Below are 72,089 nucleotides of genomic sequence, written 5' to 3'. Positions count from 1 at the left end.
CCTCTCCATTAACCGGAGTGACAAATCCCAGTCTTGATTCGTGCCAACCCAACAGACACTTTCGGAGATACCTGTAGTGCACCTTTATAGCCACCCAGTTACGTTGTGACCTTTGGTACACCCAAAGCATTCCTACGGTATCCGAGAGTTGCACAATCTCATGGTCTAAGGAAATGATACTTGACATTTAGAAAAGCTTTAGCATACGAACTACAATCTTTGTGCTAGGCTTAGGATTGGGTCTTGTCCATCACATCATTCTCCTAATGATGTGATCCTGTTATCAATAACATCCAATGTCCATGGTCAGGAAACCGTAACCATCTATTGATCAACGAGCTAGTCAACTAGAGGCTTACTAGGGACATGGTGTTTTCTATGTATCCACACATGTATCTGAGTTTCCTATCAATACAATTATAGCATGGATAATAAACGATTATCATGAATAAGGAAATATAATAATAATAACTAATTTATTATTGCCTTTAGGTCATATTTCCAACACAAGGTGGAGCCGAAGATGATCGAGGGGCAGCACGCTGAGTTCGGAGGAGCTATCATAAGCAAGATAGCCGGCGCTCCATGGCCCGAGGGCACTTTCCAAGAAGAGTTCGGCTTATGGCAACGGGACTGGTTTTACATCACAGCCCCCAGGGGCACCACAGGGGTGGTGCCACCTGCTTTTCGCTCGGGTCCCCCACCACGGCGAGCATCATGGGCCAATGAAGGGCTTATCTGGGGGCCATCCAAAGACGTGCCCCTACTGCAGGACCGCATTCGAGATCTCCTCGAAAGAGATATTAACTTGACTATGGTGGCGCAAGTCATGCTGATTCGCCGCACGCTGCCCTGCAAACGTCGCCCTCTCCACCTGTGGGAATTTAATCCATAGGGACCGCGAGTCCTCCAACATTTTATGGGCGCGACGCCCGTGGAGATGTACAAATTGTTCTTCGGACCACAAGCAAGGTGTCCGGACTTGTCCGAGGACGCAGGTCTGAGCTGCAATCGCCAGGATGCTAAGGTAAGTAGCCCCATATTTGGACACACCATCCGCATTTTCATCATAAAGTGGCCCTTTAATAGAGATATCCTTTGAACAGGAGTTGATAGAGAAGGCAAAGCTTATCAGGTGTCCAGCCCCCCTGCCCGAGACCGTGCCGGATCCCGTGTTAACCAGGATGCTGGAGATTATGCTTTCGGCAGAGGGCGAAGAGGGGCAAGGAGCTACCGCCTCCATGGAGGAGACTGTCAGGAAGGGAGGAATCAAGAATTCCCCCAACCTGGGAAAGAAAAGGAGTGCCTCTGAAGACCAAGAGGGGATGACCTCGAAACGGGGGAAGAAATCTTTGTCAGAGGATCCGGCACCGGAGACTGCCTCGGCCGCATTGCGCCCTCAAGGGGATCAGCTTTCCTCCGAGCTGTAAGTAAAGAGAGGGGTTCAAAAATTAGTGGCATCCCTGTTTTATTTCTGAGGAAGATAACCAAAATATTACCTTGCAGTTTGGATCTCAACCCTTCTCAGCAGAGCTCGTCTTCAGGAGATCTTTGTCCGGAGATGATGGAGAGCGAAACGCCTCCCCTAGCTGCACCGACTTACGAGGCAGGCGACCCCGAGGTGTCGTCCCAGCGGGTTTCTTCAAGTCCGGATCCTAAAAAAGGTCGTCGGGCTAGTCTAGTGCCCTCTGGTGCGCGGTCGGAGAGGCTAAGGGATCTGCTCGGGCGAGCGTCCGTCTCAGAAGAACACCGTATGTTGATGAACACGGTGATAGGAAGGATTTCATCCGCGGAAAGCGGATTGTACGAGGCCGCCGGGAGTTTACTGACAGGCTTTGAGGTACATGAAAAGGTGTACCTTTTGATAGAGCTGCATATATAAAATGCGCCCTGTATGAATAGTAGCCCCTGAGACTCTGTGTGTCGTCAAGAGTGATGGCGCACAGAGGATCATAACCCCAGGTATAAAATGTCATCTTTTTATGAAGGTGGCGAGGCGTTCGGTGGCTAGCCGGACTGATGAATTTGCCGAGCTAAAGCGGCAACTTGACGTGGCGGATGCCGACATCGCGCTTGTAAATAAGCGGCTAGACGAGGCACAAGGTATGCTCCACAAACATCTGATAAGAGGAGTGCGATGCTCGTGCCTTACAATATATGTGCTTAATGCAGATAGTGTTGCTGCCATGGAGAACCTTCGGGCGGAACTTGCCCGAGCCAAGGAGCAATCAAGGAAAAGTGATGCGGCTGCCGTTAAGGCGGCTGAAGAGCTGAAAGCCGAATAGGCTGCTCACTGCCAGAGCAAGAAGGTAATAGCCGAGATGTCTATAAAATTGAAGGATGCTGCCGACTGATGTAAATTTCTCGAACAAGAAGAAAGGGCGGCTTAGAAGGACCTTGAGAAGATCACTGCCGAGGCCAAGGATACTCGCTCTGCAATGAGAGCTATGAAGGAGGAGCTGCGTCAGGCCGGAGATATCATGGCTGTAAGGCCCTATATGCTGCGGATGAAGTTCGGGGATCCTAGGTATGCTCCGTTAGACCGGCAGTGGAGTGCGGAAAACACTTATCTGGATTTGGCAGCGAGTGCGGCAGATGCAACCTAACACTTCCGAGGTCGAGGTGACCATAAATTGGAAGAACTTTTTTGGTCGCAGTTCCACAATCCCGAACGCCCACTTTCGGTATCCGACCGTTTGGCCGCCTGGGCGGAGCTGAACAGGTTATCCGGACTCGCCATGAAGTATATTGCGAGTCGTTTGTGGCCAGGAGAGCCAGAGCCGAAGAGTTATTTTGGATTGGTGCAGCAGTTCCTTGGTTCTGTGCCGCATGTTGATGCAATGAAGAGGTCGGCGTGTATAAAGGGTGCACAAATGGCTCTTGCCCATGTCAAGACATACTGGGCGGATATGAAGGCCAGTGTTGTTGCATCCCGGGATTCGGACGAAGGTCGGGTACCTGCCAGGCACTACTTTGAGGAAGTTCTTCTGGGCGCTCGTTTAATAGAAGTGCAGTGCTCGAAGGATGTTGTGTTCGAATATCATGTGCTATTGTAAAAGAAATATTTTGATAGAATATAAAAGCTTTTTATACTTGTGCTTGCAAGAATTATAATACCTCCTGTGCGGCCGTTAATGTATATGTGTATATAACCTGAAAGATGGCAGTCGTTGGCTTCAGCCCCCACGCATATAATGCGGGGGTGTTCGCAAAAAAGGCACCTTTTCACACTTAATCCAACGTCTTGGTCCCACAAAGGAGGTGATAGCGCGGCGTACTAGGCAACCGGACTATAATGCTTTATCACTTTCACTTAGCCATAGGAATTTGACATTGGGGCTACTCAATTGCCCCTAAAGGCACCGCGCTCGCCCGAATTCGGGGCGCGTGTGTGCCTGGCCGGGAAGCGGTCCTTCGTTAATGCGGAGGAATCCTAAAGATTCCTAGAGTCATCGAGTGGTTGACCAGTCTCTTGCTATATCATGACAGTCAGTTTTCGGCTTTCTCTACCGAGCTGCTCGCCTGGCCGAACCGGGGCACAATCGCAGTAGTTCTCCTGGTGTCGCGTTAGCCGATATAACGGAACGTAAGGCAGCAAAACACAGGAGCCGGGCAAACCCAACATTTGACCAAAGACATGATTTGGAGCTGATGCATATAAGGCCAAACTCGCGATGCCGAACACTCCCTAAGGTATTCGGTCTTTATGAAGACGGGCCGAAATAGAGCCCTTGGTAAAAAAGCCCCTGGTGTCCAGGTACGCGCAAAATTCTGGCGTGGCCACATGCCAAGACGCCAGCCTCCTCCTCGGTTATAGTGAAAACCGGGGGATGTTGTCAACAAGAGACAGTAAAAAAGGTTTACGCAGGGTCTTAATCTGAAAAGAATCCTTGAAACGGGTCCCTACTGCACGTTTGCGCCTGTGTCTCCGTTGTGCTGTATCCTGGACGGGCGTAGCACGATGTTCGTCTGCGAAAAAGAGGAACTTAGTAAAAAATAAGCGTGCGAGAAATCTATATTAAAATAAACAAAATATAGTTGGAGCAAGAATTGAGCCGTATTGTCTCCTGGCGTGAACACGCGGAGCCCCTTGTACAGGGTTATGCGGCTATTAAGCCTATGTATGTTTACACCGGACTCGTCGAGCCGTGTCCGGGATAGTAGGGCTGGATTAGTGTGCGGCTGTCCAGGCGGCCGCACCATTACCCATACTTTGGGGGTCAATTGATATTCCCCTGTAATGAGATGATGCCTCGTGGGCCGGGCATTTTAAGTGTAAGGGATGCATAATGTGGTATTGCGTTAAAGCGGGCGAAAGCTTCACGTCCTAGTAGCGCTTGATAGCAACTTACGAATGGGGCGATGTGGAATGTTAGCTTTTCGCTTCGAAAGTTGTCGGGTAAGCCGAACGTGACTTCTAACGAAAGGGAACCCATACTCTGGGTATCTGGACCCGGCGTGACTCCTTGAAAGGAAGTGTTGCCATGGCGGATTATAGCTGGGTTTACCCCTAGTTTGCGGATTGTGTCCTGATATAACAGGTTTAAGTCACTGCCACCGTCCATAAGGACTTGTGTAAATAGGAGTCCGTCAATAATCGGATTCAAGACCAAGGCAGTCCAGCCTGCGTTCCGGGCCCCTCTGGAGTAATCCTGATGATCAAAGGTGATTGGTTGTAACAACTAGTGGCGGTGCTCCTCTGGGGCTGGCCATATGGCGCGTGTCTTTGTAAGCGTCGTTCTGTTTTTTTCTCTTTTGTCATCTGAAGTGAATTTACTATTTTGACTTCTTGTGGGAACTTCTTTTGTTCTCCGGTGTTCTGCTTGTGGGGTGCGTCGTCATCCTCGCTTGGTGTGTCGAGCCCCTTGTGTTCGGCGTTGAGTTTGTGGACTGCTTGAAGACCCAACAATCTCTGTGGGTATGGTTTGCAGGTCTCCCGGGAGTACTGTGGATTTGCTTTATTTTGTCCAGGATTTTGTTGAGGTTAGACAGCTCGTCCCTGTCATCTTTGGGTGGCGGCTTTTTCTGATTTTGCCGAGAGCTTTTGAATCCGGCGTTGACTGTTGTGCTCATCGGGCTGTTGTCCTTGATTCGGCGTTGTTCTTTGTTACGGCGTGGTTTCCCGTTCCATCTCTGAGTTTGCATGTGCTCGGGTCGCTGGTGCTGCTTCTTGCCAACCAGCTATCCTCTCCTGCGCAAAAGCGGGTCATGAGGCTTGTTAATGCGGCCATTGTTCTTGGCTTTTCTTGGCCGAGGTGTTTGACGAGCCATTCGTCTCGAACGCTATGTTTGAAAGCTGCTAGCTATCTGATTCTTTTTAGTAAGGAATCTGTTCCAGAGTTTCCGGGCTGACTCTCTGGGCTGCTGAGTTATATGACTCAGATCATCTGCATCCGGAGGTCGGACATAGGTCCCTTGAAAATTTGCCCGGAAAGCATCCTCGAGCGCTTCCCAACTTCCCATGGTGTTTTCGGGAAGGCTTTTAAGCCAATGCCGGGCTGGCCCTTTGAGCTTAAGGGGTAAGTATTTTATGGCATGAAGGTCATCTCCTCTGGTCATGTGTATGTGGAGGATATAATCCTCAATCCAGACTCCAGGGTCTGTTGTTCCGTCGTATGCTTCTATGTTCACGGGCTTGAATCCTGCTGGAAATTCATGATCCAGCACCTCATCGGTAAAACATAGGGGATGTGTGGCGCCCCTGTATGTAGGTGTGCCGCGATGTTCGGATATTTTTTGCATTGCATTGCTCACTGGAGCTTGCTTTCTTGGCCCATAGATGGATATGGTTGGGCCAGTTTTTTGATGCGAATCCTTGGGCGGATCGCGCGCCGTATTGAGTGCGGCGCCCTTTGTCGCTTGAGATCGATCGTGGGGTCGTCTATCCGACCTTGTGGCTTCCTTGTTTTTCGACTGTGGGGGCTCTATGGCCTCTTCATCAAATTCCGGTAGTAGTTTCCGCTTTGGATAGCTCTTTGTGCGACGACTGTTGTCGTACTTGTGTGCGGTATTGAGTACTTTGCCCCATATGATCCTGAGTGCATCTTCCGCTGTTTTGAGCCTCCGCTTCTGCTTTTCCAGGCTACGTGCAGTGGCAACGAGCCTTTGGTGGAGGTTCTGATGTTCCAGCAATTTGCCCGGTGTGAAGTCGTCCGGACTATTATCTTTCCTGGGGATGGGTTGTTCGGATTATCCGCCCTGTTTGGACGGTTGCTCGATGGCATGTTCGTCTTCCGTTGATTCGCCCTGCTCTATGGATGGGTCTTTGTCGAGGTGGGGCTTGGCGTGGCGCTTACGCCGCTGCTTTGATTGTTTTTCGAGGGAGCGATCCCTGGTTGCGCCCTTTTGATCCTCATTGTCATTTTTTTAGGTGTGTCCACCATGTATACATCGTATGATGAGGTGGCTTTCTAGTGCCCTATAGGTGCTGGTTCTTGGTCGTCTCCTCCATCGGCGTCCATACCGTTGATGTCTTGGGAGTCGAAGTCGAGCGTGTTGGTTAGATCGTCGACAGTGGCTACAAAGTGGGTGGTGGGTGGGTTTCGAATTTCTTCGTCATCCGCATCCCAACCCTGCCGACCATAGTCCGACCAGGGCTCTCCTGACAAAGAGAGAGACTTTAGTGAATCCAGGATATCGCCAAAGGGCGAGTGCTGAAAGACGTCTGCGGCGGTGAACTCCATGATCGGAGCCCAATCGGGTTCGATCGGAAGGGGTGCGGAAGATTCGGAGTCCGAAATGGAGTCTGGCACCTTGGAGTCACGGGCCTTGCAAAGGACTAGGCTGGTATTCGGCTCTATCACCGTAGAGATTGCGGAGCCTGGGGCGGTGTCCAACCGTCCGTCCCCGACTAGCGCGGTCGGCTCCGAGCTAATGGTCGGAGCGGACACCTGAGCGGCACTCTGGGCGCTGTCCGGCGGCAGAGCTAGATCATGCCCATCGATACAGTGCGGCGCGCTCGGCCGTGGCTCGAATCCGTCGATGATCAAGTCCCCGTGGATGTCGGCCGTGTAGTTTAAGCTTCCAAACCTGACCTGATGGCCAGGGGCGTAGCTTTCGATCTGCTCCAGATGGCCAAGCGAGTTGGCCTGCAGTGCGAAGCCGCCGAATACAAAGATTTGTCCAGGGAAAAAAGTCTCACCCTAGACCTCGTCGTGGTTGATGATCGAAGAAGCCATCGGGCCTAAATGTGACAACACAGAGGAACTCTCAATGAAACCATCAATGTCGGTGTCAAAACCAGCGGATCTCGGGTAGGGGGTCCCGAACTGTGCGTCTAGGCGGATGGTAACAGGAGACAAGGGACACGATGTTTTTACCCAGGTTCGGGCCCTCTCGATGGAGGTAAAACCCTACTCCTGCTTGATTAATATTGATGGTATGGGTAGTACAAGAGTTGATCTACCACGAGATCAGAGAGGCTAAACCCTAGAAGCTAGCCTATGGTATGATTGTTGTTCGTCGTACGGACTAAAACTCTCCAGTTTATATAGACACCCGAGAGGGCTAGGGTTACACAGAGTCGGTTACAATGGGAGGAGATCTTCATATCCTATCGCCAAGCTTGCCTTCCACGCCAAGGAAAGTCCCATCCAGACACGGGACGAAGTCTTCAATCTTGTATCTTCATAGTTCGGGAGTCCGGCCAAAGGTCATAGTCCGGCCATCCGGACACCCCCTAATCCTGGACTCCCTCAGCTACTACGAGTACTGGTAAGGTACACATCAATTACATGTATATCACATATACCTTTGGTTTTGCCGGCCTTCTTGTCCGCTAAGTACTTGGGGCAGTTCCGCTTCTAGTGACCACTTCCCTTGCAATAAAAGCACTCAGTCTCAGGCTTGGGTCCATTGTTTGACTTCTTCCCGGCAACTGGCTTACCGGGCGCGGCAACTCCCTTGCCGTCCTTCTTGAAGTTCTTCTTACCCTTGCCTTTCTTGAACTTAGTGGTTTTATTCACCATCAACACTTGATGTTTCTTTTTGATCTCTACCTCTGCTGATTTCAGCATTGAATATACCTCAGGAATGGTCTTTTCCATTCCCTGCATATTGAAGTTCATCACAAAGCTCTTGTAGCTCGGTGGGAGCGACTGAAGGATTCTGTCAATAACCGCGTCATCCGGGAGATTAACTCCCAGCTGAGTCAAGCGGTTGTGCAACCCAGACATCTTGAGTATGTGCTCACTAACAGAACTATTTTCCTCCATCTTACAGTTGAAGAACTTGTCGGAGACTTCATATCTCTTGACCCGGGCATGAGCTTGGAAAACCATTTTCAGCTCTTCGAACATCTCATATGCTCTGTGTTGCTCAAAACGCTTTTGGAGCCCCGGTTCTGAGCTATAAAGCATGTCGCACTGAACGAGGGAGTAATCATCAGCACGAGACTGCCAAGCGTTCATAACGTCTTGGTTCTCTGGGATGGGTGCTTCACCTAGCGGTGCTTCTAGGACATAATTTTTCTTGGCAGCTGTGAGGATGATCCTCAGGTTCCGGACCCAGTCCGTATAGTTGTTGCCATCATCTTTCAGCTTGGTTTTCTCTAGGAACGCGTTGAAGTTGAGGTGGACATGAGCGTTGGCCATTTGATCTACAAGACATTTTGCAAAGGTTTTTAGACTAAGTTCATGATAATTAAGTTCATCTAATCAAATTATTCAATGAACTCCCACTTAGACAGACATCCCTCTAGTCATCTAAGTGAAACATGATCCGAGTCAACTAGGCCGTGTCCGACCATCACGTGAGACGGACTAGTTATCATCGGTGAACATCTTCATGTTGATCGTATCTTCTATACGACTCATGCTCGACCTTTCAGTCTTCCGTGTTTCGAGGCCATGTCTGTACATGCTAGGCTCGTCAAGTCAACCTAAGTGCATTGCGTGTGTAAATCTAGCTTACACCCGTTGTATTCGAACGTTAGGATCTATCACACCCGATCAGCACATGGTGCTTCAAAACAACGAACCTTCGCAACGGTGCACACGGAACACTTTTCTTGAAATTATTTCGAGGGATCATCTTATTTAAGCTACCGTCGTTCTAAGCAAATAAGATGTAAAACATGATAAACATCACATGCAACCAAATAGTGACATGATATGGCCAATATCATATTGCTCCTTTGATCTCCATCTTCGGGGCGCCATGATCATCTTCGTCACCAAAATGACACCATGAGCTCCATCATCATGACCTCCATCATCGTGTCTTCATGAAGTTGTCACGCCAACGACTACTTCTACTTCTATGGCTAATGCGTTTAGCAATAAAGTAAAGTAATTTACATGGAGTTCTTCAATGACACGCAGGTCATACAAAAAATAAAGACAACTCATATGGCTCCTGCCGGTTGTCATACTCATCGACATGCAAGTCGTGATTCCTATTACAAGAACATGATCATCTCATACATCACATATATCATTCATCACATCCTTTGGCCATATCACATCACAAAGCACTTGCTGCAAAAACAAGTTAGATGTCCTCTAATTGTTGCTGCAAGTTTTCACGTGGCTTCTATAGGTTTCTAGAAAGAACGTTTCTTACCTACGAAAAACCACAACGTGATATGCCAATTTCTATTTACCCTTCATAAGGACCCTTTTCATCGAATCTGCTCCAACTAAAGTGGGAGAGACAGACACCCGCTAGCCACCTTAGGCAACTAGTGCATGTCAGTCGGTGGAACCTGTCTCACGTAAGCGTACATGTAAGGTCGGTCCGAGCCGCTTCATCCCACGATGCCGCCGAAGCAAGATAAGACTAGTAGTGGCAAAAAAATTGACAACATCTACGCCCACAACAAGTTTGTGTTCTACTCATGCATAGTAACTACGCATAGACCTAGCTCATGATGCCACTGTTGGGGAACGTTCAATCTATGGAGTCATCTAGCAACGAGAGAGGGGAGTGCATCTACATACCCTTGTAGATCGCGTGCGGAAGCGTTCAAGAGAACGGGGTTGAGGGAGTCGTACTCGTCGTGATCCAAATCACCGGAGATCCTAGCGCCGAACGGACGGCACCTCCGCGTTCAACACACGTACGGTTGGGAAGACGTATCCTCCTTCTTGATCCAGCAAGGGGGAAGGAGAGGTTGATCAACATCCAGAAGCACGACGGCGTGGTGGTGGATGCCGCAGTGATCACGGCAAGGCTTCGCCAAGCTTCTGCGAGAGGGAGAGGTGTTGCAGGGGACAGGGAGGCGCCAGAGACTTGGGTGCGGCTGCCCTCCCTCCCCCCTCTTTATATAGCCCCCCTGGGGGTGCCGGCCCTAGGAGATGGGATCTCCAAGGGGGGGCGGCGGCCAAGGGGGTGGCTTGCCCCCCAAGGCAAGTGGAGGCGCCCCCACCCCTAGGGTTTCCAACCCTAGGCGCAGGGGGGGCAAGGGGGGCGCACCAGTCCACTAGGGGCTGGTTCCCCTCCCACTTCAGCCCATGGGGCCGTCTGGGATAGGTGGCCCCACCCGATGGACCCCCGGGACCCTTCTAGTGGTCCCGGTACAATACCGGTGACCCCCAAAACTTTCCCGATGGCCGAAATTGCACTTCCTATATATAATTCTTCACCTCCGGACCATTTCGGAACTCCTCGTGACATCCAGGATCTCATCTGGGACTCCGAACAACTTTCGAGTTACTGCATACTCATATCTCTACAACCCTAGCGTCACCGAACCTTAAGTGTGTAGACCCTACGGGTTCGGGAGACATGCGGACATGACCGAGATGCCTCTCCGGTCAATAACCAACAGTGGGATCTGGATACCCATGTTGGCTCCCACATGCTCCTCGATGATCTCATCGGATGAACCACGATATCGAGGATTCAATCAATCCCGTATACAATTCCCTTTGTCAATCGGTACGTTACTTGTCCGAGACTCGATCATCGGTATCCCAATACCTTGTTCAATCTCGTTACCGGCAAGTCACTTTACTCATACCGTAATGCATGATCCCGTGACCAGACACTTGGTCACATTGAGCTCATTATGATGATGCATTACCAAGTGGGCCCAGAGATACCTCTCCGTCATACGGAGTGACAAATCCCAGTCTCGATTCATGCCAACCCAACAGACAATTTCAGAGATACCCGTAGTGCACCTTTATAGTCACCCAGTTACGTTGTGACGTTTGGCACACCCAAAGCACTCCTACGGTATCCGGGAGTTGCACAATCTCATGGTCTAAGGAAATGATACTTGACATTTGGAAAAGCTCTAGCGAAACGAACTACACGATCTTTGTGCTATGCTTAGGATTGGGTCTTGTCCATCACATCGTTCTCCTAATGATGTGATCCCGTTATCAATGACATCCAATGTCCATAGTTAGGAAACCATGACTATCTATTGATCAACGAGCTAGTCAACTAGAGGCTCACTAGGGACTTGTTGTGGTCTATGTATTCACACATGTATTACGGTTTCCGGATATTACAATTATAGCATGAACAATAGACAATTATCATGAACAAAGAAATATAATAATAACCATTTTATTATTACCTCTAGGGCATATTTCCAACACCGCCTTCCTTTGGGCCCAATAAGGCCCATATACTCCCCGGCGAATTCCCGTAACTCTCCGGCACTTTGAAAAATACCCGAATCACTCGGAACCTTTCCGAAGTCTAAATATAGTCGTCCAATATATCGATCTTTACGTATCAACCATTTTGAGACTCCTCGTCATGTCCCCGATCTCATTCGGGACTCCGAACTACCTTCGGTACATCAAAACACATAAACTCGTAATACCGATCGTCACCGAACTTTAAGCGTGCGGACCCTACGGGTTCGAGAACTATGTAGACATGACCGACACACGTCTCCGGTCAATAATCAATAGCGGAACCTGGATGCTCATATTGGCTCCTACATATTCTACGAAGATCTTTATCTGTCAAACCGCATAACAACATACGTTGTTCCCTTTGTCATTGGTATGTTACTTGCCCGAGATTCGATCATCGGTATCTCAATACCTAGTTCCATCTCGTTACCGGCAAGTCCCTTTACTCGTTATGTAATGCATCATCCCACAACTAACTCATTAGCTACATTGCTTGCAAGGCTTATAGTGATGTGCATTACCGAGAGGGCCCAGAGATACCTCTCCGACAATCGGAGTGACAAATCCTAATCTCGAAATACGCCAACTCAACATGTACCATTGGAGACACCTGTAGAGCTCCTTTATAATCACCCAGTTACGTTGTGACGTTTGGTAGCACACAAAGTGTTCCTCCGGTAAACGGGAGTTGCATAATATCATAGTTATAGGAACATGTATAAGTCATGAAGAAAGCAATAGCAACATACAAAATGATCAAGTGCTAAACTAACGGAATGGGTCAAGTCAATCACATCATTCTCCTAATGATGTGATCCCGTTAATCAAATGACAACTCATGTCTATGGCTAGGAAACTTAACCATCTTTGATTCAACGAGCTAGTCAAGTAGAGGCATATACTAGTGACACTTTGTTTGTCTATGTATTCACACATGTACTAAGCTTCCGATTAATACAATTATAGCATGAATAATAAACATTAATCATGAAATAAGGAAATAAATAATAACTTTATTATTGCCTCTAGGGCATATTTCCTTCATATCCATCATTGATCCATTGCCTACGAGCTCGTTTCATATTGATCTTTGCTAAGTTACTTCTCCGTTGCTACAAAATTGCTACTGTTACTTTTGCCACCGTTACCGATACTTCCATACTACTTTGCTACTAAATACTTTGCTGCAGATATTAAGTCTTTCAGGTGTGGTTGAATTGACAACTTAGCTGCTAATACTTGTGAATATTCTTTGGCTCCCCTTGTGTCGAATCAATAAATTTGGGTTGAATACTCTACCCTCGAAAACTGTTGCGATCCCCTATATTTGTGGTTTATCAAGACCTTTTCCTAGCGCCGTTTCCGGGGAGCATAGCTATATTCTCTGAGTCGCTAGGGATTTATATCTGTTGATCACTATGAGGAATCTGAAAGACAACAAAACCAAGATCTATCCCTCATCTACGAGGGGAGTTAAGGAACTGCCATCTAGCTCTGCACTTGATTCGCCTTCTGTTTTGAGTAAACTTGCGACACCTACACCTGCTATTGATTCCAACATGTCGCATGTTATAGATGATGCCACTTCTGCTATGCATGATGCTTATGATGATTCTACTTTTCTGTTTGATAATGTTGTGCCAGTAGATGAATTTCTTGATGAACAACTTGCTAGGGTTAGAGAGAATAAAATTACTGAAACTAATGATATTATTGAAAGTGATGATGAAGATTCTCCCCCTAGATATGAATTGCCTGTTGTACCTGAGGGTTATATTATGGATGAAGAAACAGCTAGAGACTTTTTTACTTGCAATGATAGATATGATCTTAAGAAACTGTTAGCTAAGCTAAAAGAAAAGTCTTTGAATGCTAGAATGCAATATGATCCTGCATTTGCTACTTCACCTATTTGTGTTACTGATAAGGATTATGAATTCTCTGTCGATCCTGAGTTAATTACTTTGGTTGAATCTGATCCTTTCTATGGCTATGAATCTGAAACTATTGTGGCACATCTTACTAAATTGAATGAAATAGCCACCCTATTCACTCATGAGGAAAAAATTCACTATTACTATATTATTAAATTGTTTCCTTTCTCATTAAAGGGTGATGCTAAAATATGGTTTAATTCTCTTGCTCCTGGTTGTGTGCGTAGTCCCCAGGATATGATTTATTACTTCTCTGCAAAATATTTTCTCGTTCATAAGAAACAAGCTGCCTTACGGGAAATATTTAGTTTTGTGCAAATGAAGAAGATAGTCTCCCACAAGCTTGGGGGAGGCGTGTCCAATTACTTAATACTTTTCCTGATCATCCTCTCAAGGAAATGAAATACTTGATATCTTTTATAAAGGACTAACTGATGCTTCTAGAGACCACCTAGAGAGTTGTGTTGGTTGTGTTTTCAGGGAAAGAACTATTGAGCAAGCTGAATTGTTGTTGAATAATATAGTGAGTAATGATAATGATTGGACACTTCCTGAACCAACTCCTAAGCCAACTCTGAAGAAAAGGGGTATCCTATTTCTCAGTGCTGAAGATATGCAAGAGGCAAAGAAATCTATGAAAGAAAAAGGTATTAAAGTTAAAGATGTTAAGAATTTACCGCCTATTGAAGAAATACATGGTCTTGGTAACCCGACACGGGTAGTAAAGGTAAATTCTCTCCAAAGATTTGATGAAGGTGATATTCCTCATAATAAGTCTGCTAGTCAATGCTTGGATGAATTTGACAACTTTATTGTTAAACAAGAGAACTTCAATGCTTATGTTGGTAGACAATTGAAACATAATGCTTACTTGCTTGACCACTTGAGTGATTATATGTCTGGAGTTAAAAGTGATCTTAAGCTTATTAGTAAGCATGCTTCCATGGTTATGACTCAAGTAGGACAAGTACTTAAGGCACAAGATGATTTGCTCAATGAGTTGAATAATAAGAACAATGATAATGTTGTTAGAGTTATGACTAGAGGTGGCAAAATGACCCGGGAACCTTTGTATCCTAAGGGCCATCCTAAGAGAGTTGAGCAAGACTCTAGTCCTTCTAACAAAAAGAAAAAGAATACTGATATGACTTTGCATGCTCCTAGTAAACCTGTTATTAACACACCAGGGAATCCCAATGATATTTCTATTTCTGATGCTGAAACACAATCTGGTGATGAAAATAAACCTAGTGATAATGTTAATGATGATGTTCATGATGATGCTCAACCTAGTAATGATAATGATGTAGAGACTAAACCTGCTATTGATCTTGATAGACCACAATCAAAGAATCAACGTTATGATAAGAGAGACTTTGTTGCTAGGAAGCATGGTAAAGAAAGAGAACCATGGGTTCAGAAACCCATGCCTTTTCCCCCTAAGCCATCCAAGAAAAAGGATGATGAGGATTTTGAGCGCTTTGCTGAAATGATTAGACCTATATTTTTGCGTATGTGTTTGACTGATATGCTTAAAATGCATCCTTATGCTAAGTATATGAAAGATATTGTTACAAATAAAAGAAATATACTGGAAGCTGAATTTTTCACCATGCTTGCCAATTATACTTTCAATGGTGGAATACCAAGGAAACTAGGAGATCTAGGAGTACCAACTATACCATTCTCCATTAAAAGAAACTATGTTAAAACTGCTTTATGTGATCTTGGAGCCGGTGTTAGTGTTATGCCTTTCTCCTTATATCATAGACATGATTTGAATAACTTGACACCTACTGAATTCTCCTTGCAAATGGCTGATAAATCAACTGCTATACCCATTTGTATTTGTGAGGATGTGCCTGTTGTGGTTGCAAACTTTACTATTTTAACGAACTTTGTTATTCTTGATATTCCCGAAGACGACAATATGTCGATCATCCTTGGTAGACCCTTTTTGAAAACTGCAGGGGCTATTATTGATTGCAAAAAAGGAAATGTCACTTTTCATGTTAATGGTAATGAGCATACGGTACACTTTCCGAAGAAACAACATCAAGTTCATAGTATCAATTCTATTGGAAAAATCTCAACTATTACTATTGGAGGTTTTGAATTCCCTCTTACTACTATCAAAAATAAATGTTATATTCTTATTGTTCGGGACATGCATATCCCCGTTGAGGTAACCTAGTGTTATTCAAAAATTCTCCGGCTTCATGTTATTCGAAAGAGGTTTGTTAATAAGACTTGATCAACCTTGTTAATGGATTCCTTTTGATGAGCATGAGATGGATGAATTTAGAAAGCACAACACTCTGTACCCTACTTTCACTTTATATTATTTAGTTTAAATAAAGCAAAAATAGTATTTTTCTATGTGTTTTCTGAATTATCCTTGCAATGAAAAATACCCCGAAAATAAAAGTTCTCCAAATGCCCTGAAAATTTAGTATGATTTTCTATAGATTATTTGAGAATTGCTGGCACTGAGAACACACCAGGGGATGCACCAGTGAGCCACGAGGGTGGAGGGCACACCCTACCCCCTGGGTGTGCCCCCTTCCTTGCGGGCCCCATGTGGACCTCCTCCACTTATTCCAGCACCCATCCACTTCGTCTTCCTCCAGAAAAAATCATCCCGTAGCTCAAACTCGTGTTCTTGCTCATTTTGCTGCCATTCTCGATCTCCTTGCTCAAAGCTTCATTTAGAAAACTGCTTTGGGGGATTGTTCTTCGGTATGCGACTCCTCCAATGGTCCAATTAGTTTTTGTCCTAGTGCTTTATTTATTGCAAATTTTTTCTCCTGAGGTAACCCTGTTCTTGAGCTTGCATGTCAAATTTATATGGTCCCAAGTAGGTTTAATGCATGATATAGCCTCTAGGCACTTGTGGGAGTAGTTGCTATCAATCTTGTTGAGATTGGTTCACTTTTATTTTGAGTCATTAAAAATTTCAGAAATTTTTCATAGGAAGAAAAATGTTTAGGAAAATGTACCAAGGTAGTTCTTCAAGGAAGCAAGCACCGAGGCTCGCGATACGTGAGTCGGACCTTGAACCACCAAGGGAAGCTCAAGTGCGGCCTTGTTAATGGCCGTGGATGAATTTATGGTTAAAGCAGGTTTTAAGGATGAATTTGATGCGTATGTGCATAATGCTGATCTTGAGGACTTCGTATCAGATAAGTGCCGACAATACCATTACGTCACTGATTCCTTTGTGCAGAGGTTTAAATTTTCATCTAAGCATAACACTCACACTGTTATATTTGACCTCTATGATAAATCATATACCATGGACCTTGAAGATTTTAATACTGCTTGCAAAATCCCACATAGGGCATCTTTAGTGAACCTCACAAATCTGAATATAATGATTTCCTTGCTAGCATCACTGTGGGAGAAACTAGAAATATCACACAAGCTACCATAGGAAGCATTCATTTTCCTGCCATACATTACTTTGCTCTCTTTATAGGTAGATGCATTAACGGTAAGCATGATCATAGCCACATTTGTGTCTCATATCTTAGTGTCCTCAAGAGTGTGGTGTTAGGTGATAAGCGATATAAATTGGGAGCCATTGTTGCACGGAGGTTTCATCTTAATGCTAAAGATGGAGATTTATTTGGTGGGATTTATGCAACTCGTTTAGCTGATTATCTTGGTGTATCCATAAGAGAAAATGATATTGGCCACCTGCTTTTCTAGATTATAATGCTATGGTTCATTACCAGTTTGTTGAGAGGAATGATCAGTCCCTCCAGTACCGACTAATCTTTGACAGATGGCATGCTGTCATTATTACCCTTTCCTGCCCCTGCCTTCTTTAACTTTTAGGCAAATGGGAGATATGTTATAACCAGAGAGGAGGCAAACGAGTATGAGAGATCAGCAGAGGCCACTCGTCTCCAAGAAGCAGCTCGTCAGGCGGTAGCTGCCGCAATGCAATACGACCCCAACTATGATGTCAGATATCATCCGGGCCAATGCTGGCCTTAGACCAACTTAGGCCAAAAGCCTAAGCTTGGGGGAGTACGTATTTCTCACCGACATTACATTCATGTTCACACACTCATTCTAGTTGTCGATGTTCATACTTTTTCGTTGTATTATCCATGCTAGTTTATTTCCTTTTCTTGCTTTCTTCTTGTGTGTTTGAAAAACTTTTGAGAAAAACCAAAAACAATTAGATGTACCTTCTAGCTAGTTTACTTTTTATGCTTATAGTGGTAGTACTTAAATAAGAAAACCCAAAAAGATTTCTCGTTCTTCTTTTGCTTGTTGGGAGCTTTCCCATGTAAATAGTTTTTCTCGTTCTTTGAAATTCTTTTCTTTTCTTTGGGGTTCGAGAGGATAAGACCATGATGAAAATGATGAGTGGCTTTCATATGCATTATTGTTGATCTATCAAAGAGCCCATATTACCTTGTCTTCTCCTTTGAATTAAACGTTTACATATTCCAGCTTAGTCCAATGCACGTGCACTATTATTATTATCCACACCGTTCGGTCGTGCAAGTAAAAGGCAATAATGCCGATATATGATGAAATGATTGAGATGAGGAAAAGCTGGTATGAACTAGACCTATCTTGTTTTTGTAAATATGATTAGTTCATCGTTCCTGATTCAGCCTATTATGAATGAAACATGTTTGCAATGAGCATTAGAGATTATAGTTACTCATGCCATGCTTAATTAGCTAGGAGTTTATAATGGTTTACCTTGTGTGCCAACATGCTATTGAAATGGTTGTGGCGTAGTATGATAGGATGGTATCCTCCTTTGAATGATTCGAGTGGCTCTACTTGGCACATGTTCACGCATGTAGTTGAAACAAAATCAACATAGCCTCCATGATATTTATGTTCATGGTGATTTATATCCTACTCATGATTGCACTCATTGTTGGTTAATCCTAATGCATGTTTATGAATGTGTCGCTCTCTAGTTGGTCGCTTCCCAGTCTCTTTCTAGCATTCACATGTACTAAGCGGGAATGCTGCTTGTGCATCCACTTCCATAAACCCCAAAGTTATTCCATTTGAGTCCACCATACCTACCTATATGCGGTATTTACCTGCCGTTCCAAGTAAATTTGCATGTGCCAAACTCTAAACCTTCAAATGAAATTCTATTTTGTATGCTCGAATTGCTCATGTAGCAACTAGAGTTGTCTATATCTTCCATGCTAGGTGGGTTATTCTCATGATAAGTGGACTCCACTCATCATTCACGAGAAAATGGCCGGTAACCAGGATGCCCAGTCCCATGCTCAAATCAAATCGAAATAATTGCAAACAAAACTCCCCCAGGATTGTTGTTAGTTGGACGGTACCCATTGTTTCGGACCAGCCGTGGAATGTGCTTGTTGGTGGTGGGGGAGTATAAACTATACCATTATGTTTGGGAACCGCCTATAATGTATGTAGCATGGAAGATCCGAGATCTCTTGGTTGTTATGTTAACAATGAAAGTATAACGCTCAAAATATTATTTATCTCTGTTTCAAAAACTCGAGCTCTGGCACCTCTGCAAATCCCTGCTTCCCTCTGTGAAGGGCCTATCTATTTACTTTTATGATGAGTCATCATCCTATTATAAAAAGCACCAGTTAGAGAGCACCACCGTCATTTGAATGCATTGTTATTAATTGATACTGAGTATGACTGGATCTCTTTTGCCATGAATTAAAATGTCTAGTCAGTCCTTGATCTACACGGGTGCTCTACATTTATGTTTTGCGGTCTTGGAAAGGGCTAGCAAGATACCATCTTGTTATATCATATCATGATGGTTTTGAGAAAGTGTTTTCATCTGAGATTTACTATTATTACTCGCTAGTTGATTATGACATTGATATGAGTCAATGTGAAACCTAAATGTTATTGTGAATATGGTTAATTTATAATGTTTGCTAAAAACTTGAATGCTGGCTTTACATGTTTGCAACAACAAGATCAAACAGAGTTTGTAAAACTTTTTCTTTATCACTTTCAGTTTGTCAACTGAACTGCTTGAGGACAAGCAATGGGTTAAGCTTGGGGGAGTTGATACGTCTCCAACGTATCTACTTTTCCAAACTCTTCTGCCCTTGTTTTGGACTCTACTTTGCATGATTTGGATGGAACTAACCCAGACTGACGTTGTTTTCAGTAGATTGGCATGGTGTTAATTTTGTGCAGAAATAAAACTTCTCAGAATGACCTGAAACTTCACGGAGATACTTTTTGGAATTAATAAAAAATACTAGCAAAAGAATCAGCCGAAGGGGGCCCACACCCTGGCCACGAGGGTGGGGGCGCGCCCCCTATCTCGTGGGCCCCCTGGACCTCCACCGACCTCAACTCCAACTCCATATATTCACGTTCGGGGAGAAAAAGTCAAAGAGAAGGATTCATCGCATTTTACGATACGGAGCTGCCGCAAAGCCCTGTTCTTCCTCGGGAGGGCTGATCTGGAGTCCGTTCAGGGCTTCAGAGAGGGGAATCCGTCACCATCGTCATCATTAACCATCCTCCATCACCAATTTCATGATGCTCACTGATGTGCGTGAGTAATCCCATCGTAGGCTTGCTGGACGGTGATGGGTTGGATGAGATTTACCATGTAATTGAGTTAGTTTTGTTAGGGTTTGATCCCTAGTATCCATTATGTTCTAAGATTGATGTTGCTTTGACTTTTGCCATGCTTAATGCTTGTCACTAGGGCCCGAGTGCCATGATTTCAGATCTGAACCTATTACGTTTTCATGAATATATGAGTGTTATTGATCCAATCTTGCAAGTTATAGTCACCTACTACATGTAACGATCCAGCAACCTCGGAGTGAAAATAGTCGGGACACTTCCCGGTGATGACCGTAGTATGAGGAGTTCATGTATTCACTAAGTGCTAATGCTTTGGTCCGGTTCTCTATTAAAAGGAGGCCTCAGTATCCCTTAGTTTCCATTCGGACCCTCACTAGTAGAAAAACCCCCCATTCGTCCCGGTTCGTGAGGGCCGTTTGTCCCGGTTCATGAACCGGGACTAAAGAGTCGTCACTAAAGCCCTGTCCCTTTAGTCCCAGTTCGCCCAGGAATCGGGACAAATGGGGCTCCACGTGGCCTCTGCCGCTTGCCCGGGCAGGGGCATTTTGTCCCGGTTGGTGCCACCAACCGGGACCAAAAGGCTTCGATGTGTCAGCATTTCAGGGGCTGGGTTTTTTGTTTTTTTTCTAAAGGGGGGGGTTGTAGGGTTAATTTAGGGGTTTCATATATTGTGTTAGCTAGCTAATAGAGAGAAGTGTCCTCTCCTATCTCCGTGCTTGGTCGATGCTACGTATAGAGAGGACTCGACACACTAGCTAGCTAGTAAGCAAATGAAGGAAACTATTAAGTACAGAAGATCGTCATGAACATATACAGAGAGAAGTGATTGACCTCTCCTTCTCTCCAAGAGATTGGCCGAACAACAAGTTTTTGTATATCTTACCGACGGTACTGGCTACATATATATATACAATGTCTAAGATCTCTTACTATACCCTAACATATGAACTCAACTTCCACATGCATGGTGGTATTCTCCGACTTTATTGATGACGTGGTCAAGAAAGAATCCAGCCAATTCCTCTTGAATTGCTCGCATGCGATCTTGTGGTAGGAGTTCATTCCGCATCTCCCACATCTAATTTGAATAAGGGGGTCAATACATATATATGAATGAAACTCAACAGAAATGATGGTAATAAAATAAACTTGTGAATATTTTTGCTTACGCACTTCATATTGTCTTTTAGAGTAGCCCCGCCTATTCTTGGTCGTCGTGTTGTAGATGAACTCGCAGACGTAGTATCCAAGTAATTATTCCCGGGTTCCTGCCATAAGCACTTTATGAGAAATAGAGGTCAATCAAACTGATAATGAAGCATTATAAATGGCATTGATGAAAGCAGCTAGAATCAACCGGAGATGCGCGGAACTAGCTAGCTAGTAGTACTTACTTTCGGGAATTTCCATCGCAGATCCCGCGGCAGTCCCGAAACTTGTGCGGTGAATACTTTCCAACAACTGTGAGACAAAGAAAACAATTACTTGATATCATGAAATGAACAAAGTTGCCGATATGGTGCGATAATGATTGATTCAACTTATTTCTCGAGCATTTTAGACATGTCCGCATATTCCTTGCGATCTTTTCGTCTCGAGTCTAAGACACTTACTAGTCCCTTCTCAAGCTTAATCTCTAGGAGAATATAGTGGAACCTGCACACGCATGCATATAACTCATCAGTTACATTAATTACTATAACCTCTAGTAATAATTAAGGGAAACCGAATATGCACAAGATAGTAACACTCACTTGAAGTTGTAGGGAAAGAGTATTGTATCTTTGTTTTGATTTATTAACAACGATCGTACCAAGTTCTGCTCGGTTTCTTTGGCCTTAAATTTAACTGTAAATTCATCTATGAGATTTGTGTTAATGAACCCAATATCATACATTTCAGCTCTTCTGCATTTGACGATCTTCAATCTGCATAATATAGTGAGGATAATTATATATACATGTAATGAAAGAGCTGAGCTATATATAGAGACTTAATGACAAAAATAGTACTTACAGACAGTAGCAAGTGACCGTTAATTTATCGAGGGCCTTTAGATTGAAAAACTGGAAGAACTCCTCAAATGGAACAGACAACTCCTCAATTCCAACAAGGTCGTGTACATCCTCTTTAACTTTCAGCATCAAAGTATCGATTTTATTCACAGGTGACTGCGCCTTTCTGCAGGTTTCCATGTACCAATCATGGAATCTTCGCATCATCGTTGTTAGAGTAGTTCCATCTTTGACGAGAGGCTTCCCGTACTCGTATTTGAATTCATCCGGCTCTATTATATCAAAATGTGAATCGTAGTAATCTCCAGGATTGGAACCGGGCAAGACCCCTGGATGATTAGCGGCGATATTGCTAGACACCTTGAGCGGGGCACAATTGGTTCGCTTGTTTGCCGAGCTGGGGAATTGTTTTCCCAGTTCTTCGTTCTTGTAAACTTTTGTCACTAAAAGTACTTCCCGACTGCTTCGCTTCCTTATATGTCTTTTCAGTAATGCGCTCATAGTTAGTTTGCGCGCGGAGATGGTGGTGGCCGCTGCAGGGCATCCAAAGTGCGCTTCGCTTTCACCCGATCTATCTTATCCTCCGGAGGTGGATGTCTCTTAGCTCTTTGCGTTGCGAAGTAGTCCCTCACTTGGGCTTGACAGATCTCCTCGTTTTCCTTCACGGTCATCTCATATGGTAACTTCTCTAGAGTCTTGAGAGATGGACCGAATCTGCATTGCCTCCCGCCTGTACTGCTAGACGCCGGAGCAGGCCAAGTGGCCGTGGCTTTCTTCTTTAGTTGCTTACGAGGCGGAGGAGAAGGACTGCGACGCGCCGGAGCAGCCGGAGCGGCGGTGGGTCTCTTCCGCTTTTGCTGACGAGGCAGAGAAGGAGGAGGCTGGCTGGTCGGGCGTGCCGGCGTAGGCGGAGTGCCGCCACGCGCCGGAGAAGGAGGCGGAGTGCCCTGATCACTCGTCGGAGGAGCGGGCAGAGGAGGAGGCGGAGTGCCGCCATGCACCAGAGAAGGAGGCAGAGTGCCCTGATCACTCGCCGGAGGAGCAGGCGGAGGAGGAGGCGCAGTGCCCTGACTCGCCGAAGGACGAGGAAGAGGAGGAGGCGTCCAGTTCGGAAGGTTGATGAACTCCTTCCTCCATAGGCATGGAGTCTTCAAAGCAGAACCCAGTCGAGTCTCCCCTTCACCGGTAGGGTGGTCAAGCATGAGCTCCTCAAATCCCCCTGTTATTCCTTCCACCGTCACCCTAGCATATCCTTCTGGAATTGGACGGCAGTGAAAAGTTGCGCCGGGTTTAGGAGGTCAAACAGAGCCGACGATCGCCTTGACTTTGTACTTCTGCCATTGCGTCATAAGGTGGCAAAGTTGAGACTCCGTGATAGCATCCACGGGGTAGCTAGAAGGATGAAAACAGGCTCCAGCTGAAGCTGCTCAGTGGAAGCCACACTGCTTCTCCGCTGAGATGGCAGGGTAGCTTCGGGGGTAGCTTTGCCAGGTTGCTTGCTTCGAACTGCATCTCATTCCTCTAGCTTCTGTACCCTTGATTGCAGCTCCTGTAGTTTGCTGGAAACCCAGCCTTCCACGGAACAGAGCCTGGCGTGCCTCGTGTCCTTCCAGGGTGCTCAGGATTCTCGAGGGCCATTGTGAGCTCGTCCTTCTCTCTGTCTGGAATGAACGTCCCTTCCCGCGCTACGTTAATATAGTGTTGAAGCTTCGTGAGGGGTATTCACAGTTGCTCCCTCATCCAAATGCACTTCCCTGTTACAGGGTCCAAGGTTCCACCAACCCCGAAGAACCAAGTACGGCAGCGGTCTGGCCAGTTCAATGTCTCTCGTTCGACCCCTTTATCAAGCAGGTCGTTCTCAGCCTTGGCCCACAACGGTCAGGCTTTGAGGTAGCCACCTAACCCCGTGCGATGGTGATGCTCCTTCTTCGTAGCATTTATCTTGTTTATGGCTGACATCTTCTTACTCCTCTCCGATGTCTTGTTGGCCATAAATACGTCCCATTGATCTCTGAGCTTCTCATACCGGCCGATGAATTCTGATGTCTTTTCTTTGTCGACAAACTTTGCTTTCAGGTCATTCTTCCACTTCCTGAATAGATCTACCATCTTGAGAGCAACGGACTGGATCAATGGCTCTATAACTGGATTCTCCGGATCTTCCTCTTCCGGTAGGGTGAAATTTACCTTCAGCGCTTTCCAAAGATCAGCTTTCTGTCTATCTTCGACAAAATAAAATTGAAGCTCTTCATCCTTGGGCTGATTCCATAGCTCTATGTTGATTGGGATCATGTCCCCAACAAGAAGCCCGCACTGAGGAGTAAATGTCTCCTTGGTCCGGAGGGGTTCAATCGGTTGGCCATCACGCGTGATTGCTGTGATCGTGAACCTTTCATCTGATCGCAACTTTTTCTTCGGGCCTCGTCTCTTTACCGAAGTTATGCTCAATCCGGAGGGCTGGAAATAAGAAGAAAGACGAGAGTTAATATGTGTAGATACCAAAACAATGAATACATCAATTAGCTATAGTCAGCACAGGCTTAATTAATATATATATACCTGGCCGGACTCTATTTGGTCACCAGAGCTGTCATCACGGCCTCCTTCTTGCACTGACATTCGGTCACCGGTCACGGTCTCCTCTATTGTTCGAGGACCGTAGCCTGCTTCTTCACCCTCTCCTTCCAGACCATCTCTTTCGTTGAGATATGACATGACATCAGCTTCGGCTTCGATTATGTCCCCCAACACCCATTCTGCTTCCTCGTCTTGGCCGTGCTCCATAGTTTCTGCAAATATTACAACATGGCAATTATTATACAAACATGACAGATGGATATATTAGTGGCCTCGACGCTTATCTAGGGTTTGGGGTGGCCTCGGCAACGCTTAAAGGGTTCGGGGTGGCCTCGACGACAACACACGTTTAACTTGGTAAAGGAGGGGGTATATCAACAATGACGACATACATACATGGAAAAAAATGTTATCGGGAGCGGGTATATCGACCCCCCCCCCTCATGTCAAAGTTATTGGGGAGGGGGTATCGACCCCCCGCCTCATGTTGAATTCCCGAGAGAGTTAGGAACCGGAGGGGGACTCCTCCCCCCTCATGTCTAATGAGTTTTTACTCCCTCTCTCCCATGACATTCATCGAACAAACTTAATACGAGTTTTAACAGAAAACATTCATCGAACAAAATTACAACAGAGAAAATTACAACAGCAATCCTCGGAGAGTTGGTTGAGCGAGAGGGAGTTGATCGTCGCTCGAAGAAGAAGAAATAGACTAACCTAAAATTTACTCACCTAAAATGCACTAACAACGTCTAACCTAAAATGCACTATAAATCAACTAACCTAAAATGCACTAACCTAAATCAACTAACTCAACATATGAAGAAGGAAATGCTATCAGAGAGGGGGTATATCGACCCCCCCCCCCCCTCATGTATCCACATACATACATCCATCTATGGATCATCATTGGAAAAAATGCATACATCCATGGATCATCATTTCTCATATATATCCATCTATAGCCACATACATATATAAATGGAAAAAAATGCTATGAAAAAAACACATATATGAAAAAAAATACATATATACTTGGTAAATATTCTATGAACATCATTTCTCATATATATCAATCCATGCATCCATGGATCATCATTGCTCATATATCCATAGTCATATATAAAAACTTCCTATATATGAACAAAAAACTTTCTACGAACAAAAAAACATTTTTGACATATTTAGCATATTCTAAATTTTCCAAACTCTTTTACAACCAGAAAAATTACTCCAACTTCATGACAGTACCCACACTCCATTTCACCAAAAATCTTCTAATCCATAGTTCAAATTTTTCAAATTTTTCATTCAAATGAAATTTGAATCAGATTCAAATTACTTTCTGAAAACCTATTCTAGACCACTCCAAAAATTCTGAAATTTTGCCTCTCCTCTCCTTCTCCTCTCCTTCTGCTCTTCTCTCCTTCTCCTTCTCCTCTCCTCTCCTTCTGCTCTTCAATGCGTCGGGGCCGGCAGCGACCATGGAGCAGGGCAGAGCAAGGGGCGCTCGGGCGCAAGAGAGGCGCTCGGGACCATGGGAAAGGGGGGGCGGGGGGCTCACTTTGAGGGGGGCAACGATGGCTGGAGACCGGCGACGAGGACGGCGGGCTCGGGGTGGCATGTGGTGACGGGGACGGCGGGCTCGGGGCGACGCGGGGAGGTGACGGTGAAGGCACGGAGTGGCGCGCGGCGACGGCGTCGGGGCGGCGCGGGGCGCGGGCGGCGACGGGGGCGGCGACGACGGGCGCTGGCGACGGCGACGAGGAGCAGGGCGTCGGGGCAGAAGGCGGCGTCAGCGGCAGGGAGAATGAGGAAATAAATGAAATTTTTGACAAGTGTTGTATATATAGCCAAAGCATTGGTCCCGGTTCGTGGCACCAACCGGGACCAATATCCCCCTTTAGTTCCGGTTGGTGCCACCAACCAGGACCAAAGGTCTCTTTTCAGTAGCCCAAAGGGCGGGAAGCAGAGGGCTTTGGCCTGGTTGGTGGCACCAACCGGTACTAAAGGGGGGCATTGGTCCCAGTTTGTGGCACCAAATGGGACCAATGCAACCCTTTAGTCCCGGTTGGTGCCACCAACCAGGACCAAAGGTCATGTGCTGCCGGCGTCGCGGCCAAAGTTTAGTCCCACCTCGCTAGTTGAGAGAGCTCAAGAGTGGTTTATAAGCGCTGCTGCGCCAACCCTCTCGAGCTCCTCTCAACTACAGGCTTTCAGGCCTAATCTGTCACTGTGTGCCTGTGGGCCTACTGGGCCTACTGCGGGCCTGAATCCTGGCCCATTGTTGGGTTTCTAGTCATATTCAGACCGTGGCGGCCCTTTAGGTGGCACTTTTTTTATTTTTTTGTTTTATTTTTTGCTTTGTTTATGTTATTTTGTTTCTACTTACAGCAAAATACTTACTAGTTTTTCAGTGATCCTTTTTGCTTTTAGGTAATAAAAAATATAAACTTTCTGTTAGTGCCATTTGTTTTCTAATTTGAATAGTTTAAATTTGATTTTTTTTGAAATTTGTGTGAATCACTAGTTTTTGAATAGCTTTATTATAAAAATAAATTTTTGAGTGATTCTTTTGCCTACTATTTAATATTACTGTGTTTTATCATTATATTCAAAAACATATTTTGTTATTTTAGTTTCTAACAAAAAATTCTTTATGATAATTCTTTTTGCTATTAAAGTTTCTAAGAATTTTTTTAATTCTTTTTTCTTTTAATGTTTTGAACAGAATATACTTTGATAATTTTAGTTGCATAAATTTTATATAATTTTAGTTTCAATAATACTAGGGGTTTTATAAAAGTTTATTGTGTTTTTACTTATTTGTTAAAGTTTATTTTGTTTCTACTTATTTATTTTCTCTCTTTTTGCTTTATTTATTTTACTTTATTTGTACTTACTGATATTTTTTTATAGTTCATTTATTTTACTTTATTAAAGTTTATTTTGTTTCTACTTATTTCTTTTCTTTTCTTTTTTGCTTCTTTTATTTATTTTATGAAAATTCTTTATTTTCTGCTTTATTTATTTTATTTTGTTTCTACTTACTGTTGCTATTTTTATTTATTTTATTATAGTTTATTTATTTTACTTTATTAAAGTTTATTTTGTTTCTACTTATTTATTAAAGTTTTTTCTATTTCTACTTATTTATTTTATTTTGTTTCTACACACAAAAGCCCTCTCCCCTGGCTGGTTCATTGGTCCCGGTTTGTGGCTTGACCCAGTCCTAAAGACCACCCTTTGGTCCCGATTCAAGTCACCAACCGGGACCAATGGTGGTGGGCCAGGAGCGAGGCCCATTGGTCCTGGTTCACGCCACCAACCGGGACCAAAGGGCCAGACGAATAGGGACCAATGGCCCCACGAGGACCGGCAGGCCCCCTGGCCTCACGAACTGGGCCCAATGGGCCCATGGGTACCGGGCGTGGTTGAATCGGGACTAATGGGCTTATCTGGCCTAGACGTATGCCCTGTTTTCTACTTGTGCCTGCTGCCACGGGAGGGTAGGATAAAAGATGTCATGCAAGTTCTTTTCCATAAGCACGTATGACTATATTCGGAATACATGCCTACATTATATTGATGAATTGGAGCTAGTTCTGTGTCACCCTATGTTATAACTGTTGCATGATGAATGCCATCTGACATAATTATCCATCATTGATCCATTGCCTACGAGCTCGTTTCATATTGATCTTTGCTAAGTTACTTCTGAGTTGCTACAAAACTGCTATTGTTACTTTTGCCACCGTTACCGATACTTCAATACTACTCTGCTACTAAATACTTTGCTGCAGATATTAAGTCTTTCAGGTGTGGTTGAATTGACAATATTCTTTGGCTCCCCTTGTGTCGAGTCAATAAATTTGGGTTGAATACTCTACCCTCAAAAACTGTTGCGATCCCCTATACTTGTGTGTTATCATGTAGCGACTAGGGGCTGTCAGTATCTTCCATGCTAGGTGGGTAATTCTCACCAGAAAGTGGCTGGTAATCAGGATGCCCAGTTCCATGCTCAAAATCAAATCAAAATATAATAATGAAACAAAACTCCCCCAGGACTGTTGTTGGTACGGACGGTACCCGTGGATTCGGCTAGCCATGGAGTGTGATTGTGGGTGGAGGGGGAGTAAAAAAATTACCATTCTGTTTGGGAACCACCTATAATGTGTCTGGCATGGAAGATAGTGAGATCTCTTGGTTGTTATGTTGAAAATGAAAGCACACCGCTCAGAATTATAATTATATCAGTTTTAAAAGCTCCGAGCTTTGGCATCTCTACAAATCCCTGCTTCCCTCTGAGGGCTTATTTATTTACTTTTATTGTTGAATCATCATCCTCTTATAAAAAGCACCAGTTAGAGAGAACCACTGTCATTTATATGCTTTGTTATTAATTGATGTTGAGTATGAGTGTGACTGGATCTCTTTTGCAATGAATTATAATGTCTAGTCAGTCCTTGATCTTCAGGGGTGCTCTGCATTTATGTTTTTCGATCTCAGAAAGGGCTAGCAAGATACCGTTTTGTCATATTATATCATGATTATTTTGAAAAAAGGGTTGTCATCCAATATTTATTATTATTGCTCGCTAGTTGATTATGCCATTGATATGAGTAAATGCAAGACCTAAATGTTATTGTTAATATGGTTAGTTCATAATATTTGCTGAAAACCTGAATATTGGCTATACATATTTGCAACAACAGGATCAAACATAGTTTGTAAAAAAAAATTGTCACTTTCAGTTTGTCAACTGAATTGCTTGCGGAGAAGCAATGGGTTAAGCTTGGGGGAGTTGATACGTCTCCATCGTATCTACTTTTCCGAACTCTTTTGCCCTTGTTTTGGACTCTAATTTGCATGATTTGAATGGAACTAACCCGGACTGACGTTGTTTTCAACGAAATTGTCATGGGGTTATTTTTGTGCAGAAGTCAAAGTTCCCGGATTGACCTGAAAATTTATGGAGAATTTTTGTGGAATATATAAAAAATATTGGCGCAAGAAGTAACTAGAGGGGGCCATCCAGAGGCCACAAGCCTTGGGGGCGCGCCTAGCAGGCTTGTGAGCCCCTGTACCTCCTCCGACCCTAACTCCAAGTCTATAAGTACCTATTCGGGGAGAAAAATATCAGAGAGAAGGATTCATCGTGTTTTACGATACAAAGTTGCCGCCGCCTCCTATTCTTCATCGATCGGGAGGGCTGATCTGGAGTTCGGGGCTCCGGAGAGGGGAATCCATAGCCATCATCATCATCTACCTTCCTCCATCACTAATTTCATGTTGCTCACCACCTGGAGTGAGTAATTCCATCGTAGGCTTGCTGGACGGTGATGGGTTGGACAGGATTTATCATGTAATCAAGTTAGTTTTGTTAGGGTTTGATCCCTAGTATCCACTATGTTCTGGGATTGATGTTGCTATGACTTTGCTATGCTTAATGCTTGTCACTAGGACCCGAGTGCCATGATTTCAGATCTGAACCTATTATATTTTCATGAATATATGTGAGTTTTTGATCCTATCTTGCAATTTGTAGACACCTATTATGAGTAATGATCCGCATACCCCAAGGTGACAATAATTGGGATTCTTTCCGGTGAATACCGTAGTTCGAGGAGTTCATGTATTCACTAGGTGATAATGCTTTGGTCCTGTTCTCTATTAAAAGGAGGCTTTAATATCCCATGGTTTCCATTAGGACCCTGCTGCCATAGGAGGGTAGGACAAAAGATTTCATGCAAGTTCTTTTTCATAAGCATGTATGATTATATATGGAATACATGCCTACATTATATTGATGAATTGGAGCTAGTTCTGTGTCACCCTAGGTTATGACTGCTACATGATGAATATTATCCAACACAATTATCATTGCCGACCCATTTCCTATGAGCTTTTCACATATTGATCTTTGCTAAGTTACTTCCGTTGCTACTGCTGTTACAATCACTACACAACTGCTACTGTTACTTTTGTTATTCTTACCGTTACTTCCATACTACTCTGCTACTAAATACTTTGCTGCAGATATTAAGTCTTACAGGTGTGGTTGAATTGACAAGTCAACTGCTAATACTCATGAATATTCTTTGGCTCCCCTTGTGTCGAACCAGTAAATTTGGGTTGAATACTCTACCCTCAAAAATTGTTTCGATCCCCTATACTTGTGGGTTATCAAGACCTTTTTCTGCCGTTGATACGGAGCATAGCTCTATTGTCCGAGTCACTTGGGATTTATATCTGTTGATCACTATGAAGAATCTTAAGGATACCAAAACCTAGATTTTTCCCTCTAGGACAAGGGGAGGTAAGGAACTACCATCTAGCTCTGCACTTGATTCACCTTCTCTTTTGAGTAAGCTTGCGATGCCTACACCTGCTATTGATTTTGATATGTCGCAAGTAATTAATGATGCTACTTCTGCTATGAATGATGCTTATGATGATACTACTACTTTGCTTGATAATAATGTGCTAGTGGGTGGATTTTCTTGACAAACAACTCACTATAGCCAAAGATATTGAGAATGTTGAAACTGATGATATTTCTGAAACTGATGAAATTATTGAAACTGATAACTTTGAAACACCCATTAGACCTAGCACTCCTAGATATGAATTTCCTGTTATACCTAAAGGTTATGTTAACGATGGAGAGGTAGCTAGGGACTTTCTTGCTTGTAAGGATATAGATGACCTTAAGAAATTACTATGCAAGTGGAAAGAAAAACATTAAATGCTAGAATGCAATATGATCCTAAGTTTGCTACTTCACCTATCTTTGTTACTGATAAGGATTATGAATTCTCTGTCGATCCTGAGTTAATTACTTTGGTTGAATCTGACACTTTCCATGGTTATGAATTTGAAACTGTTGTGGCACATCTTACTAAATTGAATGACATAACAAGCAAACGAGCAAACAAGCAAAAAGGCAAAACGGAAAATATTTTTTTGTATTTTTATAAAAAAAACTTTTTAGAAGTGGGGGAGATGAAAAAGAGAGGCAAATGGCAAATAATGTAAATTCAAGGAGATGAAAGTTTATGCGTAGGTACTTGATAGGTGTTGATGATGTCTCCCCGGCAACAGCACCAGAAATTCTTCCTGCTACTTGTGAGCTGCGTTGGGATTTCCTCGAAGAGGAGAGGATGATGCTATTGGGGAACGAAGCATGAAAATAAAAAAAATCTACGAACACCCAGGAGAAGCATAGCAACGAGAGGGAGAGTGTTTCTATGTACCATCGTAGACCGAAAGTGGAAGTGTATATTACGCGGTTGATGTGGTCGTACTCTTCGCGATCTGATCACGATCCAACCGATCTAGTGCCGAACGGACGGCACCTCCGAGTTTAGCACATGTGCGGCTCAATGACGTCTCCCCCTCCTTGATCTAGCAAGAGAAGGCGGAGAAGTAGATGGGGTCACAACCAACACGACGGCGTGGTGATGATGCTGGTGGTGGAGTAATGGAAATGCTTCGCTAAGCGAAAAACCATGGACGAGAACTATGTCGGGAGGTATAGAAACGGGGCAGCAGCCAAGGCCAATGTGTTGGGGTGCCTTGTTGCGCCCCTCCCCTATATTTATATGCGTGGGAAGGCTGGGTGTCCATCCCTACTCCTAATAGGAGTTGGCGCCAAAGGGGGAGAGGTCTTGGACTCCAAGTCCAATCCTATTCCTACTAGGACTCCCCTTTTTTCTCTTCCCTATCCACATGGGCTTTTGAAGATTTGGTGTGCATAGCCCAATAAGGACAAGCCCCCCCTCAGCCCATGTTAGCCATTGGGACGTGGTGGGCCCACTTGTGGACTTCCAGACCCCTCCGGAACCTTCTAGAAGCTTCCCGGTACAATACCGAAAAACTGTACCTTTTTTTGAAACCCAAAATATGACTTCCCATATATAAATCTTTACCTCTCGACCATTCCGAGACTCATCGTGACATACGGGATCTCATCCGGGACTCCGAACAACATTCGGTTGCCAATTATCAAATATCCCAATACTACTCTAGCGTCACCAAACGTTAAGCGTGCGACAGTACGGGTTCGGGAATAATGTAGTCATGACCGAGACACCTCTCCAGTCAATAATCAATAGCGGGACCTACATGCCCATTTTTGTTCCTACATATCCACAAAGATCTTTTATCGCTGGAACCATGATGTCAAGGATTCGGTTAATCCCGTATGCAAATTCCCTTTTACCCGATGATATGTTACTTGCCTGAGATTCGATCATCGGTATATCCATACCTAGTTCAATCTCATTACTAGCAAGTCTCTTTACTCATTTCGTAGTACAAGATCTCATGACTAACTCATTAGGAACATTGCTTGCAAGCTCTTTATGGTGTTGTATTACCGAGGGCCCCCAGAGATATCTCTCCGTCACACGGAGTGGCAAATCCCAGTATCAATCCATGCCAACCCAATAGACACCTTTGAATATACCTGTAGAGCATCTTTATGATCACCCAATTACGAAGTGATGTTTGATAGCACACAAGGTATTCCTCCGGTATTTGGGATTTGCAGGATCTCATGGTCTTAGGAATAGATACTTGACACGAAGAAAGCTATAGCAATAAACTCAAGTGATATGATCAAATGCTAAGCTTATGGTTGGGTCTTGTCCATCACATCATTCTCCTAATGATGTGATCCCGTTATCAAATGACGACTCATGTCTATGGTTAGGAAACCTTAACCATCTTTGATCAACGAGCTAGTCTAGTAGAGGCTCACTAGGGACATAGGATTTGTTTATGTATTCACACATGTATTTAAGTTTACAGTCAATACAATTCTAGCATGAATAATAAACCTTTATCATGAACAAGGAAATATGATAATAATCAAATTATTATTGCCTCTAGGGCATATTTCCAACAGTCTCCCACCTGCACTAGATTTAATAACAAGTTCACATCGCTATGTGATTAACGCCCAATGAGTTATGGGGTTTGATTATGTTTTGCTTGTGAGAGAGGTTTTAGTCAACGGGTCTGCAACATTCAGATCCATGTGTACTTTGCAAATCGCAATGTCTCCATGGTTGATCCAATCATAGATGGAGTTGAAAATGGCATTAAACATGCACTTCATATGTAAATTTTGCCTCAACGCTTGGTTTGGAACTACTCCAAATGTTTGCTCCACTTGATGTATCCGGTTTGAGACTCGGGGTCATCCAAATTGGCATAAAAGCTTGCATCAATGTAAACCTTTTACGATGAACTCTTTGTTACCTCCATAAATGAGAAACATTTTCTTAAGTAACTTAAGTATAATTTTTGAACATTGTCCAATGATCCACTCCTGGATCACTCTAGTACTCCCTTGCCAGACTCATGGCAAGGCACAAAACAGGTATGGTACAAGTATGTCATACATTATAGTGCCCGTGGCTAGGCATAGGGGACGACTTTCGCCCTTTCTCTTTCTTCTGCCGCGGATGAGCTTTGAGTCTCACTCAACTTCACACCTCGCAATACAGGCAATAACTTCTTCTTTGACTGGTCCATTTTGAACTCCTTCAAGAACCATTTAAGGTATGTGCTTTGTGAAAGTTTTATCAGGCGTCTTGATCTATTTCTGTAGATCTTTGATGCCCAATACGTAAGCTGCTCTATCCAAGTCTTCCTTTCAAAAACTCCTTCCAAACAACCCTTTTATGCTTTCGAGAAATTCTACATCATTTCCAATCATCAATATGATCATCCACTTATACTATCAGAAATGTTACAGAGCTCCCACTCACTTTCTTGTAAATACAAACTTCTCCGCAAACTTTTATAAACCTGTAACTCTTTGATCACGTCATCAAAGTGCATATTCCAACTCCGAGATGCTTGCACCAGTCCATAGATGGATCGATGGAGCTTGCATATTTTTGTAAGAATCCTTAGGATCGACAAAACCTTCTGGTTGCATCATATACAACTCTTCCTTAAGAAACCCGTTAAGGAATGTCGTTTTTACGTCCATTTGCTAGATCTCATAATCATAAAATGCGACAATAGCTAACATAATTCTAACAGACTTAAGCGTCGGTACACGTGAGGAAGTCTCATTGTAGTCAACCCCTTGAACTAGTCGGAAACCCTTTGAGACAAGTCGAGCTTTATAGACGGTGACATTACCATCAGCGTTTGTCTTCTTCTTAAATATTCATTTATTCTCAATGGCTTGCTGATCATCGGGCAAGTCCACCAAAGTCCATACTTTGTTCTCATACATGGATCCTATCTCGGATTTCATGGCCTGAAGCCATTTGTCAGAATCCGGGCTCATCATAGCTTCTTCATAGTTTGTAGGTTCACCGTTATCTAACAACATGACTTCCAGGACAGGATTACCATACCACTTTGGTGCGGAACGTACCCCAGTCGACCTACAAAGTCAGTAGTAACTTGATCCAAAGTTTCACGATCATCATCATTAGCTTCCTCTTCGATCACCACCCGAGTAGCAATAAATCTCTGAATCATACAATTTTTTGGACAGTGTGTAAAATAATGATGGAATTTGCATGACAATATATCTTCGGGTCTTGCCAAGCTCTTCCCTTCATACACATTCTGTAGAGCCTCCTCCTCAATGAGATTTCCGGAGAACGATCCATCGTCAACCGAATCAATTCAAGGGAGAAGTTTAGCGACCATAACCTCGATCGAAACGAAGACCTTACGTGACAGCACAACCAGGGAAACCACATCGCCTTGCATGAGCAGATGTACAAGAATGCAGGATGACTTCAGGTGGGTGGCCCCTTCACCTGGAACGCCCTTTTAACCCTCACCGCCAGCAGAAGCTGTAGCCCATGAACTAGTAGATCGTCGAAGAACGACTGTAAAGCAATTGGCCGCCTGACTGTGTCCTGGACTAGGGGGTACTCACCATGTCGTCTCCCTATTAGTTAGATTGGGCCGAGGACCCCCATGGCTGTATACTCATGGGCCAGTTCGGACAGCTGCCGCATACAAGGAAGATTCCACAAGACTTGGTGATCAAGACAAGGACTCCTCCCCCACCGGCGTATTCGGCTAGGACTCTTGTTATCCTAGGCCTCTGGTGCATTATATAAACCAGGGCCAGGCTAGTCGATAGATATACACAATCATAACCATAGGCTAGCTTCTAGGGTTTAGCCTCTACGATCTCGTGGTAGATCAACTCTTGTAATACTCATATCATCAAGATCAATCAAGCAGGAAGTAGGGTATTACCTCCATCGAGAGGGCTCAAACTTGGGTAAATATCGTGTCCCCCGCCTCCTATTACCATCAGCCTTAGACGCACAGTTCGGGACCCCCTACCCAAGATCCGCGGGTTTTGACACCAACATTGGTGCTTTCATTGTGAGTCCCGCTGTGTGATCGGCAAAAGGATCAATGGCTCGACTGCAGATCAACTGCGACGTCGACTTTTTCGTCACCGGCTCGACTGGTCACCTTGGCTTAACCAAGGCCTACGCCCTACCTCCGATGTTTATGTTTGGATGAGGGCCTTCATCAACATCAATTCCGATCTCTATCATGATCATGGAGGAATTATCCTCGGAGCTCGGGGGCTCAACGTCAACATTCCTCCCGGGCGACCGTGCTATTTTTTTGGACAATGAACTTGATCCGCCGACACCGCCTCCTCGAGTGTCGGTTTTATGATTACTTCGGTGGGATTGTGCGGAATTGAGTCTACAACAACCCTAGAAAATTTCGTCGAGTTCCGATGGAGGAATCTCTGGCAATCTCCGATATACCGGAGCCCTGTCAAATCTGGACGGGAATCTGGACGATTTTAGGGCGTGGTCTCCAGAGCCCAGCTCAGAGGTCCTTTGGAAGATCCAACCGTTCATCTACTGTGGAATTCCCATATCTACCGCCTCTTAAAATTTCAGCTCGATCTGATCGTCCAAACTCCGGAAACCTTCTGATTAGTGCATCACTTTTCGGATCTGTTTTCTACGCGAGAACGAATCCGACCCGAATTCATCTTTTTTATGAACGGGATTTCAGACATCCTTTTTGAAGGAAGTTTTGTATGGGGTATTGTGTTTTGTTCCCAAACACATCCTGCTAATTTTAAAGTCTTTTCCAATATGATCTTCACAATCGCGCTGGTGTCAAACCAGCCCGACAACGTTGCTCTATGGCTGCCGACCTACGCTAGAAACGTCGTCACTTTGTTGAGCCGAGCTCAACTTCTTCGGATTATCATCTCGGCAAGCCGAACAAGAGTTCGGCAGCGTGAAAGATAAATCGTCACCAACATCGCCGCCCCACGGATTACACGGAGCGGGCACACCGGCATCACCGCACGGTCACTTCATCAAGCCAGCATTGACCACGTCACAAGTTACGACCTGCATCGGCATGGCCGAACCGTTGCTTCATCGAGCCTATGTTCATCACGCCGAACTACTTCAACACCTCGGCTGACATGGCAGCTGCAACATCCCCTCACTGACCTGCTCCGTCTCCTCGTCTGGACCAGGGGCTTCGTCATCCCTTCATCGACCTACTCCGGAGACTTCGACGTCGTTAACCGACCAACTTCATCACGTTAGCTGGACCGGGGGCTTTGCCTCGGCAAGCCAACCTTTACCTGCATCGCCATGCTGCCGCTCCATCGCTCACCAGGCAATGGGTGTGCGAATCAAGTCCAATTTCAGGAGTAACCTTTTTTTGAGATTGCTACAACAGATAAACCAGGTGCTATTAATCCTAGTAATTTTTTTTGCTTAGGTTTATTTTTTCAAAAAATTATTCCTCTGGTTTGTTCCATCATCTATACATAGGTCTATCAAATGATATCCGCATTAACGATGGTTGTGTGATGGTTCAGTCCGTTTGCCGTCTGTAGTTCGGCGAACGCCGCATCGGGAGCCGGACCGCCCTGCAAATTCAGGCTTCATCACGCCTTCACTGTGTCATGCCGACGCCCTGCATCGACATTGGCTTCGGCACCAGGCCACATCTCTTTAAATAAATTATTTTTGCGTAAAGCAATTATGCAAGGATTATATATACATATATATATTATTATTTCTTGGACCGCACTGTTTTATGGGTGCAGGTAGCCGATCTTGATTGCGCGGTCACTACTCCGGGGTGCCGAACTCCTTGCTCAGACACCTCAGGCTTGGGGGCTGGGACCTCAGTCATGCCGAGGACTGCGAACCTTGTCGGATCTATCACATATCAATGGGCGTCTTCATCCCACCACAAGCCCGAATCGCGTCATCAACACCGAGCATATTAACCAGCTAAGTTGCTTTCATGCTCCAAGACTTTCTGTTTTGAATTTTGTTCGGTTCGACCAAGCATTATACCTTTTTGGCAAAAAGTTGTTTGTGACAAAATTCCTTGTCAAAACTTTGGTTGTGACACACAAATTCAAATACCCCGTTTACTTGGGGGCATCCTTTATGAAGCCTTTCCTCTTGCATATGATTATACTTGTACGGCTTCGTTCCTTGTTCGTGTATTACGCCATAATATGCACCATATTGACCTAAGTGTTCCGCATGCTGGGTTGCCTGGCTCCTGTGCTTACCCCTACGTTCCCGATTGTTCGGCTAGGGAGTAAAGGAAGCACCTCTGCGATTGTCACGACCGGGTCATCCGAGCTCGGTCCTCAGACTGGGTGAAGCCGAAAGCTAGCGCTCTTATTGTTTTCAATCATGGTCGGCACACAACGGAACTCATGAGTACAAAAAATCTATTGCACAAGTCTCATCATAACAATGAGCAACCGAAGAAAGGTATCGGTGGAGGTACTATTTTCTTCGAAGATGCTTCTTACACTACGTAAGTAATATAGCATAAGTTCCCTGAGCGCGCTTTGTCTGTTACAGCCTTATGGCCTGATTGCCTGGTTATCAGAAACACCGTCGATATTCTCGATAGGTGGAGTACATAACACTTTTCGGTCCTTGACCGAAGAGGGAGAAGCTAACGGTCGGTTAAGACGCGTTTAAAGTTTGGGTGAACATAGATATGATATAAGTACTTCGGTACACACAATCATTATAACATAAAATTCTTTTCCCCAAGTCACTTGGGGGCTCTTAAAATTTACACGAGCTGTTTTATAGTAAATGTGCAATGCCGGACACCTTTAGAGATTCGGCAAAAAAAACATTCTCGGATATTGTTAAATATGCATCAGTTTCAAATTGTGTCTTTGGTCAATAGTTGGGTTGCCCGGCTCCTGCGCTTGCCTCCTACGTTCTGCTTTGTTCGGCTAGGTGTGCAAAGGGAGGCCCACTATGATTGTGCTTCCAGCTCGCATGGTTAAGCACCTCAGTGGAGAAAGGCGAAAACTGACTGTCACAATAAGCGTAAACCGGTCAGTGATCCGATGATTATGTTAAATGACGGGTCATTCATAACATTGGTCGAAGTGTTTACGGCTTGACCTCGGCTGTCGCTGAACACTAACTGGGGGCTCGTAGCTAGCTTCCCCAGTTTAAAGCTCCTATGACTAAGTGAAAGTTATAAAGTCTGGATATCTGATTGCCTTGTTTCCGCTAACATAACCACCTTCGGGCACCGAGACGTCGGCTAAGGGTTGTCTTGTTATTGCGGAAACACCCTGCGTAGTATCTACAAAGGGGTAGAAGCCGACGATGGGCCACTTTCAACTGATAAATGGTTGCAACGGAGTCAAAATAAACATACCGTCGGCATTTGTATTTAATATAGAAGGGCCGCCTTCCGTAATCATCGTTATAAAGCCATAAATATGCATCAATTTGACTTAAGATTTTGGCCAAGCTGGGTTGCCTGACTCCTGTGCTTACCCCTACGTTCCCAATTGTTCGGCTAGGCGGTAAAGGGAGCACCTCTGTGATTGTTACTACCGGGTCATCCGAGTTAGTACCTCAGACTGGGTGAAGCCAAAAGCTAGCAATCTTAAAGAATCACATTGGTCGGCAACGATGGAAATGAAAATTTTGGTTCATTAATACCATAGAGTTCGGGAACTTTCCCCGAACTAAATCCTCAATATTTTGCTCCCATATTGATCGGAGCTGGGGTTTCATGATCATGCTTAGCATGACAACCCAAAGAAAGGAACCTATAGCGGGACTATTTTCTTTGGAAGATGTTTCTTACGTTAAAAAGTAATATAACATATCTCTCCACGTAGCTTTGTTTATAAAACCATATGGCCGAATTGCCTTGTTTGCCGTAAATCTTTGCCCTCATAAAGGCTTTGTAAAGTAGGACAAACAATCGTCGACTGCTGGCCGAAGAGGTTGAAGCCGATGGTTGGTCAACAAAGTTTTGTACAATGCGGATCCGAGCATTAATGATGTCGAGTACTTGGATACATAGAATCATTACACATAATTTGTGATTTTACTTCGGAGATCGATCCTTAATTCGGCCACCCGTGCCCACATTAAGGCTCGGGGGCTACTGGGCTTCGTGCTTATCATTTATAATATAAAAGGGGCACATCGATCCCCTGATCTAGTGTTGCCACCCGACCAGTGTCTCGGGGGCTACTGCATCGTTTATTCAATGAAGAGAATTCAAAGTGCTCAGTGTTCGGCATGACCGAACTATGGGCAAGTGCGTCTTCGGACAACAATAGGCACCATCTGCGACCTATCTGGCATCAAGCTAAATATATTGCGGCAACTTCTCAAGACCCTCTCTCAAGGGCCCGTTCGCCGATCACTATTATCCCTAATATATTACACTGTGTTTCTATTCCTACGTATGCTGCCGAGCTAGGAATTGATCCTCAGACCGATTTCACGCATCGACCTGAGTCTCAGGGGCTACTAGGAACATCGGTTTCATGTTTTCCTTCAGGTGCATCTCGGGTTTTAGACTGACACACACCTTGAGGGCTACTGGATATACATATACTTGCTATATATCTCGGCAGTGAATAAATTGCACCAGTTAAAAATATTCACAAAAAACCAGCCCGCGGTCGAGGTGGTGCACCACCTTGGAAGCAGTCCGGCATAAAGCTCGGGCTCCAGTGGCTGGCTCCATAGAGGGCATTTCCGGCATTAAGCACGGCTAAACTCCTTCAACTTTTTAGAACCAAGGTGATCTATGATACCTCGGATACAGTCCGGCGTTGGAGCTTGGATATAGTCCGGCGTTGGAGCTTGGATACAGCCCAACATTGGCGCTCGGCTGCAAAAGATACCTCGAATACAGTCCGGCGTTGGAGCTCGGACGCAAGAGGACACTACCGCCCGGGAACAACTTCAAACCCGAGGTGTGGCATAAAAATAACAAGGCATTTATAAAGGCCAGAAACTTAAAGGGGCTCCTCGGATACCCGACGTGTAAACTCTTCGGATGCACTTCGGCGATCCTCAAGATCGAAGATGAGAAGATTTGTTGAACCAGTTTTCAAGACCGACGATCGAAGATGAAGAAGAGTTCGGAAGAATCGAGGAGCGTCCCCAACTTGAATACCGGTTCAGGGGGCTACTAACGGTGTCCTGGACTAGGGGGTACTCACCACGTCGTCTCCCGATCAGTTAGATTGGGCCGAGGACCCCCATGGCCGTATACTCATGGGCCAGTTCGACAGCTGCCGCATACAAGGAAGATTCCACAAGACTTGGTGATCAAGACAAGGACTCCTCCCCTACCGGCGTATTCGGCTAGGACTCTTATTATCCTAGGCCTCTGGTGCATTATAAAAACCAGGGCCAGGCTAGTCGATAGATATACACAATCATAACCATAGGCTAGCTTCTAGGGTTTAGCATCTACGATCTCGTGGTAGATCAACTCTTGTAATACTCATATCATCAAGATCAATCAAGCAGGAAGTAGGGTATTACCTTCATCGAGAGGGCCCAAACCTGGGTAAACATTGTGTCCCCCGCCTCTTGTTACCATCAGTCTTAGACGCACAGTTCGGGACCCCCTACCCGAGATCCGCCAGTTTTGACACCGACACCGCCATCATATTGGTACGTTCCACACAACCGTTGACATGTGCTCTGCTAATAATGTAATATGTTGTCAAATAAGGAATTCTCTCTCATATTCTTCTTAGAGGATTCTCTCAAAAAAATTGCAAGCTGGTTTATCTCTATAATGTTTGCCCCTGCAACCCGACCATGGCAATGTCCCGCCCGCGCGCCAGAGAGTACATATATGCTGAAACATGAAAAATATATATATTAAAAATATATTAAAAAATGTTGTTAGTGTATTTAAAAATGTGAAATGTGTACCAAAAATGCCTCTGATGGGTAGAAAAATTTACATTGGTCGTGAAAAATGTAGACACATATGCTGAAAAATGAAAAATGAAAAAAAAACCAGATAAGTTGGAAAAAATAAATGAAAAAACCCAATGAAAAACCTAAAAAAACCGACAAAATGACAAAGAAAACCAAAGAAATAAAAAGGGAAAAAAAGTAAAATTGAAAAGAAAGAAACAGAAAACCTGACGAAAACCCTAGAAAAATCGTGCTACAACAGTGGAAAAACCGAAAAGTCTTTGCGCCGCAACCCTCGGCCTAATGGGCTAGACCTACCCACAAGCCCAACTCATCCATTACCCACCCGCTGGCTCCACCGTGCCCACCCTAGCTTTGCCTCTGCCTAACGCCGCCGCCTCCCAGCGTGCACCCTCCTCAGCGCCGCCGGCCGTGTCCTCCATTAGCGCCACCGCCCCTCGAAGCTCGCCTGCTCCACCGCCTTCACCTTCCAACTCGACCTTGCCGGTCACCCAACAGCACCTAAATCCACCGCTTCAAGTGGAGCAACCGCCGCCGCCTTGCCCTTACGGCGACCACCTATTCGCCGGAGTAATTAGTGGTGAGAATGGGACACTCGCGTCAGCTCGTGACGAACGGTGAGCTCGTGACGAGCCCTAGCTTCATGGCTCCCCTTGCCGGCCGGGATTCCTCCACCTTGCTACTCCGATGAGTGGTGTTCGACCTCAGGTCCATTCCGGGCCGCCCTATCAGTAGGTAGGACCGAATTTCCATACCCTTCAATGTGCCAGTTCACCTGTGTGATATAATACTTTGTGCCTTGTGCTGATATAGTTCCTAGATGTAGACATGCTCACAGAATACTAGATGTTGTTTAAGCTTCAATTGACCTTAAGCGGATCTCTGGTAGATAGTCTAATTTGATCCTCCATATCTTCATATAGACCACATAATCTATAAAGGGTCCTCTATATGTCTTTCATCCAACATATATTCTGAATTTCATCCTCTACATTCTCTCTTTAATATTTGAATAATCTCCTATAAAAACCATGTAAGTTGAAATGGCTGCAATCATTGAGTTTCATCTGTACAAAACCAAGTTGTAGATTATGAGTCATAACAATGACAAAAGAAAAAACATCGAAAGCATATGTAAGCACAACAACAGAATTCAGCAAGTAGCTAGCTAGCTAGTTCCTCTTGAAAAGAAACTCCTACGGCTGCCATGAAGTTCATGTTCGTGGCACCACCGCAGGAACGGCAAAGCCCCCTGATGCGGACGCGGTCAGCGCACAACTACAACCAGGCCGCCTGGCTGCTCTTCCGATGGCATGTCAAAACTTTGGGATGCGACATTGCACTCCCCACTCCCTTCGACTGTCTTTTTCACCTCGCTCCTTGCTCTCGCCCCTCCCCAATTCCATGCCACCTGCCCGGCCTCTACTTCCGAGGGCATGGAGAAGCACGGCTGGCCCCCTGCTCTTCCCCTTCCTTTCTGTTCGGTGCCATGGTGAAGCCACGTGATCCGCCACCACATACACCCCTCTGCTTGAAAAATTGGAGAGCTCATTTTTTTTCTTCCCGTGCACACTTGAGGGAGGTGGCCGGAGGTGAGGTCAGGCGGTGAAGCGGATCTGTTCGGGAGAGAGGAAAACGCGGGACGGTGGAGGCGTCGGTGGTTTGCGGATTGGGAGCGCAGTCTAGATGCGGCGGATGTGAAGGCAATTTGGACAATGTGAACCTTAAGAGGACGAGATAGACATCTGCTGGGGGCGTTTTATTGGATTTGATATGCCAGATCACATATAGACGACTGGATACACCATCTACTAGAAATGCTCTAGCTCATGCTTAGTTCTTAAAACTGAAATATGGCAGCAGAGTCCATGAAGGGCGTTTCTTTTTAAACATTAAAGTCTTATTAAGCTAAAACTGTGAAATCCGAGGCTGATTCGACATTCTTAAGATATAGTTATCATATATTTCACCTACAGAGTGTTCTTTATGCTTACTGATTTCATCCTTAAAACGGTCTTTGGTCTCATGACTTTTATCTTTGTATAATTAGTTATACTAGCGACTTTGATGCAAATTAATAACCTTACAAGTTACACCATCCTTTGCCTATGCTACCTAGATTTATTGTAGAACTCTAATTTATTTTTTAAAATTCTGTTGCTTGTGTAATAGTTAAAAGAGACCAATATTATTTCTTTGAAATAGTAGATCATGTTTGTTATACAGAATATCAGTGATATTATGTTACCCCTTTCCATACTTAGCACCTGCCATAATTAGGAAAATCAGGTCATTATGGTTAGGATTGTAATTGGGATTATATCCCTGTGTATATTATGCAATGAGTTATCAGGATTGTGTTCTCTTGTGTATATATATGAGATATCAGGAAAGTCACGATTGGGGTCTCTATTCTAAAACTTCCATAGTATCAGCTATTCGATCGAAACACTTCCCTCGAACTATCTCGTTGGCTCCCTTCCCGCCGACACCTCCTCCTTACCATACGAAGCAGCCACCACACCCTCTTCCCACCATAGTCGGCATCAAGGCTGATACTCGCAACCCGCTCAACGCCCTCTTGTCTCAAGCCACGACGATTCAAAGCGTGAAGGCCATCATTCCCATCACTCATGACCTCTCTGCTCCGAACTTTACCAAGTAGCGCACTTTCTTCCGTGTCACCATTGTGCTCGCGGACCATCTCGACAAGGAGCAGACCTCGCCCATTGGCAACTAGGAATGGCTTCACCTATATGCCACCGTCATGCATTAGCTATTTAAATCCATCACCTTCAACATCCTCGACATGGTGGAGGGGGAAACCATTGCATGCAAGGTTTGAACGTCCATCGCCACCCTCTTCCGCGATTACTACAGGGTTTGCGCCATGTACCTCGGTTAGGAGTTTCGCAAACTCGAGTAAGGCAACCGCTCCATCGCCGACTAATGCCACAAGCAGTAAACGGAAGCTGACATGCTCGCCAATGTTCGCGTGCCCGTTACCGACAAACAACTTGTGTACAACATGCTCAAGGGGCTTGAGGAGGACTTCGAGAACATCGCCAGCCTCATTCCCATGCCAACACCCTTCCCATCCTCCAAATGCGCAACATGCTCCTTCAGAAGGAGCTCAAGCCGAAGAACAACCGCTCATCCTCAGATGCTGCCTTGGAAGCCTCCCATGGCAGCAGTCCCGGCCTGCACCACGGCTGCAACAGTCCTCCCGTAGCTCACCTTGGCTGCAAACAGTCGTGGCCCTCCACATTCAGTCCTTGGATATGACCATTCAGATGCATCCCGATGGTGCCTTGACATGCCTCTCCTGCCAGCATCCTTGGTGCATGCCTCGACACCCCACGTGTTGTGGCGCATGACTACATGGCGCTTGCTTTGCTGGCCTGCCACCCAGTCGCTCGCGCCAAACTGCATGACATGGAATCCCTCCGCCCTCGTCAATCAGCTCAACACCATGAGCCTTCACCAGCCTGCGGCAAACTGGTGTATGGATGACGCCACGGTGTAAATGTCTGATGCCGGTACTGTCCATTCCCTTTCTCCCCATCCTATTTATCGGCAAGTCATCGTGTGGCAATGGGTCTTCCATCCCCGTCACCACGTCCAGCCAACTCCGCATCCCTTCTCATTTCCCAAATCGCCCCATCTTTGCCATGTTCTTACTCCTAGTATCATTAAAAACTTAATTTCTTATTCTCTTGAAATCGACTCTATTGGATTTTCCGTGAACGACCTTTGAACCAATTGATGTGATTGTCAGTTGTAATAGTATGAGTGCTCTCTACCTGTAAGTTCCTTCCATAGTCACCACACGCCCTCATGCCACAATTGACGATTCGGATCTCTGGCATCGTTGACTTGATCACCTCGGTCATGACGCTTTTCGTCATCTTTCATCGTTCTCATCCTTTCCAAGCAATAAAACATAAAAGAGCATTGTTTATGTAACGCATGTCAACTTGGGCGACATGTTTGGTTGCCTTGCATTACTGAATCTCTTGTCCTTTTGTTCCCATTTGCTCTTTGTTCTGCCATCTGGTGACTACATGCATAGAGAGGGAGCACTGCGAGTCGGGAGTAGTCAGGCAAAAAGGTTGGAAGGGAATGTGTCGCCTAGTGACATCCACCCTGCTAGGCGGGGACGCCGTGGCTAATAGTTATTAACGGGTAGGATATGGTTGTTGAAGTGTATATGTGTATTGCCTAGCCCTTTCCATGAGTTCGGACTTTTGGCTGAGTTGGCTAGTGCATGAAGCTTAACATGGTATCAGAGCTAAGGTCTTGAGTTCAAGTCCTGGCTTTCGCAATTTATCTGAAAATTGTTGTTCCCCCCTTTGTGTCCGCCTATAGGCCTCTTGAGCCATACCTCTGAGTCTATCCAAGTGTTGACTTTCCGCATCACACGTGAGAGGGGGTGTTGAAGTGTATATGTGGATTGCCTAGCCCTTTCCATGAGTTCGGACTTTTGGTTGCCTTGGCTAGTGCATGAAGCTTAACTGTGGCGATGTCCAGTTTGCTCTTAGTTGGGGAATCTGGCTAGTGGCCTACTGTGGGGGTGTATCATGAATCATTCGGAGTACCCAGTGGCGGTTGATAGGTCGACAAAGTTTACCTCCCATGGGAAACGCCCTCACCTCTTGCTTAGGTACTGTCTCCCTAACCATGATGCTTGATGCCCCTCTTGGAAGGGGTTCAACTTTCAACCCACGAGGCACGCCATGATCACCCTTCACTTGGGTGTGCTAGCGCAGTTTAGGACCCTGGGGTCAGTTGTTGGTACCTTGAAAGAGCTGAAAAGCTCGGGTCTGAAAAGCTAGGTTTCCCCATGTTGTTTCCTTCCTCTGTATGTTCCCTTCTCCGTTTCGGCAACCCTGGTCAAAAGGCCTCCAGATTAGCCTCCCTGATCGGTCTAACTCAGGGAGGGGGTACAACTTCACGTGCTTTACCTCACCACTCCTCACCAAAAGTCGAAGACACAACTTCTCAATTCGAACCCTGTCAGCCCCCTATTCAACGATTGGGATGCCCGGAACGTTGGTCTCGGAGGATCCCCGCATCCACCTTCCCCTTTTGACCCTGGCGAGCATCCGGTCACGGTCGGGCTCTGGGCCAGCGTTGGAACGGTAGGCAAGTCTGGGCGTATGGAGTTGACCGCCGATTATGGGTCGGACACAATCTGTCCTACCTGACGGCGTTCCTTGTCCAAGGGATCGGGGGCTGTGTCCTTTGTGCGACGATAACTCCCCTGGGGCCCATCATCTAGAGCTGAAGACATGCGTCGCAAGGGGTGGCCTTGAAGAGCACGAAGCTGGGACGTCCAAGAACAGCGGGGTACAACGTGTACTTCAAAACGCAACCCGTTGGTCCATGTTGAGCTGAAGGTGACTTGGAGGTTAACCCTCCCCAGGGCTTGGGAGCAATGCGTGCAGACAACCTCGTGGATGGGAGAGCGGACCAACTCAACGCTGGAGCAGGGGACTTGTAAGCTATCCAGCACTCTAACGTGGATGATGTTTACGACGCTCCCTTCAACCCATTAACACCTTCGGGGTTGTAGCCCCGAAGATGAGGGGCTTAGGTACCAATGGGAAGACGACGAGAGGTGGCATGACACCTTGGCCACCTTGAGAATTGGCCGGAGTGCGCCTGGGCACCGGAAGCTTGGGACTTGGGAGGCCGCCGCCATGCTTGCCCCTCGTTGTGCTTTAGTCCTTGCTAATGGCCTTGTTGCCTCCCGTGAATCCGTCCATGGGAGGTAGGGAGTCCTGTTCGCCGTTGTTTAGGGCAAAAGCTCTGGCTCGGTCCTCCTTGCGTGCTGGTGAAGGAGATGACACTCATCGGTCTTATGCCATGGAGCTTGCATGTTCCGCCCACTGCTCGACGAGCTGCTCTGCCAAGGTTCTGCTTTCGAGGCTCTCGGGGCACGCCTTCGCTTTTGTGACTTGCCTGAGCATGGCCAGAGCTGTTCGGAGCAGCCCGACTGTGTTTCCATGCTGCTTTTGTAGGCGCAAGTCTTCTGGTGCTCCCTTGCCGACGTATGATGTGGCACTCCACCGCTTTGTGCCGTGAACATTGTCCATGAAGGGGGCACATCTCCGCCATCAGTCAGTTAGGTATCTTGGGGCTTAAGTTCTTCCAATCCCTGGACAGGATGGCTAGCCCATTTCTTCTTGTCCCACTTGGCACCAACCTGTCCGGCCTCTAGGGAGGTTGGTTGCTTGAAGCTTCAGGCGTCACCGTAGGGCTCTTCTAAGGGGTGGAGGCATCCGCGAGCCGTCGGCCTTGAACCCGAGGGCACCAAAGCGTAAGATCTTCCCTTTGGAGAAGAGGATCGTGCGGATCAGATCCTCGGCCATGTCCAGGACGAGGCGGAGGGGGCCGAGGAAGAGACCCGGCTTGGTGCGAAGCCAGCTCGCACGGATAGGGCCATTTCAATCAGCTGGGATTGATCTCCATGCATTGCCCCTACTTGGCGCGCCAACTGTTGGAGTTTTCATTCCGGCAGTGCTGTCTGAAGGACAACTACATTGTTCAGAGGGGCGCATGCGGGGAAGGATCATGACCTCTTGGCACGAGCGGGTAGTACTTCACCGCCCCAGTCATGTCCTTCTGATGCAGGCAAGATAGCTTATTTAAAAAAAAAATCAAAACTAGGAAAGTTCTCTGTTGCACATTTTTTTCTTCTAAACGGAGGCAAAAGCTTTGCCAAATCTCATTAGTAAAGAAGAGAATTGCCAGGTTAATTAACGGAAAACTGGCACAAACACACTCGTAGTCCGTCATGGAACACGACAGCCTCGAGGGAACACCCAACCAACCTGGCTACCAACACAAGCCGCAGGCACCACCAAAGAGAAAGCCGCCGTCAAAGTTGTCCACCGGGGTCATGTCATCACTCCTCGAGCCAGCAACTCAAACTTTACTGAAGAACAGCCACCAAAGAAAGCCTCGTCGCAGCGGCTTTGCAAAGCCCGCACCGGCCCATGCCAAACAATCGACTCGTCGCGTAGAGGACTGGTAGCTCCGATTCTGATGACGAGATTTGAACATATGCAAAGCTCGCGCCAATGAAGATCTTCATGAGAGGACTGCCCAATGCAGGTCAAAGTTGCCACACAATACATGACAGCTCTGACTTCTAGCAGTAAAAGACCAACACGAAGACCCGTCGGACATGCCGGAACAAGCGCTGACTACCAAGTTCTTGCCGTGACTAAACCATCACTCTTCATCGCTATCATTGCCGCGCAAGGCATCTCACGGGATCCATGCATCACCAGTTGGTAGGTGGCCACCTGCCAACTGTGACGCCACGTGCGTCAAGCCCACCAAGAAATGTGGATGGGAGCAAGATTTTCAAGGCGACGCCCCAACGGAGGAAGACGACGTGAGAACAACGCCCGTTGCCTGACCGGACTGGTCTAGGATTTCCCTTGAAAAGCTTGCTCTGAGGATGGGAAAGGTCGAAGAAGACTCCATGGCGACGCCTCAAGGAGGAGAGCGACGCCCACAAGCACCGATGCTGCTACCGGCAAGAACCGGGAAACTTTCGCTCGGAGCCTTCTGGACCACCATCCCCGAGGCACTTATGCGAGCCGGCCCGCACACCCCCAACACAGCGATCGCACCATCAGCATGCCGAGGCCACCGCCTACCTCACCGTCAGCCAACATCGATGAGCTACATCTGGCGACCACATCCAGCCAAGATGCAGATCTTCAAGACGCTGCCGTTCGCCACCAAAACTTGGAGGGGAGGCCGCCACCCACCCCAACATGCCAGAGGAAATACCGCCGGCCAAAGCCTGCACCATTTCTGGTGCCGCCGTCCCAACGCACACATGAGCAGAAGCTACCTGCCGCCCGGGGACGCTTGTCGCGCCGCTCCTTGTGCAGGATCCAAAGTCGACGGAGCCAAGCCGTGCCTCGCCATTAGCTGGCCCGAGCCCCCCCCCCCCCCCCCTAGAGTCACCATGCGAGAGAAAAAGGGAGCACCGCCGCCACCGTCCGTTGGCCCGGCTTTGCCCAGCGGCCTCCTCCGGCGGCGGCGAGGAGGGCTTGGAGGAGGAGGGGACTGGGGCGGCGGATCTGGGGCAACCGACCGAGCCGCCTTGGGAAGGCGACGCAGGGGTCGGGGAAGAGTATGGTGAACTATTGCTGCTCATCTTTTTGGTATGTTAAAATTGCAAGTAAGAACTAGCGTTTATGAAGCCATAGCATACAACATTTGGCAAACATGTGTAGTGGGCACTGTACCATGCAAACTTATGTGGGCTGCTCTTAAAGTTATTCATATTAATGCATTCAATTTACCTGCACTATATCTTCATCAGACGTTGTTTTGAAATGGATTGAACAGAGCGAGAAATTAGTTGTTAATCTTTCCCAAATGGCTCACGAAATGCTCCTTCAGTTATCTTCGTTGATGAAATTGATTCTTTATGTGGTACACATGGAGAAAGCAATAAAAGTGAAGCTTCTAGGAGAATCAAGACCGAACATCTTGTACAGATGCAGGTGTATGTTTGCAGCCTATAATGTTGTGAACTGTTTCTGAATGTGCCTTCTGCTGCAGAACATGGCGACTGGACGTGCTTAGTTGGAATTTTGTACTTAGGATGGTAATGATTCCAATAGTTCAGAAATGGAGAAGTAATAGCCAGACACATTCCGTGTACAGATTGAGTCTAGCTTTTTCTACTTCACCACTACTGTTGCATGTTAAGAGAAAAAATGAGCATTATTTCCATTTGATTTTGGTCAAGCCGTTGTCCCCACAGATTCCTTAGCAAACAGTGTTGGCTAATACTGGACCGGTCACTGGCTATTAGTTATAACACTGGATATCTGGTACCAAACACAGTAGTATAGATTCCTCACCCAAACAGGTTAGGAATTTTGCTTGTTTTTCTGTAACTGTCCAGGGTGTTGGCCATAGTAATTATAAAGTATTTTGCTTGTTTTTCTGTAACTGTCCAGGGTGTTGGCCATAGTAATTATAAAGTTCTTGTTCTTGCTGCTACGAGTACGCCATATGCTCTGGACCAGGTTTCTGAAGACTTGTCAAATACACTTGTGCCATTTAGGTTTATAAAGATTCTCTTGATATCTCTTGAGCAGTTTGGCAATTGATATATATTTATTATTTCAGGCTGTGCAGCGACAGTTTGACAAGCGTATCTACATTCCTTTACCTGACTCGCAAGCAATGCAGCATAGGTTTAAGGTACTGAAGAAACATCTGTGCACACTACATAAAAGTTCTGTTTAGAAAGGTTGTCATGATCTTTCGCAATCCACTCAGGTCCATCTTTGGGGATACAGCACACAGCTCATGGGAAAGTGATTTTGAGGTCTTGGGTCGTGGGACAGATGGATTTTCTGGTTCCGACATCGCTCTCTGTAACAGCACAAGTTGTTTCGCACAATCCTGAGGTGTGTCTGTACTCTGTACAATGTGACAAGTTTCTAATTCCTGCTAGTATTTGTTAACAGGTGAAAGATGTGTTGTTTGAGCCCGTGTGCAAGACACAGGACGCAATGTTCTTCTTTTGGACTGATGGTGGCGCTATACAGACCACGATCGAGGAGCTTGCATCCAAAGGCGCCTGATCGCCTCACAGGTAAGATACTATAGATGACATTTCCTCCAAAAGATCTCTGTTGAATTGAGTCTCTCAAGTGTATTGCTGGGTTGCAGATTCTTTCACCCCTGATCCAAAAGACCGATGTCAAGAAGATCATAGCTGGCAGAGGTCGACCGTTGTCAAGACGGAGGTACACAAGAAGTATAGGAATGAGTTCGGCGAGGACGGTTGATGCGCCGCAAGTACTCTCTGTACTCAATAAGTGCACCAAGGAGTAATGATTCTTAAGGTGGGGAGTCCTTGTGGTGTAGCTTGATAGTAGTAGTTTTCAGTTTCTCTTGCATCTATTTCTCCTAATTTTCTTTTGTGCAACTTTTGTTGTGCCCTTAGATCATAATTAATGTCGCATCTAAAATTACTTTTTACTCTTTTCGACGGGGTGTGTCAAGTTTTGTGCCGGGCTACCTGCAACGAGACCTGAATCATGTAAGCTCCACTTGACAGCTGAATTATACGTTGTCCTGTGGATTCAGTGGTACCTCCTGTAAACTTTTATGAATTGGTACCTTGTGGGGCTCAGCCTCAGGCGCGGATGCTAGTTACTAATTGGATCTACATTTAGTTGGTACGAGACTTGCAACAGTTGCAGTATCATTACTACATGTCGTACGCTCCCTGACGGGCTGCTGGAGCTTTCATTGGTCTGCTCAAGAAAGCACACAACTTGATTTTCCAGAAGGTCTTAATTGCCGTAAAATTCAACAGCTAATAAGATCAGTGCTGGCAAGTACATGCTAGCCCCACGGAGGTATATGCTTCTACCATTTCTTTCGATTGCGAGGAAGATGAATGCATCCACGCAAAAGAGTCCTCTAACGCGTGCTTGACGACATGTTTTCGTCGACTCTTCTTCCTTTAGATGCGCATTTCGGAAGAACCAAACCACTAGCAAATGGACCAACGTGTCCAATTGTGTTTATATAAACAATATAACTACAAAGCACAAGACACAAAAGATGTTCATGCATGCATGTAATCGGGGTATGTCCTTCTCACCAATAATCTAAATCCACTTGGCAATTCCAACTTGGAGCACCTTTCCATAGCTTTGGCGGGTTTCAAAACCTGCCAAGTGGACAGTCTCCCATGGTGGGAAAAGAAAACCACGGCTAGCTAGTAGCTAATGCCTCCTTGTTTTTCTCTCAGGTGCCGCCACTTTGATGACGTGCCAAGATATTCCAGCCGCAAGTGACATCAAACAAATTGCGGTACGTATCCGAGTCAATTAATCAATAAGATGCTGAGGAAACTGATCAGTGCAGACAAAATGTACTTGGTGATGATACTAATTTCCTTTATTGGGAATTACCATCAATATTACAGTTATTTTGTGCATTTTACTTCATACATACAGTTTTACAAATTAAGTACACGTACTATCTCATGGGAATAACAGCTGTTATCCCATTTTGTGAAATCTCCCAAACAGAAAAAAAATTGCAGGTTCAACGCGTCATCCTACAAATTAGTATACCTACAATTTTCTTTTGTCCTTGTTCTCTAAAGTTGAAGGTGTGATTTCTAGTGGAAGAGTGTTTCGTCAAAACCCTGAATTTGAAGCGTGGCCCAGCCTTTAGAAGCTAATATTGAGATGCACTTGCAGATAGCCCTTGTTTTACGTGTTAACCTTTTATACATTGAAACACTCTCTAATATGTACAGTTTTTTTTTGAACAACTCCAATATGTTCAGTTGATTGCTACCTTTTGTTATTAAAAGTTTAGATTGCACGTTTTCCAGGAAGCCATCTGTTTGCGAAAGCGGAGTGAGTATTAGTGTTGCTAAAATAATAAGACGCCCATGAAATGCATGAACTGTGCATGTGCGCAATGCGAAGCAGCTAGGACATTGCCACAAGTTAACTCCAAACTCCCCAGACCTGGAAAATTTTCCTGTCAAAGTCTACTCTCCACATACGCTCCGAGTGGATTCCATGAACTTGACCAAACCAACACTGCGTCTGCAGCTAGCATGCGTTCTTGCATGCATGGACCAAAACCAATGGACGATCTCCAGCTGCAGAATATATGCAAGTTGCAGCAGGGGATATCATCAAGGTGATATTAAAATGAAAGAGGGTGTGAATTTTACAATTCTTATCTGTCCATGCATGCATCTGTGACGCCATCCACAGAATTTGCCTGCTGCCTAGTTCTATATGGAGTAGAGGTTCCTTGAATCTGCATATGCTCAACATATGATCACCAGAAACCTACTATAGTATTCTAGGTGCAAGTGGCAATAAGCTCCATTCTTTGAACCATACACATCGATCGATCATAAAGGTGATCGAATAGCTATGGCCAGCTAAGGGACAAGTTGGTTGTCCTTTGATCTGAACAGGTTGCAAGTTGCAAGAGGCTGGTTGGAGATGGAAACTTGAGCCAGCAACTTGTTGGGTCTGATACTGTGTGCTGCTGGTCCGAAACCATGGAAAAGGTTTTCCCTTGGAAACCAACAAGTTGCTCTCCATTCTAACAAAAATTGGACCCTACAAATCATTCTGTGGTGGTCATGCTTTTCCCCTTGGATTGAATGGGTCTAGAGACACAAATCCATGCATGAAGCCACACCTAGTCCGATTCAAATTTCTTCCACTGTCACATTCTAGCCTAGGATATGCTCCGAATAGTGGTCAGACCATGTTCGGCGATTAACCAGAGAAACCGGTCGTAGATGGGGTGCCAGATTTTTAGTCAACACATATATATGTCTTTGTCCCAAAAATGAGGTGTCGTTCATTAAGTACGGACTTTTAAGTAGACACATTGTAAAATTCACTCATTAGCAACTACGTGCACTTGCACATTTCACATTTAAAACAGGAATCATGTTTGTTGTGTATTAGAATGCGAGTACTTGCTCTCACAAAAAGAATGGCTACTTGCAATGCGCAAAAGGTACACATGTTTGTGATGTACGCAAAATTATATATTGTTGGACAAAATATACCAACTATTTGTAGATGTGTGTACATGTTTTTTTTGGTAAAATCAGGAATCTGTTTACATCTTGTTGGCAAAATTTTGGTAGTGGTCATACTTTTGTACAATGTGCACTGTAAAATTATTTCGAGTTATGCTGATGCCCACTTTCTTTTAGGAAAGTGCAGGCATAAGCACCCATGTTCTTTATAGTACTCCCGTCATTTGTGCATTATGTATGGATAATATGGTCAATTTATCATCAGGCCAGCTAGCTACACTTGCCTTAAAAGGGGAACTACTAAGTTTCAAGCTACATCGTGTATAACTAATGATCTGATAAGAAAATAAAATAGAACATATAAGAATCAAATGTTGAAGCATATATGTGTGTGTAGTTCCCATCGGAAACAAAAATGTTGGTCCATGTTTATCTCAAAATTGATTTTCAATGTAATTGTATACCTTGCAATAAATATGTATTCTCTAAAAAAGCCTTAACTATGTGATTATATTAGATATAATAATAATAATGATGATGATGATGATGATGATGATAATAATAACAGTACCAATGATATAAGAAAACATCAAGGATCTAGAGTGAAACCTAAGGGGAAAGAAAGCCAGTCGATCAGATCCTTCCTTCCAAAATATAGCGTGTGTATTTATTTTTTCCAAAAATTAATCTTCACAAAGTTTGACCAAGATTTTAGATAAAAATATCAACATAATACAAAATAAATACAACATAAAAAATATATTTCACGACGTATCTAATGATATTTATTTTCTATTTTATATGTACATAATTTCTATAAAAAGCTTTGTCAAACATTTTATGAAACTTGAATTTTGAAAAAGGAAATCTATACACACTATATTTTGCTAGTGTCATGTTCTTTCCTTCTTGATTTTTTCGACCACATTTGATGCAAATGAGGGTTAGTTACTGAAGTCTGTTGGCAAATGCTATAAAAAATTGCGGGTAAACTCTTGTATTACTCAACACACTATCCATACAATCAGATTTGGCTAGCCCTAAAGAATTTTATCTCACTTGTTAATGAAAAAATTAATGAAGTGCAAAACAATACAAGTAGGTACCAACTTTGCAGGAAACCATGCAAAATAGACATGAAAAATGAGAAGAGGCGAAGCTAATTTGTGCGTCGAGTGCGTTGTATGGTAACCGGTGCATGGGCATGGCGGTAGGAAGATTTTGCTGCTTTTTTTTTAATACAATATAGACGCAAGCGCTCATACATACGCACATTCACTCATCTCTATGAACGCACATGCGCACATCCTACCCATATGAGCAGTTTCGAGAGACTGAGCCGGCATATCATCTTGAGATTTACGAAGTCACCGTAGGCGCCTGTTGTTGACGGGAACGTCTCCTCCCACTGAAAGCACATCGCCGAAAATCCAGAAATAAATTCAGGAATAATGCGAGCACCAGGACTTGAATCCTGGTTGGCTGGGGATACCACTGTCCCACTAACCATCCAACCACAGGTTGGTAGGAACAGTTTACTGCTGGCATCGTTGTGTTGGGTTTTTTCCTAACAATGATGGAGGAGGGAGGGGGTGTCCCACTACATGGTTCAATCTTATGTTATGTACTTGTAGATAATTTCGGCTTCATCAACTTAAATGAAATATGGTCGTGTGCGTTACGATTACACGAAAGCTGGGTGTTCCAGACTCCTTTTCAGAAAAGGGTTAGGAATCTTCTTTGTGCATGGTTTGGCGGGAATGGATGACCACTTTGTTGCTTTCCTGCTCATTTTCGGATGCAGAGGACCGAGACAGTGTTCTAATCTAATTTTTGTTCCCAGCAGGAGCAGGGTCCTCTCACATAGTAGCATTAGTGAAAGTTGGTTATATAGTCTCATGTAAAATATGCACATATATATTGCATTGCTAAAGAGACGCATGACATGATTGGCAAGACTTGACTATGCACATACGCACGCGGCCGGTGGAGCCATTGACCGGTGACCTGTGACCATTGATCGCCAAGAAAGTTTTTGACGCCTGACTGCACGTGAAGCATTCATGGCCTTGTCGTGCGACCGTGCACGGGTTTTCATTGGCCAGAACACAAGAGACGACAAGGTAGGCAACAGGAGAGAGCATGCACACAGGAGTAGTAGTAGTAGTAATACTTACTGCCTGTACGTTTTGAGCATGGATTGCCTGGCCGCATTGGTGAACATGCACAGGTAGTGCATAAATGTTCTGACCAAGCATTGGTGAGGACGTGAGGTGGCCAGAGAGTGTGAATCGGTGCAAGTACGTTGTTGTATTGGCCTAGCACTGCTCCAAAAGTTTAAACAGCCTAGCATTTGCCTAAAATGTGATGTACTAAAAGATGCGAGTAAATATGCCTCCGTGGTATAGTACTAAAAGAATCATGGCTCATTATCACTGACCTAAACGATTTCCTCTCTCAGCACACACGCTTGACATGCACACAGGAGTAGTGGTAATACTTACTGCATGTACGTTTTGAGCATGGATTGCCTGGCCGCATTGGCGAACATGCACAGGTAGTACATAAGGCCAACTCCACCGCGCGACCCCAAACGGACGTCCGTTTTGTCCGGTTTCGGTCCGTTTGGGGTAGGGGTTTGGGATCGTGTCCGGGCCTGTCCTGAGATGCGGTGGCCGTGCGCCCAGCGCGCGGCCGCATCCATTTGCCCCATCCTGTCCGTGAGGGCCAAAAATGCCTAAATTTGCATCAAACTACTTCCAACCCAAATGTTTGTCTAAAAATTAAAATAGTTTTACAACCCAATTGAAATTGTCTTAAATAAAATAGTTTTACAACCAAATCGAAATTGTCTTGACTGAACATAAATTGGACCAATACATCTATTGGTTGCCAATGTGATCCCAGACGTGCTCAACCAAGTCATTTTGAAGATTCAAATGAGTGTGCCAATCACGCATCTCACGGTGGAATTGGACAAACTGTTCAAATGTGGCCGGGTCTTGGTGCAGGGGCTCAATATTTTCACCTTGATAATCAAATCCTTGGTCGAAGATACTCTCATCATGCTCATCCTCGACGATCATGTTGTGCATGATCGCACAAGCAGTCATCACCTCCCAAAGCTTTCTTTCATCCCATGACAGTGTAGGGTTTCGAACGATACCCCACCGGGATTGAAGCACACCAAAAGCACGTTCCACATCCTTTCTAACACTCTCTTGCATTTGGGCAAATCTTTTTCTCTTCTCACCTTGGGGTCTCGAGATTGTCTTCACAAAATTTGACCACTGAGGATATATACCATCTGCTAGATAGTATCCTTTGTTGTACTGGTGACCGTTGATCTCAAAGTTGACAGGTGGGGAGTTTCCTTCTGCAAGCCTCGCGAAGACTGGAGAACGTTGCAGCACGTTGATATCATTGTGAGAACCTGCCATACCGAAGAAAGAATGCCATATCCAAAGATCTTGCGATGCCACCGCTTCTAATATGACAGTGCACCCGTTAACATGCCCCTTGTACTGGCCCTGCCAAGCAAATGGACAGTTCTTCCACTCCGAATGCATACAATCAATGCTGCCAAGCATGCCTGGAAAGCCTCTAGCTGCATTGGTCCCCAACAATCTATCTGTATCAGCGGCAGTTGGCTGCTTCAAGTACTCTGGGCCAAACACCTCGATCACAGCCTGGCAAAACTCGTACATTGACATCAGACATGTTGTCTCACTCATACGCACATACTCGTCCACCAGATTGCCTGGAATACCATATGCAAGCATGCGGATGGCCGCGGTGCATTTCTGGTAAGAGGAGAATCCAAGCTTGCCAAGGGCATTCGTCTTGCACTCGAAGTATGGGTCATGAGCAACCACTCCCTCTCGGATACGATTGAACAAATGCCTTGCCATACGAAAACGGCGACGAAATTTATCCAGCTTGAAGAGCGGGGTGTTGGCAAAGTAATCGGCATAGAGCAGGGTGTGGCCTCTCTCCCTGTCGCGGTTCAGGTTGGGAGCCTTGCCAGGGAGTGACCCCCTGTACCGAGGAAGCTGCCGTTGAATATGGTCGTTCACGACCAGTGCAGCCACCACAAGTTCTTCATCATCCGACGATGAATCGTCCGATGAACAAAGGAAGTGATGGAAGAAAAACTCGTCTCCACTGTCCATACCTTTGTTGGCAAAAGGTCGAACACTTTGCGGTCACGGTGGCGAAGCGGCCGCGATGATCACCTCGACGTAGCAGGGGTGGTTGCCGACCGGCTACTGGCCGCTATGGAGCTCTCGTCGGAATCTGCCTCGGCCGCCGTGGTCCGTTGCTGGCAGTCGTGTCCCCTCCAGCACCGGCAAGGACGGTGACGGCCAAAACTACGGCGAAAGCGCGGGCGTGGTGGCGGCCATGTCCAGACGTGGTTTGTTATGGACGGCGGGGGGGGGGGGGGCTGCGCGGTGAGGAGGCGGCCGGAGAATACGGCGGCGCCGGCGGCGGGGGGGGGGGGGGGGCTGCGCGGTGAGGAGGCGGCCGGAGAATACGGCGGCGCCGGCGGCGGGGCGGGGCGGGGAGAGAGGGTGAAGCGTTGGGGAGCGGAGGGACTGCTAGTGTCCCCGACAGGCGGGCCACCGGGGGGGAGGGGGCAAGGGCGTGCGCCGCAGTCGTCCGCGCGCGTCCGTTTCACCCCAAACTGAGCGCAAGTTTGGGCCTGGGATGGGTCGAAAACGGACGGAATCCGGACATTTGTCCGTTTGAGGCCGTGCGCTGGACCGCCTCTTTTGTCCCTTTTACCCCAAACGGACGGATCCGGACAGGATAGGGTCGCGCGGTGGAGTTGGCCTAAATGTTCTGACCAAGCATCGGTGAGGTGGGCAGAGCCCAGACATCACGATGCATGCATGAGAGTGGAGTAAATCGCACAAAACCACCGTTTTGAAGGCTAGGTTTGTGAAAAACACTACAATATATTTTTTTCTTCAGAAAACACCACGTCTATGGTATTTTTTTTTGCAAAAATCACTGATCGGCGGATTTGACTCGATTGAGAATGTTTATGACAGATTGGGCCCGGTAGTCAGGCTGATGTGGCACCGCCTAAGTAACTGCGACGTTGGCAAACATTATCATCATGTGTGGCCCCGCGGGGTCAATCTGTCATTGAAAGAAAAAAGGAAGAAAATATCTGGTGCTCCGTGCTCGTCAACCTCCCGCTGCTGGACAGAGGAGTGTTGTGGCCGCCGGCGCTGGCGTCGACTGGGGCCCGAGGGAGCTCGCCGGCGATGGCTCTGGAACAGGCAATCCGTGCGCGCGTCCGGGTGGTGGCTGCGGGGTCGCATGGGACGGCCTGCAGCGTTGCCGCCATGGGCCAGGCCGCGACGGCCGAAGAGCTGCAATGTCGGCGCCCACAGGGCTTCCCCAAAGAACTCGGGGGCAGCGGCAGTTTGAGGGCATCCAGAGGAGTTGGTTACGCCGAAGGAAAGGGAGGAGAGGGCTGCTGGGAAGGAATTTGGCTGACGGGACGGGCGGCGGCACCTCGGCCATTGGAGGGGGGAGGAGCTCTGAGACTTGGGGAAGGAGTCGGGGACTGCGAGGGGGCAACGGGATCCTTGAGCCCTTGCGAGCCACCCGAGGTCTCCGTCGAAGCAGAGCCCGCCATCGTCGTTGCCGCACCGAGGCGGAGGCCGCCCTTCGTTCGCCCTCGGCCAAGGCAGAGGCCTCCCCGCCGCCAGTGCTCCCCTGCGAATTCCATCCTTGAGTAGGGCTGCCGCATCCCGGCGCCGCGGTCCTTGTCGTCCTTGACCTTCCTCGCCTGGCTGAGACTCGCGACGCCGGCCTTTGTCCGCCGGCCTGTGCACTGCACTCAAACTGTTTGATGGAATGCCAAAGAGAGGCTTGATAGGCTGACAAGCGGGCCCCACATCCAGCAAACGTTTTCATGTAACGGTGTGAGAAACTGGTGCCACCTCAGCCGGACTAGCGGGCCCCATTTTTCGTAAACTCACTTAACCGAGCCCGATCTGCCGATCAATGTTTTTTGCAAAAAATTACCGTAGACGTGGTGTTTTCTGCAAAAAAATGTATTGTAGTGTTTTTCGCAAACCTAACCTTCAAAGTGATGGGTTTGTGCAATTTACTCCATGAGGGTGTGAATCGGTGCAAGTACGTTGTTGTACTATTGGCCTAGCACTGCTCCAAAAGTTTAAACGGCCTAGCATTTGCCTAAAATAGGATGTACTAAAAGAGGTGAGTAAATATGCCTCCATGGTTAAAGTACCAAGCGCATCCACTAGTAGAAAACAGGGCTTTCGTTTGGCCAGAAAAGAGCATTAATCCCGGTTGCATTATGAACCGGGACTAATGTGAGCATTAGTTCCGGTTCGAGCGGCTAAGGCGTCGTACATTCATTAATCCCGGTTCAAATGGGACCTTTAGTCCCGATTGGTGCCACAAACCGGGACTAAAGGGTGCTATGCCCATTAGTACTGGTCCGTGGCACCAACCGGTACTAAAGGTTAGACCTTTAGTACCGGTTCGTGCCACCAACCGGTACTAATGGGGTTTGAGGTATTAGTACCGGTTGGATCGCCTTTTCAGTTATGTAAAAAGCAAAAGAAAATGATAAAAACTTCAAAAATTAAAATCCTTCTGGATGTAGTTATGTTACTACATGTACTAGTTAGGAAAATTAAAAAACTTACATTTGGACATGTTTTGCAAAAAGTGTAGGAAAAATGTAGAACGGCTATAACTTTTGCATACGATGTCAGAAAAAAGTATAATATATCAAAATGTTCAGCACGAAAAACCGCATCCGATTTTGACAGCCTATGGCATGTTTGCTCAAATTCTAAAAGGAAAAAAAGTTATGCTCAAATTTCAGTTTTTTTGAATTTTTGTTAAATCTGGTCAAACTATGGTCAAACTATTTATTCAAGAATATTAGCGTTATTAAATAATTATTTTAGTTTTTTTGAATTTTGGTCAAATCTGGTCAAACTGTGGTCAAACTATGGTCAAACCGTGGTCAAACTATGGTCAAACTACTTATTCAAGAAATATTAGTGTTACTAAATAATTATTTTAGTTTTTTTGAATTTTGGTCAAATATGGTCAAACTGTGGTCAAACTATGGTCAAACTGTGGTCAAACTATGGTCAAACTACTTATTCAAGAAATATTAGTGTTACTAAATAATTATTGTTTTTTAGAACAATAGTTTCAAATTCAAACAGTAATATGTGTGACTTCATGCTCAAGCTAAATTCCTGAGGGTTAATAGGATTGACATCTTACTATTGTCAGGAAAACAACAAGTGCAGACTTGGAAACGAGGGAGAATAGAACTCGGAAGTTAAGCGTGCTCAGGCTGTAGTAGTGAGAGGATGGGTGACCGTCCGGGAAGTTAGATGATTTGGAATGATGAGGGGTGATTAGAGATTAGAGGTTAAATTGAGCAGTGATGAGGGGTGATTAGAGATTAGAGGTTAAAAAAATTCAGAAATTTGAAAATAAAAAAAAATCAAAAAAAAATTCATAAAATTTCCTTTAGTACCGGTTGGTGTTACCAACCGGGACTAAAGGTGGACCTCCAGGCAGCGGCCACATGGAGGGCCTTTAGTCCCGGTTCTTCCAGAAGAACCGGGACTAAAGGCCCTTATGAACCGGGACTAAAGGCCCTTTTTCTACTAGTGATCATGGCTCATTTTCACAGACCTAAATGTTTTCCTCTTTTCTCCGAAAGCAAGACATAAGGGGTTATTTGATTTGAGACTAAGTTTGTCAAAGATCGTCACATCTAAGGTTAAACAAGTTTGACCAACTTAAATGGGTGTTTGGTTCAAGCACCACTTTAGGCAATTCACACTAGGGTCCCACATCACATATACTCAAAAAGCGTGGCAAAATTCCCGTAGGTTTGCCAACTTGTTGCTCTCATTTTAAAGAACTTTACTTTAGACAAGTTTGACAACATTATGTGGCTAAGTGTGGCATTGCTAGCCTCAGAAAAAGAAGCTCATTTTTTTGCGAGGGTAAAATAGTTTTATTCCATAGGTGCAGAGTTACCAGCTGGCAAAAGCTCACCGATACAAGTGAAGGAAATATGCCCTAGAGGCAATAATAAAGTTATTATTTATTTCCCTATTTCATGATAAATGTTTATTATTCATGCGAGAATTGTATTAACTAGAAACTTAGTACATGTGTGAATACATAGACAAACATAATGTCACTAGTATGCCTCTACTTGACTAGCTCGTTGAATCAAAGATGGTCAAGTTTCCAAACCATAGACATGAGTTGTCATTTGATTAATGGGATCACATCATTAGGAGAATGATGTGATTGACTTGACCCATTCCGTTAGCTTAGCACTTGATCGTTTAGTATTCTCCTATTGCTTTCTTTATGACTCATACATGTTCCTATGACTATGAGATTATGCAACTCCTGTTTACCGGAGGAACACTTTGTGACCTACCAAACGTCACAACGTAACTGGGTGATTATAAAGGTGCTCTACAAGTGTCTCCGAAGGTACTTGTTGGGTTGGCGTATTTCGAGATTAGGATTTGTCACTTCAATTGTTGGAGAGGTATCTTTGGGCCCACTCGGTAATGCACATCACTATAAGCCTTGCAAGCATTGTAGCTAATGAGTTAGTTACAAGATGATGTATTACAAAACAAGTAAAGAGACTTGCCGATAACGAGATTGAACTAGGTATTGAGATACCGACGTCGAATCTCGGGAAAGTAACATACCGATGACAAAGGGAACAACGCATGTTGTTGTGCGGTTTGACCAATAAAGATCTTCGTAGAATATGTGGGAGCCAATATGAACATCCAGGTTCCACTATTGGTTATTGACCGGAGACGTGTCTCGGTCATGTCTACATCGCTCTCGAACCCGTAGGATTCCGCACGCTTAAAGTTCGGTGATGATCGGTATTATGAGTTTTTGTGTTTTGATATACCGAAGGTAGTTCGGAGTCCCTGATATGACGAGGAGTCTCGAAATGGTCAAGACGTAAAGATTGATATATTGGACGACTATGTTTGGACACCGAAAGGGTTCCGGGAGGTTTCAGGCATATACCGGAGTACCGGGGGGTTACCGGACCCCCCCCCCCCGGGGAGTTAATTGGGCCTCATAGGCCTTAGTGGGAGAAGAGGAGGGGCGGCCAAGGGCATCTGTGTGCCCGTCCCCCTCTAGTCCGAATTGAACAAGGAGGGGGGGGGGGGCACCTCCCTTTCCTTCTCTTCCTCTCTCCCTTCCTTTCCCCCTCCTACTCCAACTAGGAAAAGAGGGAGTCCTACTCCTCCCTGGCGCGCCCTCCTCCTGGCCGGCCGCCTCCTCCCCCTGCTCCTTTATATATTGAGGCAAGGGGCACCCCATAGACACATAAGTTGATCTGTTGATCTCTCCCAGCCGTGTGCGGTGCCCCCTCCACCATATTCCACCTCGGTCATATCGTAGCGGTGCTTAGGCGAAGCCCTGCGTCGGTAGCAACATCATCACCGTCATTACACCGTCGTGTTGACGGAACTCTCCCGTGAAGCTCTGCTGGATCGGAGTTTGCGGGACGTAATCGAGCTGAATGTGTGCTGAACTCGGAGGTGCTGTACGTTTGGTACTTGGATCGGTCAGATCATGAAGACATACGACTACATCAACCGCGTTGTGCTAACGCTTCCGCTTTTGGTCTACGAGGGCACATGGACTACACTCTCCCCTCTCGTTGCTATGCATCACCATGATCTTGAGTGTGCGTAGGAATTTTTCTGAATTACTATGTTCCCCAACAGTAGTATCCGAGCCAGGTTTTATGCGTAGATCTTATATGCACGAGTAGAACACAAGTGAGTTGTGGGCGATACAAGTCATACTGCTTACCAGCATGTCATACTTTGGTTCGGCGGTATTGTTGGATGAAGCGGCCCGGACCGACATTACACGTACGCTTACGCGAGACTGGTTCTACCGACGTGCTTTGCACATAGGTGGCTGGCAGGTGTCAGTTTCTCCAACTTTAGTTGAACCAAGTGTGGCTACGCCCGGTGCTTGAGAAGGTTAAAACAACACTAACTTGGCGAACTAGGTTTTGATGCGTAGGTAAGAACGGTTCTTTCTCAGCCCGTAGCAGCCACGTAAAACATGCAACAACAAAGTAGAGGACGTCTAACTTGTTTTGCAGGGCATGTTGTGATGTGATATGGTCAAGACATGATGCTATATTTTATTGTATGAGATGATCATGTTTTGTAATGAAGTTATCGGCAACTGGCAGGAGCCATATGGTTGTCGCTTTATTGTATGCAGTGCAATCGCCCTGTAATTGCTTTACTTTATCACTAAGCGGTAGCGATAGTCGTAGAAGCAATAGTTGGCAAGACGACAACGATGCTATGATGGAGATCAAGGTGTCGCGCCGGCGACGATGGTGATCATGACGGTGCTTCGGAGATGGAGATCACAAGCACAAGATAATGATGGCCATATCATATCACTTATATTGATTGCATGTGATGTTTATCTTTTATGCACCTTATTTTGCTTAGATCGACGGTAGCATTATAAGATGATCTCCAACTAAATTTCAAGGTATAAGTGTTCTCCCTGAGTATGCACCGTTGCGAAAGTTCTTCGTGCTGAGACACCACGTGATGATCGGGTGTGATAAGCTCTACGTTCAAATACAACGGGTGCAAGACAGTTTTGCACACGCGGAATACTCAGGTTAAACTTGACGAGCCTAGCATATGCAGATATGGCCTCGGAACACTGAGACCAAAAGGTCGAGCGTGAATCATATAGTAGATATCATCAACATAGTGATGTTCACCATTGAAAACTACTTCATCTCACATGATGATTGGACATGGTTTAGTTGATTTGGATCACGTGATCACTTAGATGATTAGATAGATGTCTATCTAAGTGGGAGTTCTTAAGTAATATGATTAATTAAACTTAAATTTATCATGAACTTAGTACCTGATAGTATTTTGCTTGTCTATGTTGTTGTAGATAGATGGCCCATGCTGTTGTTCCGTTGAATTTTAATGCGTTCCTTGAGAAACCAAAGTTGAAAGATGATGGTAGCAATTACATGGACTGTGTCCGTAACTTGAGCATTATCCTCATTGTTGCACAGAAGAATTATGTCCTGGAACCACCGCTAGGTGCCAGACCTGCTGCAGGAGCAACACCAGATGTTATGAACATCTGGCAGAGCAAAGCTGATAACTACTCGATAGTTCAGTGTGCCATGCTTTACGGCTTAGAACCGGGACTTCAACGACGTTTTGAACGTCATGGAGCATATGAGATGTTCCAGGAGTTGAAGTTAATATTTCAAGCAAATGCCCAGATTGAGAGATATGAAGTCCCCAATAAGTTCTACAGCTGCAAGATGGAGGAGAATAGTTCTGTCAGTGAGCATATACTCAGAATGTCTGGGTATAACAATCACTTGATTCAACTGGGAGTTAATCTTCCGAATGATAGTGTTATTGACAGAATTCTTCAGTCACTACCACCAAGCTACAAGAGCTTCGTGATGAACTATAACATGCAAGGGATGGATAAGACGATTCCCAAGCTCTTCGCAATGCTAAAGGCTGCGGAGGTAGAAATCAAGAAGGAGCATCAAGTGTTGATGGTTAACAAGATCACCAGTTTCAAGAAAAAGGGAAAAGGGAAGAAGAAGGGGAACTTCAAGAAGAATGGCAAACAAGTTGCTGCTCAAGAGAAGAAACCCAAGTCTAGACCTAAGCCTGAGATTTAGTGCTTCTACTGCAAGCAGACTGGTCACTGGAAGCGGAACTGCCCCAAGTATTTGGCGGATAAGAAGGATGGCAAGGTGAACAAAGTTATATATGATATACATGTTATTGATGTGTACCTTACTAATGCTCGAAGTAGCACCTGGGTATTTGATACTGGTTCTGTTGCTAATATTTGCAACTCGAAACAGGGACTACGGATTAAGCAAAGATTGGCTAAGTATGAGGTGACAATGCGCGTAGGAAATGGTTCCAAAGTTGATGTGATCGCGGTCGGCACGCTACCTCTACATCTACCTTTGGGATTTTTAGACTTGAATAATTGTTATTTGGTGCCAGCGTTGAGCATGAACATTATATCTGGATCTTGTTTGATGCGAGACGGTTATTCATTTAAATCAGAGAATAATGGTTGTTCTATTTATATGAGTAATATATTTTATGGTCATGCACCCTTGAGGAGTGGTCTATTTATATTAAATCTCGATAGTAGTGATACACATATTCATAATATTGAGGCCAAAAGATGCAGAGTTGATAATGATAGTGCAACTTATTTGTGGCACTACCGTTTAGGTCATATTGGTGTAAAGCACATGAAGAAACTCCATTCCGATGGACTTTTGGAATCACTTGGTTATGAATTACGTGGTACTTGCGAACCATGCCTCATGGGCAAGATGACTAAAACGCCGTTCTCTGGAACTATGGAGCAAGCAACAGATTTGTTGAAAATAATACATACTGATGTATGTGGTCCGATGAATGTTGAGGCTCGCGGCGGGTATCGTTATTTTCTCACCTTCACAGATGATTTGAGCAGATATGGGTTTATCTACTTAATCAAACATAAGTCTGAAACTTTTGAAAAGTTCAAAGAATTTCAGAGTGAAGTTGAAAATCATCGTAATAAGAAAATAAAGTTTCTATGATCTGATCGTGGAGGAGAATATTTGAGTTACGAGTTTGGTCTTCATTTGAAACAATGCGGAATAGTTTCGCAACTCACGCCACCCGGAACACCACAGCGTAATGGTGTGTCTGAATGTCGTAATCGTACTTTACTAGATATGGTGCGATCTATGATGTCTCTTACTGATTTACCGCTATCATTTTGGGGTTATGCTTTTGAGACGGCTGCATTAACGTTAAATAGGGCACCATCTAAATCCGTTGAGATGACGCCTTATGAACTATGGTTTGGCAAGAAACCAAAGTTGTCCTTTCTTAAAGTTTGGGGCTGTGATGCTTATGTGAAAAAGCTTCAACCTGATAAGCTCGAACCCAGATCGGAGAAATGTGTCTTCATAGGATATCCAAAGGAGACTGTTGGGTACACCTTCTATCATAGATCGGAAGGCAAGACTTTTGTTGCTAAATTTGGATCCTTTCTAGAGAAGGAGTTTCTCTCGAAAGAAGTGAGTGGGAGGAAAGTAGAACTTGATGAGGTAACTGTACCTACTCCCTTATTGGAAAGTAGTTCATCACAGAAACCGGTTTCTGTGACATCTACACCAATTAGTGAGGACGCAAATGATAAAGATCATGAAACTTCAGATCAAGTTACTACTGAACCTCATAGGTCAACCAGAGTAAGATCCGCACCAGAGTGGTACGATAATCTTGTTCTGGAGGTCATGTTAGTAGACCATGACGATCCTACGAACTATGAGGAAGCGATGATGAGCCCATATTCCGAAAAATGGCTTGAAGCCGTGAAATCTGAGATGGGACCCATGTATGCGAACAAAGTGTGGACTTTGGTTGACTTGCCTGATGATCGGCAAGCCATCGAGAATAAATGGATCTTCAAGGAGAAGACAGACGCTGACGGTAATGTTACTATCTACAAAGCTCGACTTGTTGCGAAAGATTTTTGACAAGTTCAAGGAGTTGACTACGATGAGACCTTCTCACCCGTAGCGATGCTTAAGTCCGTCCGAATCATGTTAGCTATTGCCGCATTTTCTGATTATGAAATTTGGCAACCTGAAGGATTTCTGGAAGAAGAGTTGTATATGATGCAACCTGAAGGTTTTATCGATCCAAAGGGTACTAACAAAGTGTGCAAGCTCCAGCGATCCATTTATGGACTGGTGCAAGCATATTAGAGTTGGAATAAACATTTTGATAGTGTGATCAAAGCATATGGGTTTATACAGACTTTTGGAGAAGCCTGTATTTACAAGAAAGTGAGTGGGAGCTCTGTAGAATTTCTCATATTATATGTGGATGACATATTGTTGATTGGAAATAATATATAATTTCTGGATAGCATAAAGGGTTATTAGAACAAGAGTTTTTCAATGAAGGACCTCGGTGAAGCTGCTTATATATTAGGCATCAAGATCTATAGAGATAGATCAAGACGCTTAATTGGACTTTCACAAAGTACATACCTTGACAAAGTTTTGAAGAAGTTCAAAATGGACCAAGCAAAGAAAGGGTTCTTGCCTGTGTTACACGGTGTGAAGTTGAGTAAGACTCAATGCCCGACCACTTCAGAAGATAGAGAGAAGATGAAAGATGTTCCCTATGCTTCAGCCATAGGCTCTATCATGTATGCAATGCTGTGTACCAGACCTGATGTGTTCCTTGCTATTAGTTTAGCAGGGAGGTACCAAAGTAATCCAGGAGTGGATCATTGGACAACGGTCAAGAACATCCTGAAATACCTGAAAAGGACTAAGGATATGTTTCTCATTTATGGAGGTGACAAAGAGCTCGTCGTAAATGGTTACGTCGATGCACGCTTTGACACTGATCCGAATGATTCTAAATCGCAAATCGGATATGTGTTTATATTGAACGATGTAGCTGTCAGTTGGGGTAGTTCTAAACAAAGCATCATGGCGGGATCTACGTGTGAAGCGGAATACATAGCTGCTTCGGAAGCAGCAATGAAGGAGTCTGGATGAAGGAGTTCATATCCGATCTAGGTGTCATACCTAGTGCATCGGGTCCAATGAAAATCTTTTGTGACAATACTGGTGCAATTGCCTTGGCAAAGGAATCCAGATTTCACAAGAGAACCAAGCACATCAAGAGACACTTCAACTCCATCCAGGATCAAGTCCAGGTGGGAGACATAGGGATTTGCAAGATACATATAGATCTGAATGTTACAAACCCGTTGACTAAGCCTCTTCCACGAGCAAAACATGATCAACACCAAGGCTCCATGGGTGTTAGAATCATTACCGTGTAATCTAGATTATTGACTCTAGTGCAAGTGGGAGACTAAAGGAAATATGCCCTAGAGGCAATAATAAAGTTATTATTTATTTCCTTATTTCATGATAAATTTTTATTATTCATGCTAGAATTGTATTAACCGGAAACTTAGTACATGTGTGAATACATAGATAAACATAATGTCACTAGTATGCCTCTACTTGACTAGCTCATTGAATCAAAGATGGTTAAGTTTCCAAACCATAGACATGAGTTGTCATTTGATTAACGGGATCACATCATTAGGATAATGATGTGATTGACTTGACCCATTCCGTTAGCTTAGCACTTGATCGTTTAGTATTCTCCAATTGCTTTCTTCATGACTCATACATGTTCCTATGACTATGAGATTATGCAACTCCCATTTACCGAAGGAACACTTTGTGTGCTACCAAACGTCACAACGTAACTGGGTGATTATAAAGGTGCTCTACAGGTGTCTCCGAAGGTACTTGTTGGGTTGGCGTATTTCGAGATTAGGATTTGTCACTTCAATTGTCGGAGTGGTATCTCTGGCCCACTCGGTAATGCACATCACTATAAGCCTCTAATGAGTTAGTTATGGGATGATGTATTACGGAACGAGTAAAGATACTTGCCAGTAACGAGATTGAACTAGGTATTGAGATACCGACGATCAAATCTCGGGCAAGTAACATACCGATGACAAAGGGAACAACGTATGTTGTTATGCGGGTTGACCGATAAAGATCTTCGTAGAATATGTGGGAGCCAATATGAACATCCAGGTTCTTCTATTGGTTATTGACCGGAGACGTGTCTCGGTCATGTCTACATAGTTCTCGAACCCGTAGGGTCCGCACGCTTAAAGTTCGGTGACGATTGGTATTATGAGTTTTTGTGTTTTGATGTACCAAAGGTAGTTCGGAGTCCCGGATATGATCATGGACATGACGAGGAGTCTCGAAATTGTTGAGACGTAAAGATCGATATATTGGACGACTATGTTTGGACACTGGAAGGGTTCCGGGAGGTTTCGGGCATATACCGGAGTACCGGGGTGTTACAGGAACCCCCTGGGGAGTTAATTGGGCCTCATGGGCCTTAGTGGGAGAAGAGGAGGGGCGTCCAAGGGCAGCCGCGCGCCCCCTCCCCCTCTAGTCCGAATTGGACAAGGAGGGGGGGGGGTGGCGCCCCCCTTTCCTTCTCTTCCTCTCTCCCTTCCTTTCCCCCTCCTACTCCAACTAGGAAAAGAGGGAGTCCAACTCCCGGTGGGAGTAGGTCTCCTCCCTGGCGCGCCCTCCTCCTGGACGGCCGCCTCCTCCCCCTGCTCCTTTATATACTGAGGCAAGGGGAACCCCATAGACACACAAGTTGATCTATTCATCTCTCCCAGCCGTGTGCGGTGCCCCCTCCACCATATTCCACCTCGGTCATATCGTAGCGGTGCTTAGGTGAAGCCCTGCATCGGTAGCAACATCATCACCTCATCATGCTGTCGTGTTGACGAAACTCTCCCGTGAAGCTCTGCTGGATCGGAGTTTGCGGGACGTCATCGAGCTGAACGTGTGCTGAACTCGGAGGTGCCGTACATTCGGTACTTGGGTTGGTTAGATCGTGAAGACATACGACTACATCAACCGCGTTGTGCTAACGCCTCCGCTTTCGGTCTACGAGGGTACATGGACTACACTCTCCCCTCTCATTGTTATGCATCACCATGATCTTGCGTGTGCGTGGGAATCTTTTTGAAATTACTACGTTCCGCAACAACAAGGTGGGCAATTATGTAGCCAGCATGATGTGCTACACTCTACTCTCCCAAAATTTGCCAAACGATCTACTACTCTCTTACGGTGTCTTGTAATTTTCATAGGAATAAATTCTCTACCAATTAAGAGAAACTTAATCTCCAAAACTGAACTACTATATGCCGATCGATAAAGAATATCGGAGGACAGCGAAAGCGCCATCGAGGAGTCGGCCTGGATAACCACTGGAAGATCTGGTCACTCTAAGGTAAGCTTGAGCCCCTCCCTTATTGCATGTAACTCCGCTTCGAGAACCACATTGTCAAAAAAGAGGCATCTATAAGCAGCGAATAAGATTCCATCGGACTATCTGAGCACCATCCCGGATCCCGCCGACCCATCCAAAGAAAACGAGTTGTCAACCAAAAGGACTCATATGCAGTTGGGCCAATTGTGGCATCTACAAGGGCAGTTAAGAAACAAACACCCCCAAACGTGTCCCCCCCAGACATCCAGTCGGCGTAGGCCACCCAACCCTATCTCTCGAAGGGCCACTCTTTCAGAATATTAAAAATAATCAAAGATATTACAATGTAACAATAGTTCAAATAATAGCATTACAACATAGACAGACATTTCTGAAAGAAAAATAGTTCAAATTCAATTTATTAGGACACATGTTCTAATTGCCTATATGAAACATCCACAAATGTCCAATCAGATCATTCTGAAGTTGTATATGAGTTCCTTTATTGCAAGTTTGATGATGCATTTCATGAAATGGCTCAAACGCTGCCGGATT

The 72,089-nt window shown here is 45.2% G+C and overlaps 1 long non-coding RNA gene across 2 annotated transcripts; it reads left to right on the top strand.

Moving 5' to 3' along the window:
* Window positions 1–42,297: 42,297 nt before the first annotated feature.
* On the top strand, window positions 42,298–52,191 carry LOC123068486 (uncharacterized). Of its 2 annotated transcripts, XR_006431780.1 has the most exons (5): window positions 42,298–42,701; window positions 50,963–51,031; window positions 51,135–51,209; window positions 51,288–51,606; window positions 51,684–52,191. It is a non-coding gene; the product is annotated as an uncharacterized lncRNA (long non-coding RNA). The 2 variants fall into 2 exon arrangements; XR_006431779.1 differs by lacking the exon at window positions 50,963–51,031.
* The last annotated feature ends 19,898 nt before the right edge of the window (window positions 52,192–72,089 follow it).

This window comes from Triticum aestivum, chromosome 3B (genome assembly GCF_018294505.1).
Source record: "Triticum aestivum cultivar Chinese Spring chromosome 3B, IWGSC CS RefSeq v2.1, whole genome shotgun sequence".
NCBI classification, from domain to species: Eukaryota; Viridiplantae; Streptophyta; class Magnoliopsida; order Poales; family Poaceae; genus Triticum; species Triticum aestivum.
Note: the sequence above shows the minus strand (reverse complement) of the source record. Positions and strands in the feature narration are given on the sequence as shown.